General features: G+C 41.6%; 1 long non-coding RNA gene and 1 pseudogene across 3 annotated transcripts; one reads left to right on the top strand and one right to left on the bottom strand.

Annotated features, from left to right (window-relative positions):
• Positions 1 to 11,455: 11,455 nt before the first annotated feature.
• Positions 11,456 to 12,025, bottom strand: LOC144233357 (large ribosomal subunit protein uL22 pseudogene; annotated as a pseudogene).
• Positions 12,026 to 37,500: 25,475 nt separating this feature from the next.
• On the top strand, positions 37,501 to 62,010 carry LOC144233354 (uncharacterized). Of its 3 annotated transcripts, XR_013335648.1 has the most exons (5): positions 37,501 to 37,561; positions 37,707 to 37,864; positions 58,233 to 58,346; positions 61,147 to 61,276; positions 61,710 to 62,010. It is a non-coding gene; the product is annotated as an uncharacterized LOC144233354 (long non-coding RNA). The 3 variants fall into 3 exon arrangements; XR_013335650.1 differs by lacking the exon at positions 61,147 to 61,276; XR_013335649.1 differs by lacking the exons at positions 58,233 to 58,346; positions 61,147 to 61,276.
• Positions 62,011 to 72,089: the final 10,079 nt, after the last annotated feature.

The raw sequence follows: 72,089 nt of genomic DNA, 5'->3' as shown, positions 1-72,089 counted from the left end.
TGGTGGACAGTTTAACTTTATTATTCCAAAACTAGTCTTAACTTTTTTGTTGTATTAAAAAATTAAATGAACACTATCTAAGTGCTCATGCCAGATGTTTATAAGGATGGCAGTATTAGATACGAATAAGTGCAGTGTTACTTCTTTTAAAGATGTGTTTGGAGCACTGTTGCATGGATTACACTATGTAAAGTCACATAAGTAAAAGGTGTTTATAATAATTATACAGTTTTCATATGTCTGGATATAGTTTTTCAATAAAAGAATGTTTTCAGCCCATATAAAGAAATTAAATTAAATGTGTGAAAGTTAGGAGGTTGGTGTATTGCATGAGTTGGAACTTTGGCAGCAGTGTGTAAAGTCTATATCTGGGATTGGTTGAGGCCAAGAGTTTAATTGCAAAGCTTAGGATTGCTGGGTTCGGTGAACAAAATGGATATAAAATAATTAGGCAATAACTTTTGCTTCTTCCTTTCCCCTGCTAGTTAATAAAGAGTAAAGTCCATCTGGTTTGTCCTAAAAATACACTTCAAGGTTTTTGCAAATACATCAGCAAAAAATTCATGTAAGAAAAAACAAAGGCAAACTTTGGTGTTAACAAAGCACAAATATTGTAATCCAAACTTTACATTTTGGTGATAGTGCTTTTACATTTGTATTACTATTATTTCTAGTCCGACCTTCTTATTTTCTGAAAAGAGCAAACTGGATTCAGAAGTGAGGGAGGTAGCAGAACAGGAGGCCATAAAAGTGGTGGAACGCCCAGAAGGAATATAAGAAACTAAATATTGATCTTTGTTCTTTCAGTGAGGACTCTCGTGTTTCTAAGGATGTCATTACAGCTATGGTGGCATTGGTTAATCTGATCTGTGGTTCAGCTGTGGTCCTGCTCAGCACTGAAAGAACACTTTGTTCATGGGCTTCAGCTGACAACCAGAGAGTTTTCTAAAGGAAGGGTTATAGTGAGAACATTCCTCTCCATGTGTTATGTAAGATATTTGGGGCATGCAGGACTCTGAGGCAATGAATAAAACTTGCTTTAAAAACAGACATAACTAAAAAAAAAAAATGACACAATTTATACATTCAAATTAGTGTTATCCTTCAAGGAGTCACATTGGGAGACATATACTTATTCTAGCAAAGACACAATTGCTCGAAGCATTTTGGAACTTTTAATTTTAGAGTTTCCTATAGAACCAGGGTTAGTTTGTGAGCCATGGAGGACTGTATAGTGTTTCACCTCAATTTTTTGCTTTGTCACAGAAGGTTGATGACTTTTTTCTCCTCTATAGACTTAACTCCAAATAACTTGGAATATTAAAGAAATCAGATCTATTCATTTTCTCATTCATTCATTTCATCATTTGATTCATTTATTCAGTAAATATCCAGTGACTGCCTCGTATGCCAGGCTGTGTTAGAAGCTGAGGATTCAGTGATATGCAAGACAGAATTGGTCCATGCTCTAGTGGTACTGATGTAATTGGAAAAATAGACCCAAACCACCCCCATAACAACATGCTAACAAACAAATTTAAAAACAAATGCCAGTTGGGATAAATGGTATAAAGGAAACAAATAAGGAGCTGAGCTGGAGAAGAAACCAGCTTGTTAGATGAGAAAAGTGACTTCTAAGCACGAATTCGGCATTAAAAAGTGTCTACTTGGCCACCATCAGAAGTATTCAAATGAGTAAGCTTTAATTTTGGAGGACAATTTTGAAACCTGAGTGGACTGGGCAGAGCCTACTTTCCCACAGCAAATTTAGTTTCCACAAATAATCTGTAGTATCAAATAGAGTGTATCTCACTTTTTTTTTTTTTTTTTTTGCTTTTGGCTTAAAAACAAACACACACACAATTTCTCTTCTCCTCAGTCAGTAAAGCCATCTTGACTATACTATGTGAAAGGCCCTGTAGGATCTTCAATTCTTCCTCTACTGAGGACCTCAGAGCCACTGGGGAGATGTCCTGGAGGCCCTCATTACTGTGGAAGTGGCACCATTTTATGTCATGTTTACTACTTCCAGGCCAAAGTGGAATGACATCAACACCATGTTAGATTGTCAAACTCCTTCTCTAGCAGGATGCCATCAGTCTTGAGAAAGATTCTGAGGCTGCGCCCTGGCTTCATGGGAAATTGTACTGAGAACCATTCATGACACCTCTATGGACATGGAGTGAGGTCACATAATGTCAGTTTGCCCATTATGGATGATGATGTTGGATCATTAGGTTAAGGAGGTGTCTAACAGATTTCTACATTATGTAGGTATCTTCCCCCTTTGTAATTAGGAAGTACTTTGTGGGGTGATATTTTGAGACCATGTGAATGTCCTGTTCTCCCACAACATTTCACTGCTAAATGACTTGCTGGTGTTTGTAGCTAAAAGTCACAGAACTTCGACTCCGAGTCCCAAGGACTTTCCCTCCACTACGTTTGCTCCATTCATTAGGACAGGAATATTTCAGGCAGGATAGAATACAAGAAAATCTAGGTGCCACTTAGACCATCATTGTTTATTAAGTGTGTTCAATAATAAAAGTTTCATTAGAAACTCCCATTTTGTAAGAAATAATTGGATTTCCCTTGATGGGACTAAGGAAGAAATAGCAGTATAGCTAGATAAAGGAATTATTACTATTACCACTCAAAAGAAACAAACAGATGTTGTGGCCTATTCTTCTGCCCCCAAATATTCTTAAATAGGTTTCTTTTGCCCTTCTTCTCTTTGAATGCCATTGTGGATTTGTTGGACAGCAGACTCTGTGTTGGGTGTGAGTGACATTATCTCTCCTTAGGATCATTAACGATAACCCTAAATCAGGTGCTTTAAAACCACACTGTGGTGGCATTTATATGAATTGAACCCCTGTTGTTGAGTCTTCCTAAACTCCAGGAGCGGTCCCAATGACTTCTTGTGGCAGCGTGGTCCATGGGGTGATTATACTAGGATAAGGAGGTTGGAACATTTCACAGTTTAATGAGTCTTTGGATTTCTTATTCCCAGAATTAAAAAAGAACCTCTATGAATGTCAAATTCAGTAATTATCAAACTGAACAGAATTTGGCTCTATGTAACCAATTGGCACACTCTCCATAGATAACAACATGATTTGATATTTATAAAGGGCCCATTTCCCAACCGCACCCCCCCAGCCCAGACCAGAAATTCATTAAGTATAAAGACTTACATAATTATGTGGAAAAAACTCCCTCACTTCTCTGGAGCTTTCTCCTAGCCTTTGAGTTAGATGTTTAAAAAGAGATATTATTATTCTTTTGGTACAGGCTTTCAGTTTCCCCTGAAATGGAGTGGCTAGTTACAGCTCAGACTACAAACTGGCTCAGATTTAATGAAATTTATTAATGAGTAATAATAATAAGCTCAAAGCTCCCTTTATGTTAGAGTGGCAAGCAATTAAATTTTGGGGAGGTTGATGAGAGAAGGGTGTGGAGCTAGTCTACAGTGGCCTTTGCCTAGCAGCTTCCTTCTGGTATTAGGTATGCACATTGGGTTGATTTGGACTGGAAACATGGAAGCATGATTTTTACCTTTAATTAAAAATTTGTTTCCAATAGTTCTCTTGCCTGACACCTAAAGAAATATAGAGCTGGATAAGAATAATAGCTCATATTCATGTTCTAGGTATTTCACATGAGTATAATTTAACACTCACAAACAACCCTTTAAGCAGGTACAATTAGTATTTTCCTTCTTTAACAGATGAAGAAATGGGGGCCCAGAAAGTTTACCCAACATCCTGCAGGATGATCTGTCTTGCAAACCCAAACAAACAGCATGACTGCAGAGTCAGATCCTGAGATCCTAAAGACAGGCCTCCCAAACTGCTGCCTCTCCAAGGAGGAGTAGGGAAATTTATAGTGCTTTTCATAGGACTGCTAAGCGCTTCTCTTGAATGTAATCCTTTGATGCAGCTTATAAACCAAGAACTGGCAGTCCATCAAATGGGAAAGTGACTTGTGTAAGACATTCCCTGTGCTCCTGGGAGATCTGGGCAGAAAGTAAAGAGGCTCTCACCTTCACTCCTGGGAGTTGGCCAATGGCTAGTACGCTTCTCAGTTCCTCATCATGAAAGACAAATCGCCTTCTTCCCAGCTGGAGTGTACTCATCCAATATCTGCATTTCTCCCCAGGGACCAACATTCCTGGCAGAGAAATTGAAACCAGGATAATAACCATTATAGAGATTATGAAATTGCTTCTTATCTGAATTCATACTCCAACCCATTTTTAGTGCTTTCATAAACCACCCCAGACTGATAGAATTATTTTCTTTATGACTCATAGATATATTTTGCTTCTCCATTTTTATCCTCTTTACTTTCAAGGAGAAGATTAGATGATGAAGTAAGATTCACCCTGTAGAGCTCTGTGGGATTTTATTTAACCCCAACACATGGACTGTGGACTGAAAAAAAGAAATATGCTCATATTTTACAGTAGTACATGTAAATACTTCCAAAAGTTTTGCAAAAACATAACCTAATTACAAAATTTCATTTTTAAAGTGTCATTATATATTTAAAGAGAAACAGAGAGAAAAAATGTAAGTGGAGGAGGGGCAGAGAGAGAGGGAGAAAAGAATCCCAAGCAGGCTCTGCACTGTCAGCGTGGAGCCCATCACAGGGCTCATGCCAACGAACCATGAAATCATGACCTTAGCCAAAACCAAAAGTCAAGTACTTAACCGACTGAGCCACCTAGGCACCTCCTAATTTTAAAATTTCTTTTTTTAAAAAATGTTTATTTATTTTCTGGGAGAGACAGAGTGTGAGTGGAGGAGGGGCAGAGAGAGAGAGACAGAATCTGAAGCAGGCTCCAGTCTCTGAGCTATCTGTGTGGAGCCAGACGTGGGGCTCGAACCCACTGTGAGATCATGACCTGAGCTGAAGTCAGATGCTTAACCATCTGAGCCACCCAGGTGCCCCATAAAATTTCTTAATCATTAATAACAATCAGTTATTGAATTCTTTCTAGGTGTAAAGCACCACAGTAGGTGCTAAAGATAATAAAAGTAAATACGACATCATCCCTGCCCTAAAGACGCTTCAGTGACATTGTGTGACCATTCATCTGGACTGGCCTGGTCAGTCCTGGTTTACATCTGTTTCCCCAATAATTATAAATAGCACCCCTTTTCACTCTAAAAAGTGTCCAAGTTTGGGTGATAAATTATATATACCCTATAATAATATTTCCCACTAGATGATGTTTTTGAAATACTTGTAATTCTTGGATATAAATAAAAAGCACACACACTGAAGGCCCCCAAAATGTACTGACACTCTGTCTTTGTTTTGGAATCACTATTTCTGTCACTGTGTGTCAGGTGAAGTAAGTTCATTGGGAAAGTGTGGCATTTGGTTTTGCATTATTATTTTTTTTTTTTAATGCATGTACTGTTCAGTCTCCATCAGGAGGATGGGAAAATGGCTAGAGAACTCAAGAAGTGAGAAGACAGTGAGGTAAATGGAGGTAGTATTATGTATCATACTGTCAACTCCAATTTTGGTAGGAGGCTGAGGTGAATGGGATGTGTGGGCCCTTGGCAGCCAGGGATGTGTCAGTTGGAGCAGGCAAAGCCATGGTTGGAGGCATTTAGGGTCAAGAGCCTCTGATCTTAGAATTCAAGTTGGCATCTGCCTTTCCCTCCCTTGGACACTTTGGTGTCTACCCCACTTCTAAATGTACTGAACTCATGAGTTTTCCAAGCTACCTGCAATGTGCTTTTGTGAAAGGTCAGTGTCTACAAAACATCTAATTACACATCATTTTGTGTACTGTTGTCTGAATATGTATATGTATGTATTTTGATATTGAAGAGAAGCTATTTTTAGTTTCCTTTTGGGTATGTTTGGAGAAACTCTTAACTGTTGCTATGCTGCTATGGAAACGGTATCCATGTATACTGACATGTTTACAATTGTTTAAAACACTATAAACTTTCCAGGGCAAAGGCAAACAGCTTACTTCCATCAAAGTTTCTCCTTGCTTTCCTTTTTTATTAGTTTATTTATTACTCTCAGACCCATGTTGGACTCTGTTTCATTTGTGCCTGCATGAAAGGACTGGGTTTTTTTGCTGATGTGCATTATCATTTAATTGATTTCACATTCATAACTACAGTAGAGCTGAGAGCAGATGAAAATTTTCCCCTGAAATCAGAAATATTCCTTGGTCTTGTTAGGAAATGTGGATTGAATGCCTCCTAGGCTCCCAAATTTAAACCAGAAAAAACACGGAGTAACACCTATTGAGGGTTTGTTGATGATCTATCTAGAATTTGCCAGCGTAGGAGACTTTGATAGTCATTTAGTGTAACTATTGTAATTATTTGTGTATACCAGCTGAATTTAAAGTCTATTCAAGTTGCTTAGAAACATGCAAACCCAAAGCGAGGAGTTTTCTGGCTTACTCCAAGCACAGGGAAAAGTAGGTGGCTGAGAATGTCTACAACTTTTGGAAAGAGAATCTTAACAAAGCCCCATGAACTGAAGTGAGTAACAACCATGTTTGTTTGAAGGTACCAGGAAAGTGATTTCTTGTTTTCTTGGAGTCAAAAAAATATTTGAAAGTGGAATGTGTAATTGTAAATCATACAGTGATAGGTCCTGACTCTGTAAAAGGGCACACGTCCTCATAGAGCACAATATGTTATAGGATTTTAAACTCAGAGTACTTTCTCCTTTAAAAACTCCCGTTTACCAAAATTCGATACCTTTTTTGGGTAAGCATACAGTAAAGGAAATTTTAGCTGTCACGAAGGAGACTACTTTCCTCTCTTTTACTAAAATCCCATTTTTGTCATCTTCCTAAAACGGTCATTTGAAGTCACCCATCAAAAAACACCAAAAAACCCCACATAGAAGTCCTATCAGAAGGGAATGATTTGTGGACAGCCGGTTGACTTGGGCCTCAGTTGCATGTGGAGATCAGAGAGCCACAGAGNCCTATAGTCTTTATATACTTTCTCTGCTATAGCCCATCAGTGGACAGTCCATTCTAGGCTCTTAATAGAACAAAGTTTATGAGATTTTTTTTCCTTTTCTATGGGGAGGATTTTCCCCTGCCTCCTGGAGCTTAGCAGCAGCTAAAAAGGTGACCCCCAAGGTCAAATTCAGTTTAGAAGTCCATAAAACCTGATGGGAAATGCGCAGTATGACAACTGTGGCTTGACACTCTACCATGAGAGGAGGGAAGAGAAAGGGAGGGGTTCCAGGAGGTCCTAACTGGAAGTCAATCTGGCTTAGCAGCAGCTCATGTCAAGAAGCTAAGAACTGTGGTATTAGTTCCCCTGCATTGGGAGCCTGGGGAAGAGTGGGTGTCAAGTGGCTCTGGCAACTGGGCACCTTCGGGACTACCCTCAGGATCAGGATGAAAAGGAGGAAGGTGGGCAGGAGCAGCAGAGTGGCTTTACACGGAGCGTTCCCCAGGCACTAATTGTCTTACTCTGCTTAGATTCCTCTGAAGAAGCATATTTCCGTTTCTGTTCTGTTGCCTCAGAGGGGGATTTCCCAAATTAACCTTCTCTAAGCTTTCTTGAGGGACTGTTTTTGAGGGCTGGTGGGGAATTTCCCTCATCTGACCAAACTGTTGTCTGGAGAGATTATTGCTGATCTTCATCTGGGGAGTTTCTCACAGGGTTTTTGCTACTTCCTGTTTCCCAAGAGTCTCTGCTCTTGGGAACTGAAGAGTTATCAAGAGAAGGGGGTAAACAGGCTTTAGGAAAAAGGGAAGGAGGATATATTTGATACAGTGGTGCTGTTCTCCCCTCCTCCAGCTCTTTGCCATAGTGATATTATATTTAAAGATCAGGCCCACAGCCCTTGCTTGGGGGCTTCAGACTGATTACACTCAATGTGCCACAGAAACTGGGGTTGGACAGCATAAATCACAAACTCCATTAATGACTGGTTAGAATAGAATATTAGAATAGCTCTACTGTATTTGGGATGGATAGAAACTCCCAGGTTAAAAGAAACCATTAAAGACTCATTACACTTTTTACTTACTGATAATGCTCTACCACATCTCGAGTGCTTTGTATCATGTACCCTATTAGGGGCTTTACATACAATTATCATTTGATCCTGGCAATGACCCAGAGAAGTATACCTTATTAAGACTCATTTAGGGGCTCCTGGGTAGCTCAGTTGGTTAAGTGTCTGAATTCAGCTCAGATCAGGATCTCATAGTTCATGAGTTCAAGCCCCACGTCAGGCTCTGTGACGACAGCTCAGAGCTTGGAGCCTGCTTCAGGTTCTGTGTCTCCCTCTCTATCCCTCCCCTGCTCATGCTCTGTCTCTCTCTATCTCTCAAAAATAAAATAAACATTAAAAAATTTTAGAAAAAAGACTCATTTAACAGATGAGCAAACCAAGGCTGTAACAGGTTAGGTATTTAGCCAAGTTTTTAGGCTGTTATTAAGAGATCTCCAGTTCTGTGGAACTCCAAAGCCTGTGCTGTATTCTTGCCGCTATAAATGTGACCCAAATTTGGGAGTTTTTTCATAGCCTTTTAGTTGATATTACCAAGAACATAGTGGTAAGGACCCTAAAAAGAAGCAGTTCCCCCCAAACCAGGGGTGAAAACATTTTAGGGGGAGTATTGATGGTTGTCAGCTTAGCTCTGTGTGCCTGCTACACCCTTTTGCTGTATGTTCACCATTCTCTCATCACCTGGGAAGAAGTGCTGCTCAGGAAGGTAGTAGGAGTCAATATATACAAGAAGGTCCACTCAAAACAATTAATTAGTTCTTTCTCTTAGAGAACCCCTCTCTGTAACCAGTGCTTTCATGTTGCTACTTCCTAATCTAGCTTTGTACATTTTATCAAGGTTCTTAGAAATAATTCCCCTGAGGACAGGTCCCAGAATATCTCTGACCTTTCTCTAGCCCAGGGGAAATAATGTTCTAGAGTTGTTCTACCTTCTTGATTTTTGTCGCCCTGAAGCCAGAGCAGTGTCCGTGTGTGCCTGGGTACGTGTGTGTGTCTCCTTGTGGTGTGGGATTCTCAGGGTAATGGATAGTTAGCCACAGTTAGCCACTGTTGACCTTTGCAAAGTTCTCCATGTACTTTTAATTCCACCAGAGAGGTTATTAGCACAGATGAGGGTGTTGGGAGCAGCACAGGGACTGATGTGGTTGTTCCTAAGAGTTCCCAAGGACAGGAGATGCACCTGCTACATTGACTCCCCTTACCCACTGCACACTTTGCTGCAGATCCTCCTCTCAGCTCTTTCTAGGAGGATTCCTAACCATATCCTCTTCATCCAAATAGTGAACTCTCATAGTCCCCAATGGTTGAGAGTTTACTAGTTACCGAGTGATTTATCTACATTAAATGACTTGATCCTTACCCATGAAGTTAGGCAAAATGATTCCGTTTATTTTACCAGTGAGAAAACCATGGCCCTGGCAGGTTAATAATTGGCCCAAACCACCTAGCTAGTAAACTGAGGGGCTGGGATTAGAATACTGGACTGATTTCTAGTTGGGCCTTTATTAGGGGAGGAGGTAGTAAACCTTATTTATTTTTTTAATCAGTAGGCAAATATAGCATAGCCTTGAAACATCAAACATACAGGCTATGTTATTATTGTAAGTAGTAGGTAGCAGAAAGGGAACAAGATCCTAATCAGCATGATGCCAGTGCCCAAGAAGGAAGATGGCATGGCCCAGAGGCCCCTGACCTGACAGGAAGTGGTATTTGGTAAAGGGGATGCTACTCTTCCTTGAGTGGAGGGATCCATAACTTCCTTATCATAGTTGTTGCCAGGGCATCCTCTCAGGGGCGCTATAATTTCAGGAGGCTAAGTAAGCAATGGCTGCCAGGTTTAAACCTTCATTCCATTTGCTTGAGGAAAAAACAGGTCTTCCCAAACCCAGTACTTTACAACTCTTCCTAATTAAGCAGCCAAGAATCTATCTTTCATTGTACATTCCCAGACACTGGTACGTATTATAATTCAAATCCCCTTTTCTTTCAACGGCAAAGTGTCACTGCTCTTGCCACCATTCTCCTACAGAATAGCAGAGGAAGACAGGCTCAGGGGGCCACCATGGCAGCTGGTCAGAGGGAAGTTCTGCTTCTCAAACCAATGTGACATGTGCCTCTCAGGTATCATGTGGGGTCCAGGTTGAAAGATGTGATGTGCCGGAACCTCAAGAAAAGCATAGCCTTGCATTGGTGGCAAGAAAGGCATATCCGTCAGGAGCCTCTCAAACTCTTCTCTTGACCAGTCCTCTCTTAGTTCCACATCTTAATGAATTGCAGGCCCTTGAACATTAAAACGAAACCAAGCAAGGGGAAAATAACACCCAAATATTCTTTCTCTTCATATTAGATATAACCTCATGGCTGTTGCTTCAAGGCCAGTGGAAAATGAGGTGGTAGTACTGTTGGTATATGAGAGACTGGTAACAAACACAATTACTCCTCTTCAAACTGTACCAGACCACAGACAAGATAGGGGACACTGCTAGCCTATTGTTACCTGTCTACCAAGAACAATCTGGTACCTAGAGGGCTCTGATTTGGTGTGACAAGAGATATCCACAGTGTCAAAACAAGCTCTCACTGCACGAAATCTGGGCTCTAGAAGAAGCTTGTGTTAGCCTTCGCCTAAAACTTAGCACCACTTTCTTCTGTTTCCAATTCTATGGATTAAAATGCACAACAGAGCAAAGCGTCCAGTGTCAAGTAACATACAATTCAAACCTGCTGCAATTCTTGATTTCATAATTTCTTACTTTTGCTTAAAAGATAAAACATTCCATGCTTTTAAATAGATTCTTGCTCCTAGCTCTGGGTGCCCTGTAGGCAAAATTTCTCATTCTCTGGTGAATGAGAGAGAGAAATCCCTTTATATATTTGATCATGGAAGCAATGTGGTTTATGTGCTCATCTGCATACTTACTCCCTACATCCATCAAATCTATGGCTTAGTTGTTGTAATGGGGGTGTACCAGGCTGGCTGGTCCTGGAACTTCTGCAACTTGCAGGTCACCATGGCCTGAGCACAGCAGCACTCCATGCACGGAGATTCTGCTGCACGGAGTCCTACTTGTACAGCAGCTGTGTTGTTCTGTCTTTTTCAAACCCTGTACCATGGTGGGAGTNAATATCGGGAGGGTGAGCCCACTCCTTTATTGCCCCTTCAGATGTCATCAAAGTCATTGTGGGCCCAGTGCTAGAGCTTTCCATCTCCCTCAGTAGTGAGGCTGGAGAGTCTGTAGCACAGCAATGATAGCAACACTACCCTTACAGTATTTGAGGCTACCTGCAATTCTGAAACTTAGTAGTTATTGGTAGTTTGAAAAACTGCCATTTGTTTGAAAGTCTTCTCTTAATATAGTAAATATTATTCCAACATTTATTCTTTTTTTGTCTGTTTTTAACTTTTATTTGCATTTATTTTATGCAGAATTTACTCCCAGGCCATAAGTTTGTGTTTCTTCAGTTTCTTCTGGGACATCTTTTTCTTCTGTGCAACTTCCTCTTCTGGTTTAGGAACAATCTGCTCTTTTTCAGTAAGGGTCGTCTCACTGTGGCAGGGAGAGCTCATGTATGAGTTAATCCGACCTAATCCGACCATGAGCCCTGTAAATTGTATACCACCATCTTGGGGGCTTTGTTTACCTGGATATGCTCAGTGACCAGAGAAGCTGTATCTAAACCCTTAAGTTCAGCATTACTCTCTGCTCTCTGCATTTTTAAGCATGTGCAGTAAAAATGCAGCACTCTTTTGGGGCCACCCACCCTGTGTCCAGCCCCACTGTTTGGCCTGGGCACGCCTACCAACTCCACCATTGTAGTGATGGAATGGCACATACTGCTTCTGCAACGTGACATCTTTCAGATACTTGGTGGCTTTTCATATATGCATAGCTTTGGCCTAGGCAGTTTCATGTGTGTTCTTAAAGCGAACACAAAGATTTGAACCTCTTGATTTGCATGATTTTGTTGGGTTTTCTGGGTCATGTGAATAACAAACCATTTTCAGAGATCACCTCAGGCTGCTTACGGGAAGAGCCTACATTTCTTCTTATAAAATGAAACTACTTATATAGTTAGGTGAGTTGAAATGATTCACATTAGTGAAAAGATAGAAGATAAAAATATTCCTTTTACTCAGTGTTGATCTTTACCTATGATCATGGATGCAATATTCAATATTATCTTCTCTTTTTTAAGATGTTTTCAAAGCTCCTTAGATTACATCAGGTTTTTAAAAATGAGTTTCAGGGGCACCTGCGTGGCTCCGTCCGTTAAGTGTCTAACTCTTGATCTTGGCTCAGGTCATGATCTCATGGTTTCTGAGTTCAAGCCCCGTGTCAGGCTCTGTGCTGACAGCACAGAACCTGCTTGAATTCTCCTTCTCTCTTTCTCTACCCTTACCCCACTTGTGTTCTTCCTCTCTCTCTCTCAAAATAAATACATAAACTTAATTTTTTAAATTTTTTTAAAAATTAAATTTAAAAATTTCTTTAAGAATATTGGCTGTGTCTTAGGTATCATGATATGGTTTAGACAGTGACAATAGGTTGAATGTGGTAAAGAGCAGAACAGCAAGGAACTCCTGCTGTTCCCATCCCTCCAAAAGAAAGGAAACCTTTAAAACACACACACACACACACACACACAGACACACACACACACGTATACATGCATGCATGCATGTACATATGTGTGTGCACATACAGAGCCTTTTGGATTTGAAGTTATTCTTTGTTATTAAAACAAAACACCAATATTATAGTCAAAATTGGTAACGAGAGTTAGATCTGACTTCAGAGGTACTATTTCTCTCCTCCCTCTATCTTCCCAACACTGTGGTGCCCTTACACCAACTCACTCTTCCTACTTGTACTATTGGAAGTAAGGCATGTTGCAAGGAGACCGTCCCAGGGTCCTAGGTGTAAGTAGCAAAGGGAAGTGTCGTCCTGCCTCACTGCAGCATTCCATCTGAGGTGAACGGTAGCACTTTGAGAAGGGATGGGAATGAGAAACACCAAAACATGTATCATTTGGCATAAAGAAACTTTTATAGTGGAGGTGATTTATGATCTCTGAAATGACCTTGTACAGAACACAGTATTAATAGTTTGTTAAATAACTCCATAGTAAATAACTGTGTTTAGGAAACATTTGCTCAAAAACAGAAAAAAATCAAGGCATTCATTTGGCAATTATTAATTTTTCATGCTTTAAAATTTTATTTATTTATTTTTAAAGTTGTAATTCCAGTATAGTTAACATATGTGTTATAGTGGTTTCAGATGTATGATATAACGATTCAACAATTCTCTGCATTACTCATCACAATAAGTGTACTCGTAATCTCCGTGGTCTATTTTACCCATTCCCCACCCATCTCCCCTCTGGTAACCATCAGTTCGTTTTCTATAGTAAAGAGTCTGGTTATTTTGGTTTGTCTTTTTTTATTTTGTATGGTTTTTTTATTTCTTAAATTCCGCATGTACATTCTACTCTCTAGATCCATCTATGTTGCTACAAATGGCAAGATTTCATTCTTTTTATGGCTAAGTAATATTCCATTATATTTATACCACCTGTTCTTTATCCATTCATCTATTGATGGACAGTTGGGTTGCTTCCATTATTTGGCTATTGTAAATAATGCTGTAGTAAACATAGGGGTGTGTATTTTGAATTAGTGTTTTCATATTCTTTGGGTAAATACCCACTAGTAAAGTACTGTTATATAAAATATGTATAAATATAAAATAGTAATTTTATTTTTAATTTTTTGAGAAACCTCCATACTGTTTTCCACAGTGGCTGCACCAGTTTGCATTCCCACTAAAAGTGCACCAAAGAGTTCCTTTTTCTCCACATCTTTGCCAACACTTTTTGTTTCTTCTGTAGTTTTTCACATTAGCACACAAAGAAAACATTTAAGAACACCTGGAGCCATAGCCCCATTTTTTTGTTCTCTTCTAAGCAAAATTTTTCTAAAGGGTTATTTACATTTGCTGCCTCTAGTTTCTCTCTTCTGATCACCTCTTAAACTCGCACCAAACAGGTGTTTCTCCCACAAATACTCCGTTGAAACTGCTCTCTCCAAAGATACCAGTGACCTACACTTCCCATAGGTCGGTTCTTGGTCCATAGCTTGGGTGCGTGTCAGGAGCATTAGGCAGAGCTGCTGCTCCCTCTTCTCTGAAACAGTGTCTTCACTTGGGTTTCAGGACACACCCTTTCTTGGTTTTCCTCCTCCTCACTGGCCATTTCTTCTCAGTCTCCTTGGCTAGTCCCTCTTCTCTCTGACTTCATAATCTTGGAGGGCCCCAGGGCCTTCTCCTTGGGCTCTTCTTCTTCTTTGCTCCCTCCCTTGGTGAGCTCACCCAGTTTCATGGCCTTAAATATTAGCTATAAGCTGCCAAAATGTATCTCCAGCTCAGACTGCTCTTCTAAACTCCAGGCCTTTAACAAATGGCCTCCTTGATATATGAGACTTAACAAGTCCAAACCTGAGCTCTCATTCTTCCTTTCAAAGCCTGCTCCACCCCCTCAGATGATGGCAACTTTATCCCCAATTAGTTCAAACCCCAAATTTTAGAGTCATCCTTGACTACTCTCCTTCTTTCCTCACATCGACATCATGTTGGCTCCTACTTCACAATATATCTGGAATCCAACCACTTTTCACCACCTCCACTGCTACTTGCCTGGTCTGAGCCACTGTCACCTCTCTCTTGGATGATTGCAATCTCTTCTTAAGCAGCCTCCCTGCTTCTACCCTTGCCTGTCACTTAGAGGACAGTCTAGCTGCCAGAATTAAGTCTGAGAGATACTAAAAAGAGCAAGTCAGATCATGTCACTCCTCAGCTCAAAACCTCACAATGATGTCCTGTTTCAGAGTAGACAGAAGTCCTTACAAAGGCCTACACAACCCTGATGGCCTGCTCCCCCAATGCCACTCCTACCTCAACTCCTGCTCACTTCACCTTCACCCATTCCACCCCAGCCGTACTTGTCTCCTTGCTGTTCCTCAAGCTCCCAGACACATTTGTTCCCTTAGCCAGGAATGCTTTCCCCAGACAGCCACATGGCCCACTCGTCACCTTCACATGTTTTCTCAGTTGTCCCATTCTTAGTGGGGCCTACGCTGCCACCTATTTAGACTGGACTGGCCTTCCTTCTCCATCTCTAGCACTGCTGAGTCTCTTACCCTGGTCCAATATTTCCTTTGTCCATAACACTTCTCCCTTCGAATGTCTTTGGAAATTTACTCATTGTGTTTATGGTTTATTTTCGGCTCCCTGCTTAGAATGTCATCCCCATAAGGACAGGAATCCCTGTTTGTTCCATTCACTGATGTATTTCTTCCTAGCACCAGATCATTGTCTGCCACGTGCCAGGACATCAATAAATATTTTGAATGAATAAAAGTTCAAATCTTCAGAAACAGGAATGACAGAAATGAGAAAAGTTTGTAAAGATCACATCTGTGGTGATTCAGTGATTTTGAAAGGGATTTTTATCTCTTGCTTCCTGATGACAGAAATGAGCACACAACTTTGTAAACTCACATATTAAAAGCACCCGCAGCAGTTTGTTCACTTCAACTGCTGCTTTTGAAGAACTTGATAAGCATCTTGTCCTTCCATCCCTTCTTTTGTGGTAAAGGCTCCTTTTAAATGCTCAGGTAACCTGTGTCTTTCTGCTCTGGAGACATCAGAAAGGCATTTAGTTGGGAGTTTATCAGGTTTCCTGGTCAAAACGACGCCTCAATATTTACTTTATATTGTCTTTGAAGGAAATACTCACAGCCCTGTCTGGACAGTCCTCGGGGGTATTTGTAGCACTGTTAGGGGCCTCAAATTCATGGAACCTGTATCCTCCACTGAAAGTGGGTAGGATTCTGGCAGCAAGTTGGTTTGTGGGTAAACCCATCGACACCACTGGTCCAGGTCTGATGACCACCATAGCTGTTAAGTGTTTCTATGAGTACTTCCCTCTTTGAGAAATTTCAAGAAGTACTTTTCTTGGTAATGTGGGGTAGACTACCTGTGCTAATGACAAAATTTCTGAAACTGCTCAAGAGTGCTTTCTGGTAAGCCTAACCATGGGTGCTTAATAACGGGCAACATGCTTGGTAAAAAGGTTAAAAAGGGTCATTCGTCTCACTGTCCTTTTCATCAGAAGGCCAAAAATAGTATAAGCTATTTTATTCTCTAGTTTTCACCCATGCCCTTCTCTCTACTCCAGGGGAAGCCTTAAGTGGATTTGCTGTAATAACTGTGTTATGCATATGCTAGATAGAATCTATTAGTGTGATTATATAATTAATTTTTGTTTTAAAAAAGCAACTGGTTTACCAGGGCAGTTCTATTACATAAGGTAACTTTGTTTGCATAGATCAAAATTCATCACTCAATTTTTAACACTAGCCTTTGAAATCTCTGTTGTATTTTTAATCAAAAGCATTAGAGGAGTATAATACAATTATAGGATTAGGATAACATAGGAAGTTTGGACAATTTTAAAAAATCTTCATAATTCCATCTGTTATAATAATTTGCAAATATTTTCTGTAATCATTTTCTATAAACATGCTAATTTTTCCTATAACTGAAAGGACTATTGCTGTCTCTGGGTGGTGGTGGGAGCCCTTGGGATGAAGACCCTTTCTGACCATAGTGTGGCATAGTGTGGTATAGACAGGTGCTTGAAAAATTATTGCCAAAACAATGAATGTATTAGTAAGTGGATTTGCAGAGGATCTAAGACTTAATTAAGTATAACCAACATTGGATTGATTATTTTGTTGATTCACCTTGAGAGGACAAAATTCCAACACTTGGCAAGCATCAGCTATTCTAGGACTTTCTTTTCTGCTCACATCCCTAGGAGTCCCAAAGGGGGAATGAGATAATCCAAGGGTGATATGGTTACTCTTCTGCCTTGTTGGAAAACAAAAGCACTCATTTGTTTTATCTCTCTACCCATTGTCTGCAGACTCCTTGTACCCGGACTGCCTTTAAATCTCTGAAACAGACCGAGCACTAATAAATGGACTGGTGGTCCTAAAATAAAATTGCAAATCAGGTTTAGAGTTTGATGTAAAAGCCTGAGAGACACAGGTTTGTTGCTACTTTAGATTACAAATGTCATAAAAAATAGAAACCAAAAAGGTTAGGTAATTTCTAAATTAAACACTGTTTCTTAGAATAATTACCATGTTCCAGCATCTGTGTACTTGGGTAGAATTTGAATAACACTTTATTGCTCAGAATCACATTCTATTCTTGTCACCAAATAATACTTGAATATATGCTCTTGTACTCCCTGACTGCAGGAAGGGTGTTGCCCTAAGTATTGTCACACCCTCCACAGCAGGGCTTGGTTTTGCTGGAACTTTTCAGGTGCTAAAAAATCCCTTTCTCTACCTTCCACTCATTCACAGGCAGGAGACCTGAGCTTACTATTTATTTTTCTAAATCTAAATGGATGGAGTCAGGCTCCTGCAGTCACCATTAAAGACTGACCACAGTAGCATGGGGAATACTGTTTGAATCCTCTTTCCATAGGGAACTGGCTATGAAAAGGGTAAATCCATCAATCATAATTTGAAAGGCAAGTTACAAATCCTTTGGTGGAACTGTTCAAGCCAGCACTGCAGCAAGTAGAACGGGGATCAGGTTTTTGGTTTTGTTTTTTTTTTTCAGTTGAGCAAATACACCTGCTCATTTTGGACATTTCCATTTTGATAGCTTAGCCAGTAGAAGTTCTTGGACTTAAATAATAGCTTTTCAGCATTTCACGCTTCTAAGTCTGAATCTAAATTTAAGGACTGCTAGTCTGTCTCATTTTATACCACAGCAGCTATAGAATTCCACAGAATTTTGTCTAAAGTGACATGAACGGGTTGTCATAGTCTAGGAGACAGTTCTTCACTAGGACACAGTACTATCTTTATTCAGAGGCCCAACATGGCATAAGCAAACAATGACTGTGTTTTGTGTATTTCTGTGTTACTTTAATGCATTTAAATTTCAATTACGGGCATACAAGACATGAGTTGTATTATTAGACTCTCCTTTATGTTCCTTAACGATGGCTTGTTTTTTTCTTTCTTTCTGAGTTAAAAATAAACCCTCTTAGCTTAAAAGACCTGTGTATTCTAAAAATGAATGATTGCTGTGCAGACACTATGATCACTCGGTTACTTGTCACTTCACATGTGTTCTCCTTTTTTCGGTTATAATAGAACCCCTGATTTTTAGGCTGGGCACTTAGCTGTCCAGAAAAAAAAGGCTATTTCCCAGTTTCTGTTGCAAAGGACTAGGTGAGAGTATTATATAGCAACTTCTGGAACTTTCCTTAAATGATAGTTGTGTACCTCTTGCCCCTTCCCTGTCCCTTCTTCCATCCTGCTGCTACAACTGTGGACACACTAACAGAAGCCCCAGCTGCCATCCCAGACACTGAAGACGAGGACCACACAGAAGATGAGTAGACAGAAGTGCCATGCCACCTTGCCTGCTTTGCCACTTGATATGAAAGAAAGAGAAACTATCTTGTTTAAATGATTGCTTTTTGGGGCTTCTTTTCTCAAAATGAAAAACAATTCTCGTGTACATAGTCGCCTCTAATACAAAATATTGTATCATTTAACCTGACATAAAGGAATGAACATGCTGTAGCAGACACCTCATCACTGCAACACTGTTTTATAGAACTGACCGTCTCTCTACCAACCTCCACATGGCTATAGTGAGTTTCCAAATTCTAGAACATGACCTCACCTTGGAAGGAAGCTCCCCTTATCCAGGTTGAGCCAATGAAAACCTTTCTCCAGGAATTGAAATATAAGATAGAAAAAGTGAGATTAGTCTCTTTCAGTTGTAAGATCATAATAATAAATATCTGAGCTGTTAGAAGCTTTACTTTCCATCATGTGTTGGGGGAAGTAGATGAAACAGGCTTAATGAGAAAGAACAATGCATCGGAGTCAAAGAGGGAAGCAGAAATTTAGAGGTGGAGAGGAGAAAGGATTCCTAGGCTTCCCATAGTTGGCTCAATGCTTTGTGGTTTCAGCACTGTTGCTTCCTTATCTAACATCCACTCTCCACTTTCTCTTTTCTAAGCAATGCTGATCTTGTTCTGGATTCATCCATCCTTAGAGGGGGTTGCAAACTAGTCTGAGACAAGATGTGCATGGCAGTCCCTTGGCATTCGTATTGATCCAGTGATGGGCATGCATCCTGAATTGGCCCAATCTGATTAAAAATTTATTTTCCATATCTAGGGGGAAGTTACTCTTTCTCCTGCTGGAGAGGAACAAGGAAGCACACAGACCTAATTATGTTGTCAGCTCCCTTGCCACCATGAGCATGACCATCCTGGGTTGAAGGTGACACTGAGGGTGGCTGTAAAAAGAATTCTAAAAAGCTGGAGTCTTTGACAGGGTTTTTGAGCCCACCTTGGACCGAATCAATTACATTAGATAATAAATGACTTAATATAGAAGCCATGGGTCACCAAACTTTTTCTTAAGGGGCCCAATAGTAAATATTATAAGATTTGCAGGCTCTGAGGTCTTTGTTGCAACGAATACACTTTGCCATTGTAGCTCTAAAGCAGCCCTACACAATATATATATGAATGGCCATGAATGTGTTCTGGTAAGACAGGTGTCCAACCTACAGGTTGTCATTTGCCAGCCACTGTTACAAGCCGGTTTGAGTCAAAGTTTTCTGTTGCTCATTGCCAAAATTACCATCTATGATACACAGGCTCTGGTCCACTTCTGAGGGCTGGCTGTGTCTTGCCCTTGGAGACTGTGAGGAGCTCCAGTGTCCAGAGCTGGTGGCCAAAATATTTAACAAAAGGTGCAGCATGAACACCAACCAATCACAAACGTACAAGATGGCTATCATAGGGTGAATTGGCTGAATATCATTCTGCCATTATTGTTCTGTCAAGTCCTCTTTATTACTTAAGCCAGCCGGAATTTATTTCTGTTATTTGTAAACAAAAAGCATCCTCACATTCTTTTTAGATTTTCATTTGGGGTACTCCTTTAATCATTTCCCCCATTTTTGGTTGAGATGCTGAGCAGTTTTTCTTCCTTCCTTCCTTTCTTCCCTTTGGTTCTCCATTTCTTAAGTTTGGTATGTCAGTGCCAAGATTGGAGTACTGATTCTTTTAAAAACTGAGTGGAAAAAAAAAAAAAAACTGAGTGGATGGTGGTGCCTGGGTGGTTCAGTTGGTTAAGCATCTTACTTCAGCTCAGGCCATGATCTCATTGCTTCAGGGTTTGAGGCCCGAGTCCGGCTCTGTGCTGACAGCTGAGAGCTTGCAGCCTGCTTCAGATTCTGTGTTTCCCTCTCTCTCTGCCCCTCTTCCACTAATGCTCTGTTTCTCTCTCCCTCTCTCAAAGATAAATAAACAGTAAAAAAATTTAAAAAGTGAGTGGATGAAAATCTCCTGTGATGGTGAGCTCTTTTTTTAAATTCCCGCACACCACACAATCTAGCACCTGACCCAGGAGGTGTGACTATAAAGCATCAGAAAGATTTTAGCACACACTCCCCTGCTCAGACATCCAATGTATTTTGTCAAGTACATTGCAAATGCAGTTGCAACTGGAAGTTATATTTCAACAATGCCTCCATTTCTCAAAGTGTCTTTGGAATTCCTTGAATCTCTCCACTTATTATAATATATGATATTGATGGCGATCTATCGCATTGTCACCATGCTTGGCTCTGGATTCCTGCCATTTGAAAAAAAAAAGGGATCCATCTTAAATGTTTGCAATCATTAAGTATTTGCTTTTTCCTTTTCCTTTCTCACATAATTCTTATGCATCGAGCTATGCCTCATATACACACTCATCACTCTTCTAGGTGCTGGTGACATAAAGTCCTTGTTATCAATCTGCTTATAGTTTAAAAGGGGAGGAAATAAGTGAATAAGTCATAATGTAACCCAGATTTGTCCAGGCTTCATCAGTCCCTGAGTACAAATATGGTCCTCCTAAAAGAAACATCCCAGATTTTACAGGCTATGCCCTGCTTACAACTGTGGGAACTTAGCCTCCTGTCAGCTTTTCACATGGGCTCCCACACTGACCACTTATGGTTTCCCATTGCAGCTCTTGCTTTCAGGAATGCCTCAGGGATACCAGGTGTGGTGTTGTTCCTTTCTTTTCTTTTCAAAACTTTTATTTAATGGTGGAGGAAAACAGTAATACTTGTTATACTAGATTAAAGTTTTTCACATTGTTTTCAAAAAATTCTAGAAAATCATTGAACAGGGTTTAAATCCCTGTAGTAGGCAGCTTGCCTGGCATCTAGTGTCTCTAGAACAGTTCAGAGTAGAGAACTCTTATTGTTTTCCAGACTGACCTGCTCCAAAAAGGAAGAGGCCAGTTTAACCCAGTAAGCAAATGTAGAACTAAAAGACAGGAGGAAAATGGGCCACAAGAATGACCGAGACCACATTTCCTTCTCAAGCTCAGCCAGTTGCCCTTCATTTATGGTGGTAGTTAAAAAAATTTTTTTTTAAATGTTTATTCATTTTTTGAGAGACAGAGAGAGACAGAATATGAGTGGGAGAGGGGCAGAGAGAGAGGAAGGCCCAGAATCTGAAGCAGGCTCCAGGCTCTGTGCTGTCAGCACAGAGCCCAATGCAGGGGTCGAACCCACAAAACACGAGATCATGACCTGAGCTGAAGTCAGAAGCTTAACTGACTGAGCCACTGAGGTGCTCCTGTGGCAGTAGAGGAATAAGCTCCAAGAGAACAGAGGGTTTGTCCATTTTATTCACTGTTGTATTCTTTGGGCCTAGAACAGGGCCAGACACTTACTTGCAGCTTATGTCGTATGAACATTGTGAGTTGTGTGAACAAAATATACTTTGTCCTCCAGTCCAAGTTTCACTGAAGTCCAGTCGTCTGCAACCCATGCAGAAATGGGGACAATGTCCCTCCCTTTCACTGACTGCTACATTTGTTTCCCGGGTGCTGAGGCAGAGGTATCTGGGCCCCTTCTCTTTCAAAGTTCTAGGTGATCTCAGTCTTTTCCAAATTCTCTCACAGCTTCATTTTCTAAGAACTCAGTGCTTGTTCTCAGGTCATTGCTGGGAAACAGACATACTTGAATTCTAACTATGGCCTAGGTTCAAACTTGATTTCCAGACTGAATTATAATATAAGGTGATAAAGGTTGCACTAGATATGCTTACAAGGATGCAGTGATGGAGACAAGAGACTCAAGACATCAGGGAATCAGAAGGAGGAGGTCCGAAGGTCTAGAAAAGATGATTAGTTTTGCCTTTTATTTGCCCTGGAAATTTTGTCTTTGTAACCTCTTTCTCCTTGTTTCATAATTTCCTCTTTTAAGGTACATAATAAGTGCTAGTTAAATACTTGTTGACTGGTTGACAAAAGAGAATTAAGGCTCGGGGCGCCTGGGTGGCTTAGTCGGTTAAGCGTCCGACTTTCGCTTAGGTCATGATCTCGCGGTTCGTGGGTTCGAGCCCCGCGTCGGGCTCTGTGCTGACTGCCAGCTCAGAGCCTGGAACCTGTTTCTGAGTCTGTGACTCCCTCTCTCTCTGACCCTCCCCTGCTCACGCTGTCTCTCTTTCTCTCTCCTAGAAATAAATAAAACATTAAAAAAAAAAAAAAAGAGAATTAAGGCTCTAGTGGAGTCTCCTTGCCTTCCTCTGAATACTTGCTTCCCTTATTGATTGCTCTGTGGTCATGCTGGGCTATGGGATCCTGGATAATGAGAACTGAATACACCCTCATTTGTTCAAGTCAGTAGTAACTCCTTAGGGACCATACACGATGTGCCACGCATCTTGCAGGATAGAAAGGCACAGAGATTAATTAATAAGGTGTAGCTCTAAAGAATGAGGCAGTGTAGCAGTAGAAAGAAAGCATGTCAAATAACTATCATGTAAGGTAGAAAGAGTTCCATGGTGTCCTAGAAGATCACATAACTTGCTGTGAGAACATCGAGGAAGCAGAAGAACTTTAATTTGCGTGTTCTGAGCAAGTTCCACAGAGGAGCGCTGTGAAGAATATATGTAGGACTTGAACCAATGGAGACGGATAGGGGGAGCATGTAGGCAGTTGGAACTCCATGAACAAATACATGGAGGTGAAATTCAATCTTCAAAGGAACACCTATCACGGATGTTTCCAGTATTTTCTCCCATCCTTTCTCAGTTATGTGCCAGTCTCTTAAAACCTAACAACAGAGGAGCGGCAAGGCATGTTTTTTGAGTTTGCACTGAAGGAGAGGGTTTCATTGAACAACGAAGCTGGCAGTATTTTAAACAAAGATGAAAGTACCACGCTGCATGTGAATTGGTCTGTCCAATTCCGCACGCAAAGCAGATGGCTGTTAACTGTTTGTTCCATTCTTGGTATTGTCTGCCTTACAAATGCTAAAGAGTAGCTGAAATGGAGTATTCTGTCACATTAAAGGAATTTTTGCCTATAATTTGTTTATAACAGTCTCTCAGCTAACGGTCAAGTTCCCTGTCCCCTGGGGCTATGCTCCAAGTGCACACACATTCCACAATGATTAGCCTCTCCCCTGTTGCTAAGAACCCTAAAAGCCATGGAAATCAATACATACAATAATTAATCACTGACAGATTAAAATTTTCTATTGATTTCCTCTGGAATGGGAATTTGTGCCTCCTCCTCCCCAAGATCTTTATTCTTTTAATAGACAACTAGGCAATGAGTTGTAACTTTAAGTTTTGAAATGCTTTGGCAACAGTTTTTATGTAACACATAGAAGAAAAATAACAAGAGGCCCTGGATAGTTTCAAAGTCTTACTGAGATGTACAGAAGTGAATGTTACTTGTCCGCCTCTGCCAACTGTGAGCTTCAGTCCCCTGAAACAGATGCTCTGTCCCCTGCCATGTATCTAAGAACTGCTGTCAATCTGAAAAGCACCGGAAGTCTGATGGGATCCTTGCGTTGTTGTTGGGTTTTTTTTTTTTTTTTCCTTTCTGGAAACAATTATCTACTTGAAATATAATCTGAGGCCATTCATTGCTAGGGGCCAGCAAGCAGTTGGTATTTGGAGGATCCATCATTCAGATAGACTTTATATAAATGCTTTTCAAACTGGAATGTGAGCATAAGTCTCTTGGGGGAGACTTAAAATGCAGAGTTGGAACCTGGGGTGAGGCCCAAGAGTCTACAGTTCTAATAAGCTCCCAGGTTATCTGAAGCAGGGCTTTAAACTTATCCCTCTTCAAGGTAGGAAGGACAAGTGGTGTAACAAGGGTGGCATGCTGAGCACTCCAAGGCCACTTGATATTATGAAGCCCTGACCAAGTGTCTCACAAATGCCATGAACAGATCCCACGGGGAAAGGCTTAAGTTTTCATTGGTAAAGCTGGTCTTTATTTACGTGTTTCTCTGAAGCAATACAGGGAGGAAGTAAAAGAGGAAGAGAAAGAAAACAGATCATTCTTATTCTGTGCATTTTAATCCCCTACTCCATGCCAGGAATTTTAGGCACAGAGAATATAAAATATAATGAGAAATTGAGTAGAGAAGTAGTCTATTTTGGAAAGGCAGGTGTTGAAAGCATTCCCTACAACCCCTTTATTTTTGTCAGGAAACTTTTACTCCAAGAGACCCTATAAGAATCCAGCCATTCAGCAATTCCTAGCAGAACAACATTATCTGTCATTGTTCTTTGTGTTCAAAGATACTTCTGGCAATAATGTTACTATTCCTGTGTGTGAGTCTGGCAGAAAGCCCTAAGATGTGACCTAATTTCCAAATAGCTTGTCCTTCTGGTGAGCTGTTATTAGTCAAACCTGCTGTAGTTTATGACTCTACCCTACAGACTTTGAGAAAATGGGAAGGCAAAGAAGATTTTCACCTGCATTAGTTGGTGTGACTAGAAAATCTTTTTGGATTAATAGCTTATGCCCATTATATGATGAGATGATGTAGAGACCAAACACACCCTCTTTTCTTTCTGAGAGAAGGACTCTTAAAAGCCTAGAAGTGGAAGATCATTAGGTAATTTGTTGTTGGCTCAAGCAGGGCACATCTTGGTATATTTACAGTCGTGCTGCCCAGAGGGAGAATATTTATGTATGGACCTGTCTTATCATCCCTTCGATCCAGAGTGGATCTTGAAAGTTAAATTATAACATTGCATTATGCTTAAAACGGAAGGATGCTTCATAGAAAAGGCATTTACTAAGCTCTTGAGGGACCATTGCACACTCATCAGATGACAGATGGTGTGCAGCTTTCACAATGTAGGAGTGCTAAAAGAATGTAGGGTCACAGTGAAGCCATGGGAAATCAGAGTAAAATATGGTGCAAGTTGTTATAAGCCTGGTAGAAGAAGAGGAGACACAAGGAAAACCACGAGAGGAAAGGAAACAAATGAAAAATGACAGTACTTCAATTTTTGAAAAGCAGGTCTACCCCTAATTGAGCTGTGGCATATTGGGTAGGTCGCCCATGTTTTTGGGCCTTGCTCTGCTGGTACAGCAGATAAAAGATTTCTGATGATCTGTAAGTTCCCTCTCAGCTCTGTAACTCTGTATGCTTACTATGCGCTAAGGGTACCTTCATACGCATTATCATTTGATCTCTGGGAAGGTGTTTTTTGTTTTGTTTTGGGTTGGTTTGGTTTTGATCATCCCATGTTACAGAAGAAGAAACTAAGGTTCAGAAAGCTTAAGAAATCAGACTGAGCTCACACATCTGATAGAAGACAGAGTTGGGATTCGAACCCCGGTAACTTAACAACATTGCTAATGCTTTTAAGCCTTACAATGTATATTGCCTTGATAAGAATTGTATGGGTAAAGAAGAAAGGAAGATTTTGTTTGTTACTTTCTTACAAAGTCAATTAGTATGTTATAATTTTTGTTACATACGTGTTTTATAATTCTTGACATACTGGAGTTTGATCTTGATAAAGGAAGATGTAACTGGTATCATAATTTAATGACCAAGAATTTACCACATGAGATGAACATCAGACACCTTCCTCCTACCTTTCTCAGCTCACTTAGAGGCAGGTACTGCTAGTTTTACTTTTCATGTTCTGGCTTGCCCAACTGAACCCATTTAGTCAGGCCAGGCTGCTGAAAAGTAGCCACACAAGTGTTGACTAGTGGCATCTAGGATTCATGTTCCTGCCTCCTACACTTGAGATCTGGGAGTTGGGGAGTGCTGGGCTGCAGACAGCAGCTTCCTCTCACAGGCTTCCAGCACAACTTTCCCACGCCCACCTGACAGGGCTACCAGTAGAATTTCCTGGTTGTATGTGGACTTTCCTCCAGAGAGTAGAGTTCTGTATCAAACACCAGTCTGCTCGGATGGGGTATGACTCCCTCCCCAGCCCAAGGAGGCAGGCACTAAGGGGGCCACCTTAGTGATGTTTGCATCTCTGCATTTCATCTGTATACTCTTATTTACTTGTATTTTTCTTTAAGTTGACTCACTTTTAATATTTAAATAGCTTAATCTTTTTAAAAAAGAAAACTTCATGAGATTTTAGAGGTTTCAAGTTTTATATTTAGGCCTATGATTCATTATGGGTTAATGTTTGCATAGGGTGAGAGGTCTAGATGAAGGTATTTTATTTTTTTGCATATAGATGCCCAATTATTCTAGCACTGTTTATTGAAAAGATGATCTTTTCTCTAGCAAATTGTCTTTGTACCTTTGTCTTTCTCCTGGGAGTTAGACTGGGTTCTTTGTCCCTCTTAATTGCTAGCTGGGAAGATAAAATATGAGCTACCACTCACTTGTCTTCTACTACTACCCCTTCAAGGAGGCCCCTGCTGCCCATTAGCAGAGTTCGCTATAACGTCGGACATTGTAATTTAGTTTCTTATTGACCTTGTGGGTTACTTCTGCTTAATAATAAAATTGCCCCTTTTCTTGAGGATTTACTAAGTGCCCCCTACCCCACCTCTGCCAACCCTTCAAATTCTCTCTTTTATACCAACTTGTCTTTGATGTCCCAAAAGTTACAACTTATAAAATAGTTTGAAATTTTAGGGAAGGTGGGATAGGGTAAGAAAAGGTTGAAATTTTGTGTACAATAAATGGTGGATGTATTCATAAAGCAATGCCATTAACTATTGCATGATTCAATTTGGATTCACTGTTTAAGGGCTCTTGTGGAAAATGAATTATTTCCTTCATATCATTCCTGTTTTGTGTAGTCATCTGTGTACTATCCCACATATATATACACACAAAGGCACATACACAGACATAAGCACATAAACACACACAGATATCTGAAAATATTTTTGTACTTCACTGTGGCTCCCCTTCTAGTTAATTTGCAGACATATTTTATAGTTATAATATAGGAGAGATTTCTAAGTTTTTGGATCTTAGAGACTCTAAGGGATCATCTGGGTTGGGTTGGCTGTCAACCCTGATAATGGTGATGGCCTAGAGCATGCATCACAAAGGATCACCAGGCTTAGTTTAGTTCAGCAGGAAAAAGAGATATCATTGATTAGTTATGTCTGCCTTGGCCGGGGGTTGTGGCATGTATATGGTGTATTACTAACTCCAATCTAAATCCAGGCCACTCTCTTTTCCAGTGCAAAAATCTCTTATTACACTATCTTTGAGAGCTGGCTTCTCCTCACTGTAGGAATACTTTCCGTAATTGTGACCTTGCTATTTTTCAAAAATGTTCCTTGCATCATTGGACACCTTACATGTTGAGTCTACACAACTTCCAACATTGTCCCAATTTCACCATTTAGAGCTGTATAGCCCAAGTTTATACCTTATCCCACATCATAGCTCTTCAAATATCAAAAGATAGCTATTATGCAATCACTTCTCCTAGATAAACACCACATTTCTTTCAACTATTTTTTGGGTATTGTGGTTTCTGGGTCTCCCACTATCCCAGATGTTGTTTAATGTTTCCTTGCTACTTTTCAAGTATCCTACTCAGAAAGGGAATTTAAGATACGATCTGACCAACTGGAATTAATTGGGACTCTTCCTTTTGGGTTTACACATACTTATACTAATCAGCTTCTGTCTGTACTTGAAACATGTTCCTTGGTTATTTCACCAAGGAACCAATTTATTTCAGTTAATTAAAAAAATCTTTTTATACAAATCACTCAACTCAGTTCTTCTCTTTCCTGAGTTTATATTTGAATTTTTCACATTTTAAATTGTATCCTAATTATAACTGCCCTTTCCTGAGTACCTGTGCTGCATACTCTATTTGTATTTTCTTTCATATCAGTCAAGTAAATATTCTATTCCCATTTTGCAGTTGTGAAAACTGAGACTCAGAGATGCCCAATGTCACACAACTAGTAAGTTGTAGAGCCTGGACTCAAATGCAGCTCTAGAGTTTATTCTCTTTTGGCTGCCAAATGCTTACTTTGATCATTTCGAATCCTGAATCCAATACTGAAACAAACCAACAAACAGGTGGGGGGAGATAAATAGGCTGTACTTTGGTCAAGATGTTCTTTGCTTTTGGCATTGTGATATACTAGTCAAGCACTTCATTTAAGAAAATACATAAAAAGGAAATGAACTTTGGCTTGACCTGGTAGACTCTTGTTGGTTTCTAGTGGTCATCTTTGTTATGTGCTCACTAGCTGCCTGCTTACTGCTCCAATCTAGAACTTTGCTGGGGATTAATGGCAAGTTTATCAGTCTATACTTTCCAGAATCTACAATTACTGGGATGTTTTTTTGTGTCCTTTGTTTGGTCCCTATCCTCCTTTCCATAAGGTCACATGGCCACTCACAGTGGTTGTACCCTTACATCTGCACGTATGTTCAGTTCTCTGGGATGGAAGTGAGGTGAGGGAAGAGTCTGCCCTCATTTAAAGTCGCTGAACATTCCTTCCTTTCATTCTTTTGTTTTCTCTCGGTAATGTTATTTCTTCCATTTCCAATTTGTAGGTAAGAAGCAAAACCTCTCTCTTCTTTTAGTTTTTTTAAATGTTTTTATTTTTGAAGGAGAGAGAGACAGACCATGAGTGGGGGAGGGGCAGAGAGAGAGGAGACACAGAACCTGAAGCAGGCTGCAGGCTCTGAGCTGTCAGTACAGAGCAGGAGGCAGGGCTGGAACCCAGCAACTGCGAGATCATGACCTGAGCCAAAGTCAGATGCTTAACCCACTGAGTCACTCAGGTGCTCCAGAACCTCTCTGTTAATGGAGGGATTAATGGAAAAGATGCACTCAACAAAGTTCCCAATGATTTCTCTTAAGTGAATTCTAAAGTGAACTTTTAAGGGCTCAACAACAGCAAAAGACTGAATGCACTCCCCCACTCCCCCCAAAACCTGCCTGTATTATAAGTCAGTGAAATGCATTTGGGTACTATCTACTCTCTCAGATGATTTGTGCTGGGACATTTCTCCATTAACAAAAATAATGGAGCCCAATATAAGTATTAATAGGTATGGTTAATTCCCTACTTAGGTCTCAACTAGATCTGAGAGTATATATTTCATAAAAGTTTAACTAAAAGTTTCTAGCCTAGTACATAGACTGACACCCATATAGAAATCAGAGATTAGATCATAAGAATGCACAAATTAACAGAACTGTACCAGGACCTTTTGTGAGAGAGGTATATTGTGAAAACAGAAGTTTACCTGGATAAAAGTTATCTTACCCTACTCCTGGTTTTCATGGTTCCCAGTGCTAGAAAGAGAGCTTGCCTATGAAACAGCAGTAGTTGCACGTTATTGGTGTGGAGGGACATGGAAAGACTTGATAAACTATGAGTAGCACCAAGTTCCCTTTATAAACTTGACCTCTCTGGATTAGCAACCTAAGACTTCAGTTTCCTTGCGCTCTTTGTAGTTCTCAAAAGCAAGTCCTGACAAAGCCCAGCTCCCTCCTCCCTTCTAACTCCCCATCAGGGAGCTCGCATAGTCCTCCTAATCCGTTTAGAAGCTTTGAAATCCCGGGTTCGGAGCACAAGGCAGTCTTGAATATTCATCTGGGGGCGTGGCCCCGCTGCAGGCGCGGCTCCGGGCAGCTGGGACCCGCTGAAAGGGCGCGCCAGCTGCACGCAGGGAAACAGTTCTCATTTTGTGCGCTGGGCTGACACGATGTCCTGCCTCGAGAGACCGCACATTGTGCCTGTGTGGGAGGGGCTTTGCCGAGACGAATGGACTTTTCTGAGGCAGGGCCGCGGAGCTGTAATTCGAGGGGCTCAAATCTCCCTGCCTCCCACCTGCCAGGCATGTGAAATTCCATTGATAAAAATTCAGGCATTATCCTCTCCAGGAGTCTGTGCCTTTTAAAGAAGACAAATACCCCTTGTGTGAATAGTTGTAGGCTTTCTATCCTCTGGTAGCACCTCCTCCACTGCAGTTCTCTCCAATGGAGACTCTTCAGCCTTCTCCGGCTAATCACAACTGCTCTTCACTTTTTTTTTTTTTTTTTTAAGATCATCAAGCCATCTTGTTTCTGTCTCCTTTCTTCTCCATCATCCTCCTTAGTAGTATAGCATAGTGGTTAAAAGCCAGGCATCCTGAATTAAAATTCCAGTTCTACCAACTTACAGTCTGCATGAATGTGGCAAGTCAACTTCTTTTGCCTCAGTTTCTTCATCTGCATAATGGAGGTGATACCATCTATCTCATGGCCTTGGTTCGAGAATGAAATGATCTATATATAGTATATACAGACATATGTATATATAACAGATTATTATAACATGTATATTAATCATGTATAATATATATTAATGTATGTGCTTACATATATGTGTGTATATATATAATTATGTATATAAAATGCTTGAACAGTGTCAGGCATGTATTAAATAGTGTTATTGTTGCTATTTTGTCTTTTGACTGGACTTAACTGGCAGAAGACAGCTAGGTATAAAACAGAGTGGAAGTCAGCTGGGGTAAATACTGCTGGAGGTAGAACCTTCTCAGAAACAAAGGGGGCAAGAATCCACATCCCCCAAGGTCAAAGAGAAAGTCAGGTTGAACTAGGGCGAAGAGGGAGGTGAACCTGCTTGGGAGCTGGGATGCAGCTGAGAAGGGAGTACCAACAGGGAAGTGTGGGGACCAAGCCCTTAAGGAAGAATCATGCAGCGTCCAGAGAAAGTGATCACAGTACCACCAGGAGCTTTTTCATTTGTTTCATCCAGTTTTTAGGCTGGATCCCAGACCTTAGTCTGGACCCACTGATTCTCAAAGCAATAGGAACCTTAGGCGGGACCCTGGGAGCAGGAGCTGGCCCTTTACTTCAGGTGCCTCAGGTTGGGAAGACTGAGTTCCAGGATTCTCTGTTCCCACCTTTAAATTTTTTAAAAAAATATTTATTCACTTTTGAAAGACAGAGAGGGACAGAGTGCAAGCAGGGGTAGGGCAGAGAGAGAGGGGGGACACAGAATCTGAAGCAGGCTCCAGGTTCTGAGCTGTCAGCACAGAGCCCTACACGGGGCTCAAACCCAGAAACTGCGAGATCATGACCTGAGCAGAAGACGGATGTTTAACTAGTCGAACCACCAGGTGCCCATCTGTTCTCACCTCTAAAAGCCCATTATGCTCGGAACAGCATTCAGACTCTTGACCCTGCTCAGTCCTTCTAGGTAGTTTTTTGGCTTTGGCTTTACCTACCTTGCTGGCTTAGCTGAGCACTGTCTGCCCACCTTTTCCCTGCAATACATATCACCCCTCATCATCCCCATTAATTTCTAGATATGGTATTTTTTTTGTTGTTTATTTATTTCTGAGACAGAGACAGGAAGACAGGGCATAAGCAGCGGGGTAGGGGACAGAGAGAGAGGGAGAGACAGGATCTGAAACAGGATCCAGGCTCTAAGCTGCTAGCACAGAGCCTGATGAGGGGCTCAAACCCACGAACCATGAGATCATGACCTAAGCTGAAGTTGGACACTTCACCATTCTTTTTTATAGATTCCTAAACATGTTGTGGTGGAGACAATGGTATTCATTCCCTCATTTCATCTTCCTGGGCAGATGAGAAGATATTTCTGTTTCTCTAGTAGTTGGGTTGGGACAATGATCAAACTTGACAACAGAAAAGTGAGCAGCAGAGATATGACACTTCTAGTTCAAGAAAGCTAAGAGAGAATCTGAGCTCTTCATACTCATTCTCTATTGTCTATAATACAGAAGGTGCAGCAATCTAAGACAGTGGGTTGCAGGATGGAAGCAGACTGAGTCCTGTGTTTATGTTGCAAGAAAACTGACCAATTGGCATCAGATCATTTTAAAAAATTTTTTTAATGTTTATTTATTTTTGAGAGAGGGCAGAGCATAAGTGGGGGTGGGCCAGAGGGAGAGGGAGACATAGAATCTGAAGCAGGCTCCAGGCTCTGAGCTGTCAGCACAGGTTGACAGCTTGACAGCTTGAACACCGGGCTTGAACTCACAAACCATGAGATCATGACCTGAGCCAAAGCCAGACGCTCAACTGACTGAGCCACCCAGGTGTCCTTTTTAAAGAGATCTTTTTTAAAGAGAAAAACAAAAAGCCACTGAGATTATGGCATTTATTTACTATCTCAGCAGAGCCTATCCAATACTGACTAATAAAACACATGCCATGCTCATTCTCATTTTGGTGTCTCTATAATTACATATGCCACTTGGAATGCCTCCTTGCTTTCCTACCCTGAAGTAAATTTGTTACTATACTTGAAGTCTCCTCTGGGCTTGTATACTCTGTGTTCAGGTTTCTTGCCTAAGTGATTGGACCCATCTTGGGACCAGTAAGAAAAATGAGAAAGGTGGCAGAGGGGTACATTTGATGGAGAAGAAGAGCTCTGTGATGTGCATGATGAATTTGAGAATGGGGTGTCCAGGCAGAGATGCCCAGGAAGCATTTGGAGATATGAGCTGAAGCTCAGGAGAAAAAGCTGAGCTAGAGGTAGGTAGAGAGTTGAAAGTCATCAGCACATAGGGAGAAGTTGACAAGATCACCCAGGGAGAGTCTGTAGAGTGAGATGAGAAGATGGTGGAAGATGGAAAGATGGAACTTAATGAAACACCAACATGTAGAGGAAGACAGACAAAGCAAAGCCCTTATAAACTTCCCTGACTTCATAGTATCCCTCTAAGCCATTCAGGGCAGGAAATCTGGGAAACTATGACTAGTTTGTTGATCAAAATTTACTAATGTGAAATTTAATTTTGAAGAAAAGAGGGTCCTGTATGATCAAAACAGTTGAGTTTTGATGTCTTAGAAGATGAATTTGCTTGACTTTTTTTTTACTGTGAAAATGTCCCCTTAAGAGTTTGGCTTCAATTATGTTTAAGGAAACCGTAAATTGGTAGATTTAATTTCAAAACCTACCCTGGATTTTATATTCCTGGCTTTCCTTAATCTGAAGTCTTCTGACTTACATCATCTTGAAGAAGTAAGAAGTTGCCAAGATTTTTAACTTTCTAATAGGAATCAAATTGTCTCCACTATCCTGTTTCGTTTTGTATTATTTTGTTTTCTTAATGTGATTGCCCTTTGGAGGTGATTCTTAAATTATTATAAATGGTCATTGTATTATCCCAGATTTTTAAATGGCTCCTGGACTGCAGTCATGGGTCAAGAGAAGTGTAATTGGTACATATTTCAAGGTTCTCAGCAGATCATTGAGGTTCCTTCAACACTGATACTATTTAACATCTATAGTCTCAGAGGCTCCCAGGCACAGATCTCATGAGTATCTCTCTCTCAGAAATATAATTCCTGTTGAAATCAGTTCCATGTGAAAAAAGAAATGGTTTCCCTTTAATATAGAGATATGGATAATATCAATCATTATATTGCCAAATATAATCCCAAACGCATCTCACTATATTGATTTAATGTAATTTTTGGTTGGAAGGTAAGAATCCCTCAAATGCATTTTCAGTAGCCACTTCTGTCACAAATCTTGCCACAGGATGCAGCATTAAGTAATTAAGCTCTTAAGTCTTTGAACAAATTTAAGTATAATTTACATCTGCCCTGAATCTCGTGAGTCTGTATTAAAAAGGCAATCTATAAGGTGACATTCTGTCAATTATACTTCAATTAAAAAAGAAACACATCCATATGGTATATATGGATATACCACCATGCTATATGTGGTGTATCTGATGAACATCCAATATTAAAAGCCATAATTGGGAGAGTAAGAGAGATAACAGACCATGAAAGGCAGCCTGCCCTGTGTCAAGGGCATCATTCCAGGGTGACATCTGCTCGTGAGTTGCTGGACAGCATTTTTCTCATACTGAAAAAAATTGTCCTTGTGATCTTCAGATTGAATACCTCCCTATCCATGTATTTATTAACTATTTTAGATTTCCTTCCATCAGGTTGGTGCACACATCCTCTATATGTATAATGCTCTGCTATTCTTTTTTTAATTAAAAAAATTTGTTTTATATTTATTTGTTTTTGAGACAGAAAGAGGGAACATGAACAGGGGAGGGACAAAGAGAGACAAAGACACAGAACATGAAGCAGGCCCCAGGCTCTGAGCTGTCAGCACAGAGCCTGATGCAGGGTTCAAACCCACGAACCATGAGCTGAAGTTGGATGCTTAACCCACTGAGCCACCCAGGTGCCCCAATGCTCTGCTGTTCTTAATGGAATTGTTGTTTTTAACTGGCATTTTGTTGGTTTGTCTCTGAGGACCTATGATGGACTAGTGTTTCTACTGGTGTTCAATTTCCACCTCAACTCGGCAAGATGGTTATTACAATTTTTGTTTTCTAGAAGAGAAAATGGAGTCTTGGAGAGGTTGGTAAATTACTTCAGGTCACAGCTAGTGAGTGATAGAGTTGGATTCCAAGTCAAGACTGTCTGCCTCCAGAGCTCATACCTTTTCTGTGAGACCTTACCATTTGTCAGTCTTCCTTAGGCCATCTTAGAATTCTTCCTCCATAACTTCCCACCTGCACTTGGAAGCCCCAATTTCCTGAGCCAGGCTCTGGGAGAGTTTGATGAGTTAATTTCAAGTTCCTTTGTCTGTTGAGGGAGCTAAAAATTCTCTGAGTCTAGACCTCAAAGTCCATTTGTTTTGGAGTCCCTGCCTCCTCAGCAACTGGCCTTGTTATTACGTGGCCAGTTCAGGGGTGGCTGGTGCCTATTTACGCATCTGGGCCCTTGTCTTGGCTCTGCCTTTAACTTCTAGGGTGCCGTGAGGATGTAACTTAACAATTCCATGTGTCTTGTTCTCCAAGTATAAAATGGAGGTACATTAAGAATGACTTTTCTTTCCTGAGGGCTTGCATGGACTAGCTAATTAAGCCTTGGACTACGTTTCAGAACTACGAAGCTTACTAATTCAAGTCAATAAACATTTACTGAGGGTTTGCAGTAGGCAGACCAGGTGGAGGTATGGTGCTCATGACCTGTGGATGCTCTTTTCTAAACATTTCCTTCATTTTGCATCCCTGTGAGACTCTACCTCACTTCTAAGAATGCCTGTATCTCCACCCACATATTTTTAAAATTTCTCTGTGTGCCAAGACTCACTCCTGAGTGTTTTATCATTCTTTCCCACTCTACTTTGTTTACAGAGAAATATAGCATGTTTCCTTCTTGAACTTTAGGAACATTCTGTTAGAATGCAACCAGATTGGAAAATGACCTCTTCCTGCTCTACTAAACGGGTCATATTTCTCTGGGTCGGAGCATGGCATGGTTCATACAAGTCTGCAGTCTTTGTTCAGAAGAGCACACTGTTTTTCCTTTCAAACATGGCATCTGACCTAACATTGGGTCTACCCACATTGATGCCATGATAGTAACCATAGAACTTTCAGGTCTTTGGGGGTGTCTGCCAGTTGTATCCAGGAGCCTGAGAGTCAGCATTCCTGAGATCCTCAGGTCAGATTTTCCTTGGTCTCTGTGCCAACCCAGGAGATAACAGCATGCTATAAATAAATCAAGGGTGGAGTTTACCCTGTCTGGAGCCAGCTATCCAAAGGTTGAAACTTTACCTTATTCTATTGAACCTGGTTTCTTGTGTTTTCAATTGGGATCTTTTGGTAGGAAGGCACTTTTCTGGGACCCTGTTGTGAGAAGTTCTGGAGTTGATGGGTATATTCACTTTTTTTTTGTGACCTATCAGAGGGAAGCGTCTTCATTTGGTTGAAAACCTGGGATGCTTTGTTCTCTACTATTTTGACATTAACTGATGTAGTGACCGTTTCAGATACTTCATTATCTTAGGGATACAAGGAGAGGTCTTCAAAGAATCTGTTTCATATGAAGATGCCTAAATAGTGTGTGCTAAGAAGAATGTTTGTTGGCCTTTCAGCAAAGTGCTGAAAATAATTAGTGGAATTTAGCTTTCCAGGAAGAGGGCAGCATGGGTCTTAATGCTTCATGTCATCACCTTTGAGTACTGCCCATTTCAGAAAGCATTTGGCCTATGATGGGTGTTGTTCAAAACATGGTATCCCTTGACTTGATGCAGTGGACTCAAGGGAGAAAAACTACCATTTTAGAAGAACAACAGTAGTTCAATACATGAACTTGCAAAAGCAAAACAAAGCAAACAAAAAACAAAACTAACTAACCAGCAACAACAAAACCCCTGTGAGAGTGCTGTGAAAGCCACTTCTCTACTTCTTCTGGCATCATCTCTGGAAACCAAATTTTATAAGAAATATGAAAATGGGATAAAACTTTTGAGACTAGTTCTTGCCTACTGGGCTTTTTCTTCCAAGATTCTTAATTACCAGGTCTCTGTTATAAGGGATCCAAATACATCTCATCCATTGAATTTACTCTGACAATGTGTAGGTTTGAAAGGTTAAAGCCAGCAAGGAGGGTTTTACAGTTTGAAGATCTATTAGTGTTTTCTGAGATTGGGATCACTCTCTTATTATTTTTTTATTTAAAAATTTTTAAAAAATATTTATTTATTTTCAAGAGACAGAGAGACAGAGCACGAATGGGGGAAAGGCAGAAAGAGAGGAAGTCACAGAATCTGAAGCAGACTCCAGACTCTGAGTTGTCAGCACAGAGCCCAACACAGGGCTCAAACCCATGAACTGCCAGATCATGACCTGAACAGAAGTTGGACGCTTAACCAACTGAGCCATCCAGGCACCCTGGGATCACTCTTTTAAAAAAGATTTTTTTTAAGTAACAACTGGTATCACAGAAGGCCCCCTGTCACAAATAGCAATCCTAGACAGAGTAGTTCATTAGCTGTACTTTATCCCCCCCTTTATATTGTGTCCTATAGCATTTTGTTGTCTGGGATGCCATTGCACTTGAAGAATGGCTACTACTGAAGTGCATCCTGTACAATAGATTTCTTTTAAACAGAACATCATGGGTCCCGATCTTTATTTCTAGCATTGACTTTGGAGGAGCTTTCATTCTTCTAGAACTGTCAGCCCAGCTGACTTTCTCATAGATCCTGAGCCTCATTATTTATGAAACCAGTGATGCTACTCATTATTACATCACAGTAGGACTGGCTTCATACTAATTTTAGAAACTCTTTGGACTAGACAAGCCAGCAGTGGCCTGGTTTGCTTTTTAGAAGGTAAGAAATCAAAAGTATTCAGTTATGATTTCTAAAAAATCTTGCTAAACTAGAAAACTAGAGATTGTTCTTAGAAACATAGTAGAGAGATCCATGATTGATTTAAAGATGATCACTGAAATACCTATGTTTTAAAATTCTCCAGAATTAGAAGAAATACCATGACAAATATGTTAAATATTCACTGTTAAGAATGAACCATAGGACCACGGTTCTGCTGTCTCCAAATGGCACCTCCAGAATTTCTTTCAGTTTAACATTACTAACATCCTGCTGCTTTGATTGAGGCAAGATGAAGAAATGGTAAAGTAACTCAATGCAAGTAGATAAAAATGCTATAAATGTTAATTGCTTTGAAGTTATCAGCTTTGTAGTTTGTGAATTAAAAGAAGGATATGATCTCAGCCTGGGTAAGATATATGTGAATCTATATCTTTCTCAATACAATTGGAAATCTTGTTACCTATAGATTTGTCGGTTCAATATATTAAATTTATTCTAAGCAAATAATTGAACATGTGCAAAGATTTAGCTATGAGTTGATAAGAAGAAAAAAACCTGATATTAACTTAATATTTAGGTTGTCCAAAGTTAGGAGAATAGGTAAATAATGGCACATGCCTAATAGAATCCTTGTAGCCACTTTAAAAGATATTTCAGAGGAGCATTTAATGATATAATAAGGTGATCAACATGTACTAAGTGAAAAATACAGCTCGCCAAATAGAATATACAGCATTAGTTTTCAACCCTTTTTGGTAATCTACCTCTCTGGGAACCTGAGTAAATGTACCTTTCCTCCAGGCTTCTTATCTCCTATCTCCTCTTTTCCCTGGCTACTGTTAATACCTTCTTGTTTCATCCTGACTGTTTTTCCCCCCAAGCTTTGATCTTAACAGTTTACCCACAAAACTTGGGTTTCTCTCTGGTTTGCAAGTTACATAAATCATATAATACTGGACTTTGAAACTTTCCTCTAAATTTTATGTAAACAAAAAGTTTCATGCATAACTTGTTTACGATGGGATTGACTATTCATTTAGAGGATTCTAATGTTCTTAGTGCTCATTTTTGATGGTCATTCATCCATCTGTTCATTCTCATATATAAAACACTTATCAAAGAGCCTGGCATGTAGTAAAAAACATTGATAGTTGTTATTTTCACTCATATGCATTGACATATTCATTCAGGTCCATTTGAACATGGCTACGCAGTGGTGAATAAGACAGATACGGTTTTGCTTTTTTATAACTGTTTTATGTTTTTTGAGGAAAGCAGACATCAATCAGCCAGTAAAGACAAGAAGAGGAAGGTACTTCTTCTGAGGTATCAGAGAGGCCAAGACGCTAAGGGTGAAATGAAACTGGATTAGAAGTTAGAGTGGACGGGAAGGACATAGTGTTCTGAGTAGAGGGAATAGCATGTTCAAAGGGTCTGGAGTCAACACTTGACCTGGGTTTGTATAGGTTTTCATAATTTAGAAAAGGTATACTCTCAGTCATTGTCAATCAAGAAAGGTATAAATATAATTCCTTCAAAATGGACTCCATTCTGTTTTCAAAGTTTGTCTTCTTTAATTCTATTTAGAAACCAGAAGATGAAGGTCTGTTGCAATTATGATGAACTTCCCAATAGCTCCAGGAATATGTAGGATATATTGTGGGAAGTAAACCAGCAAGGTTTCAACTACAAATCTCAAATTTGAACACCTGGCTCTAAATTGTCCTGGAAATTTTAACATTGTTATCTTAAATTGTTTGAAAAAACTTGAATTCAGAGTTCTGTGTTCATAAGATCTTCTATATTCTTAATCTTTCATATATATTCTTTTGGTATTAAGTGGGATTAATTGAGACTGAGATAACATTCGACCACTATTATTTTGCTGGAGGGGGGCAATAAAAGTTTCTGCTTGCCCTGTAGTGTATATAGACAGACAATCTGATGTGCTTCCTTTAAAGCCTATTTGAATATATAAGCAGATGCAAGTTTGCCAGGAATTAGAAGTATGGTAGATCATTTTGTACGTACACTTGGACTGAAACTTTTTATCAAGTTTCAGTTATATCAAATTTTGCAGCAGGCTTGAATCCATGCAACCAGGCTTTCTAGAAGAGAAAGTTCAGTGTAAGTTCAGAGGCAAAGGATGTGACAGAACCACTTTGTAAACATGAAAGACTGAAAGAAACATTACTTGCCATATTTAAGCATCACTGCTCTCCCTCTTCCTATATAACATCATGTAAGATAATATTGCCAACAAATGCCCAGATAGATGCTGAATTATTTATAAGAATAAGCTACTGATGTGGATTGGAAAGAAGAAATAACAAAGCAAGAAATAATAATGTTATTGCGACTGATCAAGTAAAAGGACATAAGCAAATGTGAGTGAATAATATCTCTAGAGATTTACACCCACAGGAAAGCTGTACGCTGTCACTTGGTTCATGTAGATCCTTACTTGAGAATAGAAACAACACCTGGGGAATTAGCTGTACTGTATTACTTAACGTTTTATTTATAACTTTTCAGCAATTTCCATAACTGACATTATTTAGTCACAGATGTCTGTGCAATCAGGATCATAGGCTTTGACAGCCATATTTTTTAAGAGAAATGATTTGTAATATCTCTCCGATGTTTGACAATTTTGAATCTTCTGGTCCTTGCCTATTCACTATTGTGTTTTTATAACACACTACGTCAGCAGGGGCAATTAGAAGATTTAGAAGCTCTATTCTAGTGCTCTTTCCAAAAGAAATGTCTAAAGACTCTCTGTTTCTGAAGACTTTATTGTTCTGTTTTTTCAGATGTGAGTGGCCAAGATAGTATTTAGATTCTGGCTATAAGCCAAGAGGAAATCTCAATGGTTACCACTGAGCTTGGGGTACAGAAAAGCCAAAAGTCTTGAGATTGTTCTTTCTCTTCTCAGAAAGTTATTTTAGGATGGAGATGTGCTCCCCAAATCTTCCTGATGAACCACATCTACTAAATGCTTTTAAGGACTGAATCAGAGTTCTTTATCATGTAACAAAACCATATTTAAATTGAATCATAGCTTTAAAAATTAAGATATCTATAATTCTCTGACACTCCTCATTAGAATTTAGAAAGCACACAATGAAACTTTCAATGTATTTTTCTCCATGTGGGTAGGGACTTTTTCATGAAGTCAGGTTTACCTTTTTTTCCCTCTTTCATTCTCAGTGTCTAGAACTGTGCCTGGCACACAGTATGAATGAATGAATGAATGAATGAATGAATGAATGAATGAATTTAAACAATTAAAGTAAACCAGAGCAGAAACACTAGTATAACCTATACGTACAGACCTTAGTAGTCTGGAACCATGAAATTAAGTCACATTTAATACCCACTTTATGATGACTTTGAGCTTCTACCTGGTGCTCCAGGAAGCTAACTACCATCAAATATGCCCAGGTATTTCTTAGAGGTCTTGAAGGTGAGGGCTCATGTGTATTTAGATATGGAGATATGGAACCTATAGCTTCTTCTCTAGCCAGACTGCCTGTGGCATTGGGAGAGAGGTTACTGTTTTCTAATTTGCCACTCCATCCCCAGCCTGACCCTTAACTCCCTATAGCATAGCTGAAACTATGCTGCAATTTGGTGTAAGACTTGTTTAGAAGGTTAGCATGAAGTACAAATTGGTGGATATCTCAATGGTTGCTGCTCTTAGAGCCCAGCAGACCCAAATCAGCCTCATAAGACTGGTGTTGCTCAACCTGTCTCCATGTGGCCAGGGTAGGCTCATTCCCATGGCTGGGGATCCCTTGAGCTTGTCTTCACTAGTTGAAATCCAAGGCTGGGAGAGAAGGAAGACTTCTCATCCTTAACTGAGATATAAGGCTTTCCTCCCAAGTCCCCATTTTCTGTCACAAGGGCTGTCTTCTCCCAGACGACTGGCAATGGGAACGTTTACTCATTTTAGGAAACCTCATCTTCTTCTCATGACCTCTCGCTCAGAGGCAGAAAGCCAGCATGTACACATTCAAAGCTTTAACCCAACTCAATTGCATAACAGAACTCAGTTTATGTTGAAAACCTCCAGCTAATATCACAGTTGAAGTTAAGACTGTTCCGTAGGCTTCAACAGACACACAGCCTGGGTACTTGCTTTATATTTGTGTAACTAAATACCTCAGAGTATTTTTCCCCAAACAAAGGAATGGTTGGCCCCAAGGATAAATTAATGTCTCTATTTCTTTTCTGAGAAAAAAATCTTTGCAAATTTTAAATCGATAAATGTTTTTCTAGTTCCTAGTCATTACATTTCTTAGGAATGATTTTCAGCCAGGACACCATATTTCAATTAAAGCACGCTGGGCTAAATGCAGTGGAGTATCCTGCAGCAGAAAAAGGACATTAGTGGAAAAACTGGTGATGTCCAAACAAAGTCTTTGGCTTAGTTAATATTATCGCACCAGTGTTAAATTCCTAGTTTTGACAAATGTACCAAGATTAATTAAGATGTTAATATTAGGGGAAACCGGATGAAGGGTATTTAGGACCTATTTGTACCATTTTACAACTTCTCTGTAAATCTAAAATTATTCCATTATTCCAAAGTAAAAAAAAGTTCATGAGGACATAAAACAAGCCAGGACATAGATTTCAGGCACCAGAATATAACCATCTATTATAGTTGATTGTTCAATGTAATGTTAATCTTAGAAACTAAAACAGAGGAGTGGGTAAATTGCATGGTTCTTGTAAGAAAAAAAAAAGATGCATTATATTCATTTGAAGATATGAAACTTTCCATTTCAGGACTTTACTGCATGAGGAGTTTACTGCATGACTGCTTATATAAGAAATAATGAAAAGCTTAAAGGATAAAGTGTTCAACTACTGTTTAATGAAAGAAAATAAATGATCCTAAGTAGACATTTAAAATATTGTGCCTCAAAAATCTCAAGTGCATAACTTGAAAAAAAAACTCATCAATTTTTTCTGGGGGTGGGGGGGAGGGAGAGGCAACTAAACTTCTACGTCCCAAGTATGTGACTTCTTAATTATGTTACCTAAAGAAGTTAGCAATATCGGACTTTAGGATTATTGCTTGGAGAACCTAAGTGAGTGAGTGAACTAATATATCCTTTAGGCTGTGTCTCTTAATTAAAAGGTGTCACAATGTTTTACCAGGGATAGGTCATAACATCACTGGTTAGTTTGAAAGACAGGCAATCAAACTGATAAAGATGTATTAACTTGGGAGTCTTCAGGTGATCTTAAAGTGTCTTTCAACCTAACACAGCCTACATGAAGCCTGTAAGAACCGGTGTTTACTTTTATCCCCAAATATTTGAATCTGCTCAAATAATTGAACAAATATTTGATGAGAGTTCAGTAACAGTTTATAGGTAAGAGGTGGTTTGGGCTTGAACATTTTTACAAGTAACTTAGCAGTCAACCACCCAGGCTATACACAAACTAACATTTTAGCATGTTCCTTCGGAGTGTCCACCTCCAAGTAAAAGTGCTGCCTGTATGTCCCTTACAAGGCTCAACAACTCCTTCGTGGTGGAGAATGCCTGCTGTATACCTCACTCTGTGCTCCCGTTTGTCGGCCTCCTATAGAGTAGACAGGTTTTTCAACTGAGCTCTCGTCAATGGAATGTGGGAGCAAGCTATATGGGCAACCTACACCTCATTTGTTTAAGCAGCATCTCTGGCCCTGGACTGCTCTTTTCTCCCTCCTGGACGGCTGGAATACAGCAGTCTTGGAAGCTGCATGTCGAAGACAGAAGAGGTGCTGTCAGCCCGGGGCCTGGGATGACTGTGTGGCGCAGAGCTGTCTGCCAACTCAGACCCAGTCACCTTAGACTGAAACATAAGAGATGATCTTCCATATTCTTTCTCCCTTCATGGGTCTTATGTTATAGCCACTTAGCCTACCTTGTCTAATACACCTTCAAAAAACAGGAATTCTGGCAAAATGTGTTAGGGAGTATGACTTGGACCTATGACCTCCCATCTCTGACCCTGAATCGCTGCCTTGGGACTCATGAAGTCACGTGTGCCTTCAGGCACAGGACTAACCACTAACTGGGCCAGCTGGGTAGGTCAGAGGTCCTCTCACTCACCCAGCCAGGGCGAAACAGGGAGGGAAGGAAAATGGTTATCCTTCCCCTTTCTAGTTTTCCTGCCATATGGAGATGTGAAGCACAGGCGTAGGCAGGAAGAATCTGAACTCTATGAGCCAGAGACTGTGTTTTTCCTGTTATGAGACCCAATCGCCCCACCATCCATAAGAGTGTGGCTCAACAAATTCAGGCTCTCACCAACCAGATCTGCCATTCCTCCCCTGGCTAGCAACCGCAAGTCAGTGGAGACAGAAGTTGGGCTTCTCTTTCCTTCATTCCCAAGAAGGGAGGAGAGTGGAAGTTCTACGTTAAGAATGTTCCTCCTACTCAAACAAGCTGGCTATTCAATGTGCTGCCTCGGCTGATCTGTTGCACAAGCCGAAGAGGCAGCATCCACGTCAGTATTGGAGAATGTTTGCCAAATAGGATGATTTTGATTTCAGTATTTGGTAACGCTGGCCTTTTGGGGCCGCACCCTTTAGGAGAAGACAGACTGGAGGCTTGGGTAGTAGATAGAAAGGTAAAGATTCCCTGCAGCAGAATCACTGCCTGTGGTGCTCTTCCCCTGTTCCTTCTGGGAGCGGGGTCCTGGGTCACTCACAGAACAGGCCCCCAACATTTGGAGGGGCTCCGACAGAAACGTCAGTGGAGTTATTTACATGTTTTAAATGAAGAGAACAAAGTATAAAATATGTGCCATTCTTTGACCCGCAAATTGAAACAATGAAAAAAAAAGCAAGATGATTGTCTCCAGGCACAGCTGCGAAGCAGGNTCTTTCCTTACCTGAGTGCTGTAGCTGCCCAAATCCCACCCACCCTTGGAAGCAGTGCTCATTTCTGAAGCTCACAGCAGCAGAAGCCACAATCAGCGATAGCATTTGGAAGCAAGGGGAGAGATGTGGGGAGATGTGTCCCGGGGGCCTGAACGAAGTCAGGAAAGCAGATGTTTAGGGGTAGGGTCTCACAGCACGGCAGCTGAGACCCAGACCCCGAGTGACAAAACTGGCCGTGTGTTCTTTAAAATTTTCTCCATTGCGTTTGTGTCCTGTGGAGTCAGCCCTCCAAAGCCTGGTCCTCCCTCGCCTGCATCTAAGGACAGTAGTATGTCTTGCAGATTCTCCTTGGAAGCCATTCAAGTTTTCTTGCCATTGTCACTGGGGCCACTCCCGCTCTGCTGTCTGCAGACTTAATCTGCTGCTCTGAGGGTGAGCATTCTTTCTCACGATTCCTCATTAGTGTCCTAAAGAGACAGACTTATTCGATTTCCTAAGAGACCTCCTTCTGGGGAACATGAGACAGGAGCCCTCGAGTTGGCTCAGAGGGTATTTGCTAGCATTCTCCTGTGTATTATCTAAAAGCACCCTTCCACACCACCAGTCAGCCAGGGCCCCTGGGCAGAATTCAGGCATCGGGGCTTTGACTCCATCCTCAGGCTCCCTTCAGTTCCAAAGTTCCCTTTTTCATTCTTTTCCCTCGGGGCTCACTGAGTCCTCCAGCAAATAAACAGGGCTTCTGCTACCCACCAAATGCCTGAGCTGGGCCTGCGTGTCACCACTGCCCCTTCCCTAACCCCTAGTGCTACGGTTTATGCTCAGCTGTACCTTCCAGCGATCATCAGACCACCGGTCCAACAGCTTCATTACATCCCAAGTTCCTAACAATAAACTCATATGAGCACCAGGGCAGTCTCTTGTCCTTCTATTCCCGAAGCCTGGGGGTCACCCATCAAACTCACCTGATAGCTGTGCCAAATGCTTTACCCAGAAGGTCTGAAGGGAGAGGGGCTAATGTACAGCCCTGTTTTATATCATTTAAAATTGGGATTTCATCTGTCAAAAGACTATTACAACCCACTTTAAATTTAGCCATCTGCATTTAAACAGGATTTATAGCCTGAAAGCCACACCATCATTATATAGGTAGCTTTTATGGACGCACAGGTTAGCAGAAGACCTGAGGATAGTGAGTCAAAGATGATGCTGTCCTAAACCATAGCTTTGGTGCAATGAGGCAGACTGTTGCAACAATCAGAAGAGACACATTGAGCCTAAATCTAATATTTAATATCATTAGATTGAGAGGCTTTGTCCTTGAGTATGTTGACAATAAAACTGATGCTCAGTTTTGAGGGAAACGTAGCAGACTTGTCTCAACACTTGGGGAGACAAGTTGTCTCCTTTTCGAAGATGGGATTTCTGGCACTTCGGTTCTCTCCTGAGAAATCAGTACCTGTATAATTAATTCAGATAGTTCAGCAAGGATTGAGAGATCCAGTCAAAAAGTTAACATTCCCATTTTGGGCATCTCTTGGTCCATTTGTTCATTTATTTTACTTCTAAAATAATAACCAAGTATTTGTTATGTCCAAGCACTATATTAGACCCTGCCACAATATTTACTCCTCACCCAAAACTTCTATAAGCAGGTTTTATTCACTTTATAGATGACAGGTCTGAAGGGAGGGGGAAAAAAAAAGAACTGAGGGAGGAAAGGGTAAATAATCTGCCAAAAAAGCTCACAATTAGCAAATCTCAGAGCTGATTCCAGGATCTTCTAAATCATACTATCTTCTGCCATATTTGCAAATATGTCAGTGCCTAATGTTTGGTCCAAATAGTAAATGCTAAGGGCATTAAGGTCTAGCATGGTTAAGGATAGCTTCACTGCAAAGGTGAGAGCCATTACTGCTTGAAAAATACAGAAATGAACTGATGGTCCTGATATTAGGTAATGCAGTTAAAACCACCTTTAAAATTTTTTTTTTAATATTTTTAATTTATTTCTGAGAGAGAGAGAGATTGAGAGAGAGAGAGAGAGAGAGAGAGACAGCGTGAGCAGGGGAGGGTCAGAGAGAGAGGGAGACACAGAATCTGAAGCAGGCTCCAGGCTCTGAGCTGGCTGTCAGCACAAAGCCCGATGCGGGGCTTGAACCCACAAACCACGAGATCATGACCTGAGCCTAAGTCGGACGCTTAACTGACTGAGCCACCCAGGCGCCCCTAAAACCACCTTTAAATACAGAGAAATATCCCCTTCTCAGGCTAAATAGCCCCAAAGTTTAGTCTGGGTAGAAACCACCCAGGACTATAGCAGAATGCCGACATGAAGCATGTCGGCTTCATGTTTTCTGTAAAGTCAGGCTTGATTTAAAAAAAAAAAAAGGGGGGGGGGCATCTGGGTGGCTCATTTGGTTAAGTGTCTGACTTTGGCTCAGGTGATGATCCCACCGTTCATGAGTTCAAGCCTCACATTGGGCTTTGTGCTGACAGCTCAGAGCCTGGAGCCTGCTTCAGATTCTCATTCTCTCTCTCCCTCTCCCTCTCCCTTTCCCCCCCCCTCTCTCTCTCTTTCTCTCTCTCTCTGCCCCTACCCTGCTCACACTGTGTCTCCCTCTCAAAAACAAATAAACGTTAAAAAAAATTTTTTTTAATTCAGGAATCTATAATAGGTCTTTCATTTCTCCCTGTTTAGGTGGAAGTTTGCTTCTAAGGAAAAATATTAGAAGGAATAAAGTGCAGCCAAGAAGGGGTTGTCGCTTTAACACATACCTGCTCTTTCCTCCCCATTAGGTCAGAAGTCTCCCTGGAACATTCCAGGCCCCCAAATTCCATTTGCTTTTGGTGCCCACCATTGATGCCTTCACTATGTGGAGGGAGCTCACCATCCTGGGTTCCCAGTGTAATGAAACATCACACTTGTAAGCTTTTACATCAACAAGGGAGTGGTTATAGAACAGTATGTGTTCTGAAACCTTTAGCAACAAGAACTTTATGAGCACAGCACTGGCATCTCCTTTTTTTGTTAATATTGAGATAAATTCGTGGCGTGACATGGAAGAAGGATGGTATTGCCTTTGAGATGAGGAGCAGGGCTCCTTTGGGACCTCCACACACCCACCTAGCTCTCCATACATAGATACGTGGAAGGATGGTGGCTTCACTGGAGGTTGGTTATTGTTGTTGTTTTTAATGATTCCTTATGTCCACCTTCTTATGTCACCTTGTGTCTTCTGTGTTTATTTTTATCATGTAAATTACTCTTATTGAAGAGAGGAGGTGTAGTTAACAGTTAAGAACCAAGACTCTGGCTGGGGTGCCTGGGTGGCTAAGGGTTCAACTCTTGATCTCAGTTCAGGTCTTGATTTCAGGGTCTTGATCTCAGGGTTGTGAGTTCAAGCCCCACGTTGGGCTCCATACTGGGTGTGGAGACTACTTAAAAAAAAAAAAAAAAAAAGAACAAATACTTTGGAAGCAGATGATTCAGCTTCATCACTTTCCAGTTGTATGACCTTGGGCAAATCATTTGGTTTCTCTGAGGTTACTCTATATAATGGTGGGAGGAGGGGAAGTTCCTTTTATTGAGGGCTGCTCAGAGGCTTAAATGTAAAACTTTATGAAAGTACCTAGCAAAATGCCTGCCACACTGTCACATGCTCAAGAAGGGATAGTTACTATTATTTCTGATTTTGTCTTTCATGTTCTAGACGGCTTGTGAAAGGGCTACACTTATTTTTCCTTCAGCAGGCACCCAACAAGATTGTTGACGTCAGTGTCTACACCAACATTTCTTGATCACCAGTACCGGCCATGAAAGCAACATATTCCTGTGTTAGGTTTCTTTCTCTCCCTTCTCTGCTTCTGGATAGTCTCTCCCATATCCTCACCCATCCCCTCCTCCACCACCTACCACCTGCTATCAGATTAGGGTGGAAAATGTGGGTGTACGGCCATGAGGTTTTAGTATAGTTTTAATAAAAACACAAACTCCACAGTAGGTGGCTTCTGTTTAAAAACAAATACAAAACCCAAAACTACTGTGTAGACCAGAACATATATTTGGTGATTGAATTTTCCTGGTTTTTTTTCCCCTACCAGTCATGCAATGTACACTTAGTACAACTCTGAGACTCTTTGAGAACAAACTAGCAAGAATTGAAACATTTTACATACTAAAAATTCCATTTAAATCCTTGTTTTTGCCTGAGCGGGTAAAGAGGATAGCTGAATGATACAAGTAAAGGGGTGGGGTAGGTCATCGCCAGCGGGGCATCATATCAGTGTTCAGTTGGCATGACCTTAGCCGCACTTCCTGATTCACTGGGAAGTGTTCCTGACGCATCCTTCTTGCTCTTGGCCAGCTCACCCCCAGTCTCCACTGCTGCTGTGGCCATTCCCACAGATGCCCCATCAACCCAGTGGTCCCTCTTCCCATCCCAGGGAATTAATGGGTTCATGGCACTTAGTAGAAGAGGTAGCAGATCTGGAAAAGGAAATCAAAATGCAGTAGAGTTCACAGAACACAGTTTGGGGAATCATTGGCAAATCTGAGTTCAGGTTTGAAATTCAATACGTTCTGGCTGTGAGGCTTTGAGGAACTCAGTTAGCTCCCTGAGTCCAATTACTTTATCTGTAAAACAGTGCTGCTTTTATTCACAATCAGATATTTATTAGGTATTTACTAGGTGCCAGGCATTGTTCTAGGTGCCCACTGCCAGGGAAGGGGGTTAAGGGCTGTAGGTTAGCAGTGTGGGTACAAAGAGTCCAGTTTTAAAATAGGCCAGAAAATGATTCACTGAGAAGGTGACGTTTAAGTGAACACTTGAAGGAAGTGAGAGAGTGAACCATGAGGGTATCTGGGGCGGGGAGAATGTTCCAAATCGAAGAAATAGCTAGCTCAAAGGCCCTAACGTAGGAAGGATCCTGGTGTGCTGGAAGGACAGCAAGGAGATAAGTAGGGCTGGAGCAGGTGAGCAGAGCAGACAGGAGCAGCAGACGGGGCAGAGAGAGGGGAACAAGAGGGAGGGAAGCTGTGTTCAGTCTTGTAGGCCGTGGGGAGAACTTAGGTTTTTACTTTAATTTTTTTTACTGTTTCTTTTTTTTAAAGATTTTTTTTAATGTTTTATTTATTTCTAGGAGAGAGAGAGAGAGACTGCGTGAGCAGGGGAGGGTCAGAGAGAGAGGGAGTCACAGACTGAAACAGGCTCCAGGCTCCGAGCTGGCAGTCAGCACAGAGCCCGACGTGGGGCTCGAACCCACGAACCGCGAGATCATGACCCAAGCGAAAGTCGGACGCTTAACCGACTAAGCCACCCAGGCGCCCCTACTGTTTGTTTTTTGACAGAGAGACAGAGACAGAGTGCGAGCTGAGGAGGGGCAGGGAGAGAGGGAGACACAGAATCCCAAGCAGGCTCCAGGCTCCAGGCTCCGAGCTGTCAGCCCAGAGCCCAACGAAGGGCTTGAACCATGAACTGGGAGATCATGACCTGAGCAGAAGTCAGATGCTTAGCTGACTGAGCCACCCAGGCGCCCCTGGGTTTTTACTTTAGAGAGGATAGAAAGTCACTGGAGGGTTGTCAGCCTACCACTTGTGTTTTTGGAAGAGTCATTCTGCTGCTGTGTTGAGAATAGACTGTAGGTGGGCAAGGCCAGGAAGCAGGGACATGGGTTAGGAGCAAGAGATGATGGTGGTTTGGTCCGGGGTGTAGCTGTGGACATGGGGTGGAGGATGGATCGATTCTGGATGGTTTGATTCTGGACATTTCCTGAAAGCAGCAATAACAGGGTTTACTGATAAGCTGGATTGAGTGTGAGAAAAAGAAAACAGTCAAGGAGGCCTGCGAAGTTTTTGGTCTGAGAAATTAGAAGAGTTGTGTTGCCATTAACTGAGATAGTTAAGACGGGGGAGGAACAGGTTCGGGATGGGAGGAGGAAATGGAAAATTTCGTGGTAACAACAATATCTGCCCTGCCTCCCTCATGGATTAAATGTGGTGACTTATGTGTAATTTACCCTCCAAGTCTGCCTACTGCTCCTCGTATTCAAGTACTCTTTCCCTTCTTGTTCAGAAGTGGTCTGTTCTGTGCATAGTCCTCTCTCTTTCATGCTCAAGTGGTTCCCACTGGTGGTGGGCGAGGGGTTCCTAGCACACAGACTCTTGGATCTGACAGGTATTATCTGAGCTATATTTAGGTGGGTATTTTAGGATAGGTCCTCCAACCGTGACTCAAGTATGACTTAACAGTTAACACTTTTATTTCTCCCTAGCAGAATATTGTTTCTAATTTTTCTTTCATATAGCAACTGATGTTGCCATGCAGATCCCTTGGTTGCTATGAGATGGTAACATTACTCTGCCCCGTGATTGGCCCAGGCCTCCTATGCTGTGTGGTTCTCACTCAGGCGACTGACACCGAGCTGTTACTATGGTGAACTTTACAATTTCCTTTGATTGGTGGGTTTCAGAAATAGGTCATCAGTGGAATTCATTATATTCCGTAAGTAAAAATGAAAAATAAATATCATAACTTTTTCCTGTTACGAACCTGAAGGAAATGTTACACTTAAGGACAAAATGAATCTCTGTTGGAAATTTAGAGACCTTCTGAGAACTGAAGAGTGATGATGATCCTGTGTTAAATTTGGGTGGGAAATATTTTCTGTCTTGCTTGGAGGTGATTATCCAGAGTTTGGGGCATCAGGCTGTCAAGGGTTGGGTATGTGTGTGTGTAGGGACTGAAATGTAAACTGCCCTCTCTGTGAGATTAGGGGTGATGCTGGTGGCCCGGGGGTGGAAGGTGGGAGCAATGTGCTGATTAATGCAGCATCTTAGGACCAAGTGTTCTCGAGGTGGTAGGAGGGTGCTAAGATTTTGGTTACCAGACTCCCTCCAGAAAGGAAAGCCACTGAGGGCTTCGGGTTTGACACAGGGTTCTGAGAGTCCAGGTAGGCTTGTGGAAGCTGAATCCTCCTCTCCTCCATCCCCTCCCCAGCCTCACACAGATGGGTAGGCAGATCCTGGGGAGGCAGCCCTCGGCTCATCTCTTATCTCAATCTGTGGGAAAAGAGAGTGGAACGATTAGTTTTAACCCTTCTAATTTAGTAACGAACTCTCTTCTCTAGAAGAAAAAGTGGGAGAAAGATGGAAGAAGAATTTGGGAGGAGGGATGAACTATTTAAAGTGCATCAGATCTGGGGCGCCTGGGTAGCTCAGTCAGTTCAGTGTCTGACTCTTGATTTCACCTCAGGTCATGATCTCATGGTTCGTGAGACACCCACATCCGGCACTGTGCTGACAGTGCGGAGCCTGCTCGGGATTCTCTGGTCTCCCCATCTCTCTGCTCCTCCCCTCTCAAAATAAAAAAATATTTAAAAAAATAAAATGCATCAGATCTACCTTTCTCTAATACTTGACTAACATGTCCTGTGTGGAGGGGTGGGTGGGGTGGGGGAGGAGGCTGTATGGGAGGTAGAGTCAGGGAGCCCCACAACAGAGTAGGTAAAAGATTGGGTGCTGGAGCTAATATTTGACACCCAGAGCAGATCATATCTAACAGTCCCCTTCCTATAGGACGAAACTATTTTTAGCAGTAATCACACAGTGACACCAATAATAATAATAATAGTGGTCAGAAAAGAAATGTTCTTTTATGAAATGTTGTATTCTATCATTTACAAAACTAAGAATGATATAAATATCATATCCCATAAAAGGAAGAGAATTGGAGTAATACTTTTAACGTCAATAATGTATTTTTTTGAAGAAAGAGGTGAAAACTTAGACCTACTTATTGGTCTTTCGCAGTGATGAATAGTAACTTTGCAGTTTCTGTTTTTGCCATTAGCTTCTGCAGATTTGTCAGCGACTTTGTCAGACTTGTTTTTTTTCCCATATTTGTGAAGTGTCAATCTGTCTTTGATCAAAGAACACTTTTTATTAGTTTTAAATTTGAAAGGCTTCTTTCATGTGAAGCAACATATTAAATAAATAGGAAAAGTCTTAAACAAGGATGTGTTCAGCAGAGTTGCATAAAAATCCCATTTCACAATAAATCCCAGAACATTTTAACAGTATAAAAACTCTAAGCGCTCACATAGAAAGACAATTGAAATAACTCAAGTTCTGTTTGTCTTTACAATTACCATGCTATCGTTATTCATTTTGAATCAATTGTTTGAACACGAGAACATACAGTACCAGAGAGGTGGGAGACTTGTGCCCAGAGCAAGTTCTATTATGTGCATACTCTCAAAATAAATGCATGGAGTTAAGTCTCTGAATCAGCTTCTATGTAGAAGATGTTTACTAAAGAAGAAGCAGTAAAAAAAAAAAAAAAAAAAGTGCTACATTGAAGCTTACATTAAAACCCAACAGCAATTGCTACAATTGTTTAGAATCTAGCCCAACAAAAGACCCCCCCCCTTTTTTTTTTCTGTTGGGGGAGAGCAGTGTATTACTGACATTATTTAGATTTGCTTGCCGTGGTGATAATAAAAAGCAGACTGGTTTTTGGTTGGCTTATTATTAGTTTTTAAGTCCCCTCTAGGTCATGCACCCCTGGGTTGCCTGCCTCTGGTGTGATGGTCGAGCAGAATCCCTATGATTATGTCTTGCTGGAGCTGGAGGGTGTGGTATAGGGCGATAATGCGTGAGTTTGAAGGAATGATGGAGAAACACTGAGATGCAGTGAGTCAGCAAATATCTGGTAAATCCTCTGGCTCGGACACCACCAAATGGGTTTTCTTCTTTTCTTACTCTCATAATAAAAGAGGAAAAAAAACAATCACGCATCATTAGTGAAGTGTCTTTTCCCATTAAGACATTAGTGATTCCTGAGGCTTTGGGGGCTATTTGCGCCAGCTCTAGGGTGGCCTAACCTTTCCACCCGAATTTTTGCCATTTTATTCAGTTCCATGGCATGGATTCTGTTTTGTTTTGTTTTTATTATGATTTTTTAAATTTATTTTTTTAATCTACATCCAAGTTAGTTACTATATAGTGCAATAATGACTTCAGGAGTAGATTCCAATGATTCATCCCCTATGTATAACACCCAGTGCCCATCCCAACAAGTGACTTCCTTAATTCCCCTTACCCATTTAGCCCATCCCCCACCCACAACCCCTCCAACAACCTTCAGTTTGTTCTCTGAATTTAAGAGTCTCTTATGTTTTGTTCCCCTCCCTGGTTTTATATTACTTTTGCTTCCCTTCCCTCATGTTCATCTGTTTTGTATCCTAAAGTCCACATATGAGTAAAGTCATAGGATATTTGTCTTTCTCTGACTAACTTCGCCTAGCATAACACCCTCTAATTGTATCCATGTAGTTCCAGATGGCAAGATTTCATTCTTTTTGATCCATGGCATTGTTTTTGACACTTAATTTCACTTTGCACTGCACTCAGCACTGAGTTTATCTTTGCCAATAAAACATGTGACATGCTTTGCTGAATCTTCAGAACTGGTTTAGTCACAGGGGCAATGGAGTTGCAGAAACCATCGTTATGAGGGCTAGAATCATTGGTAGAGGAAGGAGGAAGAAAGTACAGCAGAATCAGGACTCAGGCTTCCAGGTTTATTATGTATGACGCTCCCTTTTCTTCCTGTCACCTCATCAGGCAGATTTAGATCCAACCTTGTATTAATACATGGCCTCCAGGGTAGGGCGACGTAAAAGCTCTGGTGCCTGGAATCCTACCATTAGTTCTGTATATTCCTTTAGGTTAAATATTGTTTGCTCTCCTGGGGCCTCTGGGAAGCAAGGACCTCTGGTGTGCAGACACCACTGGGAGAAGTAACACATCAAATTTCTAATATTTTGTATAAACGAGAATGTTCAATTGATTCCTCTGTTATCTGAGTAGCAGGATGGGGACCATGGGTAGTTAGAATGTCATAGAACCATCTCTCAACCCGGCCCTGCTCAGTCTTGAACGTGTACCTTTGCTTTAAGCAATTCCCATTCCCACTCTGAGAAATAAAGACAGAAAAGACCCACCCTGTTAACGATAGGTCTGAAGGAACTTAGTGGGTAAAGGATAATGTGTTTTAATTTCATTTATCTCCCAAGAACTGCAACATCCTCCTGGCCTACAACACAGCCCCTTGCTTCTCCCCAAGAGTGCCAGAGCTTTCATGCTATCATTTGTGTCTCATTTTTATTCTACTCACATCTGTCTAGGGAGAGGGCCCTTTGAGACTTCTTCTTGGCTCTGCTTCAGGCTCCATAATAGCAATGGATCCACGCTTTCCTAATACAGTGAGAGCCCGTGGCAGCCATCCAAAGTGCCCTCCATGGAGTGAGTTTGTAGGAGTGGTGTTTTCAGCATGCATTAAAAAATCAGGAGCCAGCCAAGACAAAGGCCCAGACTGACAGCATGCCCCTAAGAAGGGTGCCTGCACCAAAGTTTAAAAAAAAGAGAGAAAGAAAGAAAGAAAGAAAGAAAGACAAGCAAGAAAGAAAGAAAGAAAGAAGGAAAAAGCATTTTCTTTCCTATTGAGTTGAGTTAATGTCCTGTGCCAGCTTTTGTTCCTAGGAGCATCGTGTGTGCCTGTGCGCATGTGTGCACGGCCAGTTGCTCACACGGCTGCTAATTAAAAAATCACCAGGGCAAGTTGTAGAAATGATGGTGGAGAGTATTAAGCAGGCAGCTGAGAAGTTGTCTACAAAGGTTTTCAAGAGCAAAGGAGGTGACCTTGACTTTGTTCATAGTTTGTCTCTTGAGTTTTAAAAATGTATTTGTGTCATTATATAATCCAGGAATGTTCATTAACTGCCCATCTGGATGATTCTGTTCATAGTATTTATTCAGAGCACCCATTGTTAATAGGACGTACCACAAGTGACCTGTATGAGAAATAGGGTCCATTATTCTGGGGGTTAGGACTGCACGCATAAATGTTGTACTACTTAAATTTATACTCCATTTCATGAGCCACTGTCCTTCACTCTATATAGGTATTTTCCCAGGAATGTGTGTCTAAGTTAGATATTTTAAAATGAAATCTATTTGGACTGGTCCAAAAACTTTTAATTTCCCGTGGCCAAACTTTCCTTTCCGAAAATTATGAGTTGGGAATGAGAAGGTCACTGGCCCGGTCATCTTCACTCTGTGGGCTCCGTTTTCTCCAGCTACAAAAGTAGAGGATGAGCACAGCAAAAGATTTCTAAGCCTCCTTTCTAGTTTCATTTTTCTGGGTTCTAAAATGGTTTTGTGGCTTGAATAATCACCTCACAATTGAGTGAGGCTGCCTTCATTAGTACCTGAATTGGTACTAGCAGATTGTCTGAATTCATTATTCATTTCCATTATTCTTTTGGGAGGACATGGAATGAGTCCTAAGTGATGAGGTTATAAAAGCACACAGAGATCAACATGAACATAGAGACAGGAAGAGAGGAAGCAAGACATGTCAGCATTTCCCCCCAGACAGTGGGAACGCAAAAGCAGACTCCCTGTTGCTTGCTCACAGTGTTTGCACATGGACCTGTCAGCACTGGACTCCTAGTCATAGAAGAGCAGGCATGAGCCTTTTCTGGAACCCTGCAGGCCTCCTAGGCAAGCAGCTCTCCTGCTGGTGTCCATGCAGGAGAGAAAAGTCTATGAATTGTATGAATTACAGGAAGTGAGCCTTAGGGTCAATGGCGGGGCAGGGGTCCCCCAACTTGCCCTGTTTGGCTATTTCTCGAAATTCTCTCCATACCACCAAGTATCTTGAGAGGCTGTTGGGTTTTTTTCTCTTAAATTTTCCATTGCAGGAAATTAAAAACCTCTTCCTTGGTGATAGTAAAAACTAAGGAATTTTGTACCATTGGTGGCTTTGGTGACAAAACCCCATTCTTCTGGAAAAGGCCTATTGACTAAGAATATTTGGTAACACGTTTTGAAGGAAATTGAGAGCAAAATATGATCTGCCTCCAAACCACACAAATCACTCAATTTGTAGCTGTATAACCATAGCACTTACTGGAAAGAATAACTTGGTTGACCTTAACAGCCATTTTCTGAGCATCTACTCTTTGTCCAGCAACGTGCTCAGGATGAAGAGATCAAAACTTCCTTGCTATGTTGTAGTATTCCTAGATATCACCCTCTTATGGACTGAATGTTTGTATCATTCATAATTCATATGTTGAAACTTTCCTCACTATTCACCATGGTGGTGGAATGAGCAGGTGAGGCCTTTAGGGGTAATCGGGATTTGATGATGTCATCTGGATGGAGCCCTCGTGAATGAGATGACTACCTTTCTAAGAGTCATGAGAAGGCTTGCTTCCTCTCCCTGCTCATGGCTGTGTGAGGATACAAGGTGAAGTCGACAGTCTGCTACCCAGGGGAAGACCCTCATCAGGACCTGACCATGCTAGCACCTTGATCTCAGGCTTCCAACCTTCAGAATTATGAGGGGGGAAAAAAGTCTCTATCGTTTGTAAGTGTCTCAGGCTATGTACTTTGTGATAGTGGCCCAAACTGACTAAGACACCATCTTAGTGTCACCGTTTTCCAGAACCACATATTTATCTATTTTTCCTACCTAAGATTTTGTGATGTGCGATAGCCTATCAATAAATTCCAGTTTAAATTCGGTTGGTTATAAAAGCAGCAAACTTGCCAACATTCTCTGTTCTACATGTCGACTCCATGCCAGTTAGTTATTTTCTGGTCATGATTGTTTTCTAATGTAATCTTCAATTCATAGGATGCTGCTGAATTATTTGAACACTACTGGCTGGTCTACGGCCTTAGCACAATTATTACGGCAGCTGGTATTGTTTACCATAGGAAGCAGAATAGAGTTTTCTTATCCATTGCTGACTCTATTCTGTTTATATATAATATCAAAAGGCTATTTTTTATGTAACCATTTTCAAAAACAGTTTGAACAAACTCTTATGTCACTAGAAAGCATACTTTGCCTGCATTTTACCTATATAATTTTGGCTGACGTGATACAGGTATATACCACAAAGACACAATCTAAACACAGAGTAGGATATTCCCCTGAAAACACAGTAGAATGTCAAAGTTCTTTAGACAACTCACTATTTGTCAAAGTTGATGGTAAGGGACCCAGGGTCACTATACACACCATATAGTGCTACATCATGAAAATGGTAACTAAACCCCAAACCCTGCGCAAAATGACTAAAACCCGAATCTGAACATGGAAGAAAACAGAGCTTTAAAGGGAAGGTGTAGAAAAGGGAAGCTGTTGAAACAAACTCACTTGCTCAATAATTTTTATGTGGACCATGGTGGCAGTAACTATCAGAATAAGACTGGAAATGATGTCAGTGTCCCTTCTAGAGCACTGAATAAATGCAAGGCAGGGCCTCCTTTAAATTGAATGTGTTTAGTATAAACTGAAGCATTCAATTGGGGGTCCATTTCTATGCCTGTCTAACAGTCTTGTTCTCAATACTGCTTGGTTGTGGCATATGAAGAGGGAACGTCTGGGATTAGCTATGTGCCCAACCAACTCTCCTCCTGCTTTCTTGCTAACTGCACCCTGAGGTGACCTTACTGGTCTCTCCCAGGGATAGTTGGAGCTGATGTTTTGTTCTTGGATCCATTTTGTTCTTCAAATCCTATAAAAACACAATTCAGAAGAGGATTGTGAGCTCTTGCTGCCTTTGATCCCTGAGCAGGAAAGGTGACTGAGCTCAGCTGGACTTTGCCTATTGAACTAGGGCAGGATTCAGGCTCCCAGAACAAGTAGAGGAGGAATGGGAAGAGACCCAGCATGCTCTGATGGTGGTTGGTTTCTTGGTAATGTGTAGGCTTCAAGGAGTGACCTATCTCAGCAAGATTGCCTATCGTGGGGTGACAGAGACATGTTGATGGAGATGGCCACCCACCCACTTGCAAAGAAAAATTCCACCCGCCTGCTAGAGGTATGTTCCCTCCAATTCATGGATATTCCCATTAGATGTGGCAGCACCTGAATTAATGGGGGAAACGGGTGTGAGTGGGATACTGAGAAAGGCCTGGCGAAAAGAGAGAACCAGAAGAGAGAGGGATGACCTGATTGGTGACTGGCTCCAGTTTCCCAGCTCAGAAAGACTGTCATCACCACCCAAACCATACCGAGTTTAGACTGTGACTGTTACCTTCTTGATAAACTGTTGTAGTGTTTATTGTCCTGTATGAATTCAGTTCTTCTCAATAAGGTTTTCTTTCTTTTGAGAAAGAGTCCGTCCTAGTGCAGGGAGGTCTGTGAACAGGGTAGGCACAGGATAGTTGTACCAGCTGTGCTCCGACAATGACGCCTTGTCTGGGGGAAAGGCTGAAGTGGGGGCTGGATCTGGCCCACTCAGCTTGCTGAGCTGAACTCTGGCCCAGGGCTGGGTCAGCTGGGGGAAGGAACACCTTTGTGTAATTGGTCTGCATTTTTCTAGCCTGCGCAAAGCCCTCTTAAAGTGCTAGTGGTATGTGGCCACAGTCCCAGGAGGGTCCAGGAGCCATGAGCAGTGGCATCTTGGCACTAAATAGGAGTAGCTCATGGGCACATCCCAACGGGGCTTATGCCTCTTTAGGTGGCTGCTTACTACCCTTGTACCTAAAGGGAGACAAAACCTTGGCATTCAAGAGTTCCATGAATGACTGTGCTGTTCTCTCTGAACTTGATGAGGACCCAAGCTCCCTCCTGCATGGGCTCAAAGAATCAACCCTCTACCCTGAGAGGACTCTGAAGCCCTAAGTTTTGTCTGACACCATCTCCAATAGCTGTTTGATCTAGAGTGAGTCATCTAAACCTTCAGATCCTTTGTTTCTTTACCTGTAAAAATGGGGGTGACACGTTTTACATTAAAGGATTGTCCTGAGAATTAAACAGGAGAGTGTGCTGGAGAACATTTTGGGGCCTATAATATCCTGAACAAATGGAAATTTTAAGAACGGCCAGTACTCTCCATGCGCGCTTAGTCTCTGACTCACCTCAGGTTGGAAGACCAGATGTCCTCATTTGTAGTCTGTGCAGTGGCCACTTCAAAGTCTTGTGAAGTCTCCTGAATAACTGCGGGTGTGAGCTGAGCCCCCGTGTTCTGAGAGCGAGGCTGTACCACGAGCTTTCTGTTGCTGTTTTGTTGGAGGACACTTCCTCCCAGATAAACGGTGCTGCTCATGGGAACTTCAGAGAGAAAATCTACTATGTGCCCTAAAGATTTGGGTTTTTTTTTTTTTTTGCAAAGTTAAATTAAAAAAGCAAAAGAATAGGGGACAAGCAAAGTCAGGAATCTGATTCCCTTTCAATGAACCTCAAAATGTTTTTGTTAATCTGTAAATGGTAAGGATAAACATTTCAGTCAGACTTGAGACAAATATCGTCTCCTGGCCTGTGTGTATCCCACTCCACAGAATGCTATTTGCAGCACCCCCATCCTCCTTTCGGACCTACCTCCCTTTCAGGTCTTTCTTCATACCATCATAACTCTCTCAACTTTATCAAAATCATCACTAGAAGGACCCATAACTGGATGGATGGGTAGGAGGAGCATGTAGTAACAGAGCTTAAGAAATTCCCCCGCCCTCAAATATCTCCTGAATATCTTATTGCTAATGACGGAAATCCATTATAAGCCACCAGTTCTTTTGGATTAAAAAATTACCTCCTACTAAAGTCCAAGTAACATTTGGAAAAGTAACGTATAAAACTGTTACACCATAATGTGAAGGACTTGATCCAGGAACCAGCAAACTTTTTCTACAAAGGATCAGGTAAATATTTTAGGCTCTGTGCACCATAAAGTATCACAACTACTCAACCCTGTCATTGTGGGGTAAGGGCAGCCATAGATGGTGCACAAAAAATAAGTGCTTCTGGGTTTATATAACATCTCATTTACAAATGCAGGAAGTGAGCTGCATTTGGCCTGTGGGCTGTAGCTCCTGACCCCTGACTTGACTGAATCCTCTCAAAGGGGGCAACCTGTGAGTGAGGGGAGCACCTGGCACCTGATGTGGGGGAAGGGGAGGTGGCCAGGAGGCTGTACAGATGTGGGACAAAAAGCCAAACACCCTAAGAGTTAGTTCTGTTTAGACATTTAGATGTTTTTATCTGAGTTGAAATTATTTGACTCAATCAGTTTGTCTGCTACATATATTTCTGCAGTTTTTTTATAGGAGGGTACACATTTTTCAGTTATTTTAATTTGAGTTAGTATATCATTTGTATTTAGTTTATCAATTAAGTAGGCAAAGGGCAATGAATCTCCCATTCTACCATGTAACAGCGTAGCATGCTAGTCATGTCGTGGAAGTTGCTAAACATTAAAAGGGTAACACTTCTGAATACAAATAGATTTCAAAGCGCATTACACTGTCTTCTTCTGTTTGCATTACACACATTTTGATGCTTGAAATGCATTCGTGGATGGTCTGAGAAGCAAATGATGTTCTGATCTCCTTGGAGCTGTGCATCAAAGTAGCTTTTACTCTTTTCGTCCAGTGAGCATTTTATTTCAGGATCAATGGTGGTCAATACAGGGTGCTTTGTCTTAGTTGTGTCATGTTCTTGAAGTTAAAAGAGATTTGTAAGCATTCGTAAGCTTCCTTCAGGTGTCAGTGGGCACACGGGAGAGGGTGCATATACCCACAAAGCTGGAGATGCTGACCCATGCCAGAGAGGGTGTGAGCTTGGGTGGTGTTCCAGGAGCCAGGCGGGATTGGACCTAAGACATTACACCTCTTTGCCAGTCCCTCCTGTGACAGACAGCGCAACAAGGAAGATGCCAAATTTGGAATTAGGAATAGAGCCTGCAGCCATGGACTTGGCAAGATGGAATCATAACCACAGCCTCTCAGAAGACTAAAACTGACCACTGAGGTGGGGAGAGGAAGAGTGGTGGGGTTGCTGGATCGGGGCCTTCATTTTACCCTGAGACATACTGGTTTCTCTCTGCCTTGGGGAACAGGCCTAATGCCTTGGAGACAGTCTAATTATCTTTTTATACATTCATAAAGAAGTTTATTTTTGGTAAAGACGTTCAAACTGGAATATGCTTGATTGGTTTACATTGGAAAAGTAATTTGGGGCTCATCATCCAAATTACATTAAAAATGCTGAACTATATTCCAGTTATTACCTAGTCTAGCCTATTGCTTACTGTATCAGGGAGATGGAGTAATACCAAATTACAGGGCCTGCATATATTTTGTGTTCCTAAATATGAACTAGTAAGAGAAAAACTTTGCTTTTAACAGGGGACTATTAACATTTCCTGATGTTTTATATGTGGGCCTCTTTCCTCCTCCTGCAGAATCGGGCCAAGGATCTGAACGCAGAAAGGACAGAAGACCCGCACTATCTGTGATGGGCACAGTAAGCCCTGGAGGAAAGGGGAGTCCTACATCTGCACCAGTTAGGTACCTCCAGAGAGAGCATCCCCTGCCCCCCGCCAACGGTCTGTTCTTATTCTTCACAGTAAGATTCCAGCAAGTTGCCACAGACACGGAATTAGCACATACTGAGCCATTGCTCCTAGGGGGAAATGCAGAGTTAGGTTCCCGTGAGCCCCTGGTCGCAACATTTCATCAACCAATCAAAATATGACCTTGTTTTATCTGTGTTTCTCTGTAAAGGCATCTTATTCAGTGTATATTGTTAGTTCATTACCACTGAACTTGCAGCCAACAATGCTATAACTCATACGTACGTGAAGCTCATCTAGTATGTGCACGTTCTTGTAAGGCGCATCGCAGCCTTCTGGTGTTAAGAATACTAGACAGCACTTTAGCACCATGCTTAGAGGCCATTTTAAACAGCTAAATTGCCAAAAAGAAGCACAAACATGTGAAAATCATGGCACTGAATAGATCACAGAAGGGACACTTGTTGACAGTTATGAGAGCTAAACAGGAAGGCAGTCACTTCATTCAACCTCAGCTGGAAACATGCAGTAGGTGACTTAAATTTTTTGTCACTCTGCTCTTATCTGTGAATGACTGCACACGCACTGCCAGTACTGATTTGGGGGTTACAAAGCAGGCAAATTCACAAATAGAGAATCCCGTGAATAATGAGGAGTGACTGTATATGTAGCAAGATTTATTGCAAGGAATTGGTGTACATGCTTGTGGGGACTGGCAAGTCTGAAATCTGTAGGGCAGGCCAGCAGGCTGGAAACTCTGGAGCAGAAGCCAAAACTGTATTTAACAGGTGGAATGTCGACTTCTTCGGGGAAACTTCAGTTTTGCTTTTAAGGCCCATCGAGTGATTGGATGAAGCCCACCCAGATTATCAAGAATGACTTCCTTTATGTAAAGTCAGCTGACTGCAGATATTAACCACATCTACAAAATGCAGCAACACCTACACTAGAGTTTAACTGTACAGCTGGGTGCAAGAGTCTAGCCAAACTTGACACGTTAAACTAACCATTGTAGCACCCAATTTAGAACCCAGGAAAGTGTCCCAGGAGGAGAGCTACCCTTTACATTTTCCTAGAAGGCAAGTGAGAGAGCAGTAACTCCTAAACCCCGCCCTCCAGTCTGGGTCAGTGTCTGTTCAATGTTCTCCAACTTCCACTCTGCAGAGGGACCTCATTGAGTCAGAGCACTGACCACAATGGGGGTGGGGAGCGATCCTTTAATGAGGTATTTAAAAAAGTACAAAGATTTAAGCCTCTCCCTTTGATTTGCCAGATATGACCCCTCTTTGTTTCCAATTAATTTTCTTATATCCAGTGATTCAGGTTCCTTCTTGCTGCTCTGAACCCCATCCTGCAGCCAGTTGCTTAGCCCCTGCCCTGAAATGAATAGAGGGCTTTGACTGCTCCCAGTCCATAGGCTAGTGTCAGCACTGTTACTGGGTAGCAGTGATGTTATTGCCTAACCTAGAGTACAAGACATCCCTATTTCTCCTGGCCCCATGATGGTTAGAAGAAGGGGGATGGATCTTGCCCAGTACATTAGCCTCTTGATATTTAAAATGTGATCCATGGACCAGCTACATCAGTATCACCTGAGAGTTCATTAGAAATGCAGAACCCTTTGGGGTGCCTGGGTGGCTCAGTTGGGTGAGCATCCAACTCTTGATTTCGGTTCAGGTCATGATCTCATGGTTCCTGAGTTCAAATCCCACATTAGTCTCAGTGCTGACAGTGCAGAGCCTGCTTGGGATTCTCTCTCCTCTCTCTTCCCCTCTCTCTCTCTCTCTCTCAAAATAAAGAAATAAACTTAAAAAAATGAAATGTAGAGCCCCAGACCTACTGAATCTGAATCTGCATTTTTAGCCAGATTCCAGACAATTCAAATGCACAGTGAATTTGTAAAGCATGCTCTAGGTAGCTATCTGGAGCCTATGGCCTGTCCTTCAACCCTCATTGTTTAGGTCTTGCGCCTTGACCTGTCTTTGCACCTATTTTGAATCGGATATCCCAGAATAACCTTGCTCCACCTGGCACTGGTGGATGGCTACCTCCATCCTGCTTCCAACAATTGGAAGTCCCTGAATAATGCCACCTGCCAAACCTGGCCAGCATTTTCCCTTCCCCTGTTTAGGCAGGACTCTATTTTTAGCACCTCCCCAGGAGCACTACTTCTGCCCTGCGCTTCTGCCAGCTCCCCTCCCTCTTGGACTCCAGTCAGGCTCTACACGCCAGACTATGGGGGGAGGAGTGACTGGAACTTCCTTTTCAGAAGTGACTTGGACAGATTCAAACACCGATTAGCACGGTTCAGAGGAAGTAGAATCAGCTGAGAGGTTCAGGGACCAGGGGTCAGTTCCTGGATGTCTCACTTCTGGAATGCACGGAGGTCAATGTGTGACCTCTATTTAAGACTCCATTTCTAAATTGATGGGAAAGCTACCTTTGAACACCTTCTGTGAAACCCATTAAACCAGTTTGGGATCCTAAAGGTTTTTTATACATGTGCTTTTCAGGACAGTTAACCAGGAGACCTGTGGCCAGCACAGAGTTAGAGTTGTCTTTACTAGAAGTCTGCTGGTCTCTTGTTTTTTATTAAGCATGGAATCCATTAACCTATCATTATAGAATATCACCATGCCATGTAGCAAATGGTTAATTGGGTGGCATGCCTTTAATAGTATAGTCTGTAATTATAAAAACTATTTTCAAAACCCCACATTTGATCATTCCTGAAGCGGGAGGATTTCTCACCATGAAAACTAGCTTTAGGCTTGGACAGCAATTACTCATATTTCCTTTTCCTGGCATTATGACTAGAGGAGTAGACAGTGGATTGGTTCCAAAAATAATCTCAAGCTTTTCTCACTTAAAGTCTGTCAGTTTCTAGGCTCATCTCCCATGTCTCCTTAAGTCGAGAACATATAGTCATAAGCTCATCAACTATAGCCTGCAATTTGCCGGGGGTCCTTTTCCTGAATCATCACATGGTTCCCGTGATTGCCATTGTAGCCAGATGGACGGAGTGCATGTTGATGGATATGCAAATCTACTTGAGCAAAGTAAATTAATTATACAAGTGAATTGACATACTCATGCTTGGAACATTAAGAACTACGGCACCACACAAATCCAGGGGACACCATTACGGTCCATGTAAAGGGAGTTCATATGCAGTGCACAACCTGCGGGACTGCGTGTAGGTGGTGCCTATTGGTTTCAGCCCAAATATCACTTCCTCAGAAGGCTTCATTGGCCATTTAACCTAACGGAGATACACCTTTACTCCCCATTCTATTTCCTTTCTGGTATTTATCATAGACTGAAATGATCTATTTCAGTCTCTGCCTCTCTACACTAAACTGGAAATTTCTGGAGGACGGGGATGTTGTCTGTCTTGTTAGAAGTCTGTTTAATACACAGTAGGTCCTTAATATATATATTAGTGGAATGGGAGAATGAGATACTCAATATGCACATTTAAAGCAATGCCTGTAAGATGGGAGATTTCTTTGGGAACCTTTTATCCCATCATTAAAATGCTGAAGTAAACTTTCTTCCATGGTTATTCCTTCTTAAAAATTTTTATTTTGTGTAATTTCTCCTGTCCTGTTTTACTTTGTCTTTTTTCTCCTGCTCTCTTAAGGTATAAATAATGACCTTAAACCTCTCTAAAATGAAAGAACCAGCTAGTATTTGAGAGCCTACGGAGTATCAGTCATGGTTACAAATACAACACATGATTACAAAATACAAAACCATGGTCCTTACATGACCAAGTAAGACATAAACATGAAACACAAATACATTTTGATTATTTAAGCTATACCTAGTTTCTTAAGGGTTGATAGGCAAGGGGACTATCTTGATTTTACATTTTTTGGCTCAATATCCTCAGAATCACAAAGGTAGGCCTTTATTTTTTTAAAAAAACTTTTGATGTTTATTTTTGAGAGAGAGAAACAGAGAGAGTTGGGGAAGGACAGAGAGAGAGGGGGAGACTCAGAATCTGTCAGCACAGAGCCCAATGCAGGGCTCAAACCCATGAACCACGAGATCCTGACCTGAGCTAAAATCTGAAGTTCAACCAACTGAGCCACCCAGGTGCCTACAAAGGTATTCCTTTAAAATACTTTTTTCTGGTACAATAATACTTTTAACAACAATTTAAGGAAAGAACAGAAAAGTTAACACAAGGAAACCCATGATTAATTACCAAATTAACTGTACAACCGTGGTTGTTACAGAGGACTGGGAGTTTATTTAGCCTGAGACAGAAAAGAGTTTATAAAGGTTTGTGCTGAGTCTGAGGTTCTTAAAGAGAATGCAGTGAGATTCCTGGTTTGAACCTAAACTCTTTCCACCAGCAAGATTAGAATATTTCTGAGTACCTCTGATGAGCCAGCTGGGAAAACAGCTCTTGGCTATCCATCTGCATGAGTAAATTGTCAAAAGTGCTTCTGGGGTGGGTCAGGGGCAGGAGAATGGGAAGGACTCTGGTCTGAGCCTGTAGAAAGAGAGCAGATGGGGGCGCCTGGGTGGCTTGGTCGGTTAAGCATCCGACTTTCGCTTAGGTCATGATCTCGCGGTTCGTGGGTTCGAGCCCCGCGTCGGGCTCTGTGCTGACTGCCAGCTCGGAGCCTGGAGCCTGTTTCAGTCTGTGACTCCCTCTCTCTCTGACCCTCCCCTACTCACGCTGTCTCTCTCTCTCTCTCTCTCCTAGAAATAAATAAAAAACATTTAAAAAATCATTTAAAAAAAAGAGAGCAGATGCCCTCTCAGCTGAGCTCCAAGTGACTGAGATCCGAGTCACTCAGCTGAGAGCAGTGTCTAGATGGAGGCTAACCTAGGATCTGACTTGAGGGCTCCAGGGGCTACAGTTCTGACACCTTGAGGGTTGAGCCTTGGCTTCTCAGGGAAAGGATATTGTGGTATTCATGGAGGGCATGGACAGGAGTGGTGGCCTCAGCAGGAAAGGAAGCGTAAATGTGGAGCATACGGGTGGCCAGAGCAGGAAAAGAACACGGCAGGGGCAACCTGTCTGTGGCACGTTGTGAGTCACACACTGCCTGGGGTGAAATTGCTGGGTGTGACTTTGAGAGGCCTCAAAGTCTTGCACCACTCAAGCTATGTAGGGAGTTGCTTTTGCTGTGATTCATAGGCCAATAAAGCTAGACAAACTCAGGCTGTAGAGTTTGAATGGGGACATTTGAAAGGAAGAGTTGGGTCTGCAGTTTTGTGAAAAAATGTGAGCAAAAACTTGGGAATAGTGTCATACATGTTGTATTCCAGAAACAGGGTGCTGTAGGGGGTGATGGGAAAACACAATGCAAGGATAGATTGTACCCAGAAGCAGAGGCCCTCAAATGGCCAAGCCAAGGAGGCACCACTGGAGGCTGAGCAGAAGGAAAATGAAGCAAAGAAAGCTGGTTTCAGGGAGAGTCACCTGGCCCAGGTGTTTAGCGGTAGTTTTTTAAACTTGCTTGAGCAGAGGTCCCTGGGTAGCTCAGTTGGTTGAGTGTTCAACTTTGGCTCAGGTCATGATCTTGCAGTTTGTGGGTTTGAGCCCTGTGTCAGGCTCTGGGCTGACAGCTCAGAGCCTGGAGCCTGCTTCAGATTTTGTCTCCCTCTCTGTGCCCCTCCCCCACTCGTGTTCTCTCTCTCTCTCTCTCTCTCTCTCTCTCTCTCTCAAAAATAAACATTAAACTTGCTTTAGCAGTAGAAACATTTTGTGAGCACCTGGGTGGCTCAGCTGGTTAAGTGTTCGACTTTAGCTCAGGTCATGATCTCATGGTTCGTGGGTTTGAGCCCCACATCGGGCTCTGTGCTAACAGCGAGCTCAGAGCCTGGAGCCTATTTCAGATTCTGTGTCTCCCTCTCTCTCTGCTCCTCCCCAACTCGTATTCTGTCTCTCTCTGTCTCAAAAATAAATAAAAAGCAAAAAAAGAAAGAAAGAAAAGAACAAAAGAAACATTGTATGAAATCGAATCTAATGAAGATGCTTTGTAGGTGTGAAGTAGATCAGACTGGAGAGATAGAAAGGGAGGAGGGCAGAAAGGTGAGGTCTTGGGTACAGGATGATTCCAACAGTTTACCTTTTGGTCATGGTACAGTCGGTGAGTTGAAACTTTTTTTTTTTAATCTGTGTTTTCTAAAATAAAACACTTGTTTTGGGATTTAAAATTCCAAGGCTATTTTAAAAACTAAAACAATTCATTGCATTGCTTTTAGAATTAATTCATAGATTATCTTGAACAAATGTCTCCTCTTATTCTGGGCCTCACAGATTTCCTTTTAGCATGTCTTATGTGCCCCTTGCTAATTGTGGGTAGAGTTGCAGAGTCCATTAGGCTGCTGTACCACTGCCATAGACTAGGTGACTTATAAACAACAGAAATTTATTTCTCATGGTTCTGGAGGCTGGAAGTCCAAGATCAAGGTGCTGGCATATCCAGTGTTTGCTGAGGCCTACTTCCTAGATGGCCATCTTCTCACTGTGTCTTCACATAGTAGAAGGGGTGGGGGAGCTCTCTGGAGTCTCTTGAATAAGGACACTGATCCTATTCTTGAGGGCTTCACCCTCATGACCAAATCACCTTCCAAAGGCCCCACCTCCAGATGCTGTTACATTGGGGATTTTCAACATATGAATTTTAGGGGGACATAAACATTCAGTCTATATAGAGCAGGTACCTACAGCCCTAAGTGTGCTAATGTTGCCTCCCCAACCAGTCTGTAAACTAAGGTCTGTAAACTTACTAAGGTCAACTTGTCATAATCCATGTATCGTTCCTGTTCATCATCGAGTGCTCAGTTAATGCCTGTTAGCTAAGGTCCTTCTGCTAAAGTAGGAGGGAGTAGGGCAGGAGCTACGAGAGTAGCCATTACAGCCTTCTTTGGAATATGGCCTACAGCTTTAGGAATGTTTACATATAACTTGAGTGGTGTCCTGTTTTTATTTATTTTAATTTTATTTATTTTATAAGGTTTATTCATTTCTGAGAGACAGAGCATGGATGGGAGAGGCACAAAGAGAGACAGGGAGACACAGAATCCGAAAAAGGTTCCAGGCTCTGAGCTGTCAGCACAGAGCCTGATATGAGGCTCAAACTCATGAACTGTGAGATCATGACCTGAGCTGAAGTCAGACTCTTAACCGACTGAGCCACCCAGGTGCCCCAGTGGTGTCCTGTTTTTAAACCAATTACAAGATTCCTTCTGCTATCTGAAATGACAGGGAGACTATTTTTTTTTTTTACAAATAGTTTATTGTCAAGTTGTTTTCCATATAACACCCAGTGCTCATCCCCACAAGTGCCCTCCTCCATGCCCATCACCTCCCTCCCCCTCACACCCATCAGTCCTCAGTTTATTCTCATCATTCAAGAGTCTCTTATGGTTTGCCTCTCTCCCTCTCCCCCACCATTTCCCCCCTTTTCCCCATGGTCCTTCGGTCCTAATCCTCCTATACGTGCAAACATATGATATCTGTCCTTCTCTGCCTGACTTATTTCGCTCAGCATAACACCCTCAAGGTCCATCCATGTTGCTACACATGGCCAGATTTCATTGTTTCTCATTGCCATGTAGCATTCCATGGTATAGATAAACCACATCTTCTTGATCCATTCGTCCGTTGATGGACACTTAGGCTCTTTCCATGTTTTGGCTATTGTGGAGAGTGCTGCTATGAACATTGGGGTACATGTGCTCCTATGCATCAGCATTCCTGTATCAGCGACACTATTTTTGAACCTTGCTAAAAGAGACTGTACCTGAAGAGATTCTGGCACCTACTCAGGAGAACTTAATCTTTTACTAATTATGTTAGGAGAAGACTCAGAAAAAAAGTGTGGGTGCCTGGATGCTAATACATCTTAGCCTTGAGGAAATGCCCAAGTGATGGGTAACAGGGAGCATGTGTTACTCTCAGGATTCAAACCTGACACTTGTGTGTCTGGTCATAGGTACTTCAAGTCACACCCCACGTGCCCATGCAAGAACACATTGTTCTCTTACCCTCTCTCTTTCTGACCTGGTGTCACCCTTCACACACACACATACACAATTTCAGTGTTATGCTTTCCTTGTTAACTCTTTCAGTAAGCCTTTGGTTTTGTAGATCTATAGCTTTCTGTTAAATCCTAGTCCCTTTTGGATCACTGAACTCACAGAGATTGTCCTCTGGTTCCAGTTCTTGGTTCTTCTGTTAAGTGCCTAAGGGGAAACAGCCATGAACCAAGAGACAAATGGCAAAAACGGACCCCCGAGGTCTTCATATTAAAGTCATTTCCTTATGTAACAATAACACAAATCCCTAAACAAGTGGAGACCAGGATGCAGATAGAGGACTTCTTCTGTTTGATATTAATAATGGCTGAAAGGAAGTTGTGGGTGGCAAGTGAGCGATTACAACTACCTTTTAACATGATGTGTGATCTGTCACTACCATGGGCTTGAATAGAAGGCAGTATTCTCAACCACTGGCATCACGTTACACATACAGTGTAATCAAGGATCGGTTTTGCAGTAGCTGAAGAACACAAAGGTGTAAAACCAGGGACTTCTAGCAGAGAGGAAAAAATGAGGCTTCCAGCTGGATGAAGCCCTCAACCCAAAGGAAGAGAGTAATAAGGGAAAGGTATTTCTCAGAGATGGACCCAAAGCTGCTCCTGTTTTCTTCTAACCTAGGCTGGGTCTAGCTTTTAGGACACTATGACCCGGAATGACTAGAGGGAATTAACTACATCCTCCCACAAGGCTTCTACCAAGCCAGGGCCAGAAACACTCATCTATTCCCATGTGGAACATCTCTCAGTCATGAGATCTGTGGTTTGCCTCATTCCCCACCTTTGGAAGCCAGCCAAGGCTAACTGGCCTGGGATTTCTATCTGGGATGATCAGAACCAGTCCCGGTGAGCTCTGACCTTCAGTCGATACTGGCTTTATGGGTGTTTCCAGGGAGATTCTGAGTTCTGGGGTCATCCCTAGAGCCATCCTTGGCTTTCGGGCTCTGCGAACCAGTGAATTGAGGCTGGGCCCCATTTCATCCTTCACTTCTACTCCCTTCACTTACCATCACTTCACCCCTACTGCTAAAAAACCTAGCCCAGACTTATTACCTTTCATTTGGACCTAAACTGAAAGCAGTCTCCATCTCCTGGGCCAATTTCAATTAGTTGATATAGGGTATTGGAGTCCTGTGTTGAAAAGAATTTTGAGTTTATCAGGAAAGAGTAGTTGTCCATTAATAGTGACCACTATGGGCCCAGGAGGGAAACTGCAATGTGCACCCTGATTTGGGCTATTACCTCAGCCTTCTGAGTGCTGTGCTTGCTTCTATTTTCTTCCAGAAAAAGATTAATCTTCTAGGAGCATTATTTGATAACATCGTATCAAAGACACTTCAACCCCACTCCACATTAGCAACGGAGTCCTGTTCTACCTCTGCGAGCTCTATCTAGTTACATATGTATACGGACACGTGTCTGTGTGTATGTATATAATCACACCCATCTCTTCTTCCAGCTCTATCATCCCCCTTCTCCTAGTCCATTGCCTGTTCAGCTCCACTCTTTTTTCCTAGCTCATCACTGACATCATGGCTGGATCCCAGGACACAACTCTTCGGTCACTCTTGACAGCAACCTCACTGCCCCCTCCACCCCCCTACTCTGGCTTCTTCCTTCTGCCGTGTCAGTTCTGCAAACCCTTTCCTGTGGAGCAACCTAACCATTTCCTGTCTTTCTTCCTATGTGAGGGCTCCTGAAGGTGGCCAGAGGAATTCACACTCTTGTGGTTTGTCCCCTGACCAACACAACCTGCATCCTCACTCAGCACAGCCACCTTTGATCAGCATCCTGTCCTCCTCTGTTTCTCCAGCTGCTGTCTTAAACCTTCACCATGGCACCCATGCCCTCTCCCCAACCGTGGCCATGCTTCTCTCAGAAAATGACCAAATCTTCTGTTTTAGTTCAGGCTGCTATAATGGAATACCATAGGCTAGGTAGCTTAAACAACAAACACTTATTTCTCATGGTTCTGGACACTGGGAAGTCCAAGACCACGCATTTGCAAATTCAGTGTCCAGTGAGAGCCCTCTTCCTGGTTTGCAAATGATTGTGTTCTTGCCTTGTCCTTCCATGGTAGAGAGAGGGAGGGCTCTGGTCTCTCATCTCTTGAGGATACTAATTCTCTCATGGGGCTCCACCTTCATGAGCTCATCTAAACCTAATCACCCCCACCCAAAGGCCCTACCTCCTGACACCATCA

Source organism: Crocuta crocuta, unplaced genomic scaffold, assembly GCF_008692635.1.
Source record: "Crocuta crocuta isolate KB4526 unplaced genomic scaffold, BGI_CrCroc_1.0 scaffold113, whole genome shotgun sequence".
Classification (NCBI taxonomy): domain Eukaryota; kingdom Metazoa; phylum Chordata; class Mammalia; order Carnivora; family Hyaenidae; genus Crocuta; species Crocuta crocuta.
The sequence above is the reverse complement of the archived record's forward strand: the minus strand, read 5'-3'. Positions and strand labels throughout refer to the sequence as shown.